This window comes from Manacus candei, unplaced genomic scaffold, assembly GCF_025592945.1.
Source record: "Manacus candei isolate 608988 ecotype Guabito, Panama unplaced genomic scaffold, ASM2559294v1 h1tg000050l, whole genome shotgun sequence".
Lineage (NCBI taxonomy): Eukaryota > Metazoa > Chordata > Aves > Passeriformes > Pipridae > Manacus > Manacus candei.
This window is the reverse complement of record NW_026138098.1, coordinates 144,564-212,861: the sequence shown is the minus strand read 5'-3', so window position 1 is coordinate 212,861 and position 68,298 is coordinate 144,564. Positions and strand designations below refer to the sequence as shown.

General features: G+C 55.0%; 3 long non-coding RNA genes across 3 annotated transcripts; all 3 read left to right on the top strand.

Annotated features, from left to right (window-relative positions):
- The first annotated feature begins 47,686 nt into the window (after positions 1-47,686).
- On the top strand, positions 47,687-50,166 carry LOC127477237 (uncharacterized). The gene is made up of 2 exons (XR_007906899.1): positions 47,687-49,546; positions 49,968-50,166. It is a non-coding gene; the product is annotated as an uncharacterized LOC127477237 (long non-coding RNA).
- A 2,577-nt stretch (positions 50,167-52,743) lies between these two features.
- Positions 52,744-54,709, top strand: LOC127477234 (uncharacterized). Its single transcript, XR_007906896.1, has 2 exons — positions 52,744-53,246; positions 53,728-54,709. It is a non-coding gene; the product is annotated as an uncharacterized LOC127477234 (long non-coding RNA).
- A 10,650-nt stretch (positions 54,710-65,359) lies between these two features.
- On the top strand, positions 65,360-67,521 carry LOC127477238 (uncharacterized). Its single transcript, XR_007906900.1, has 2 exons — positions 65,360-65,993; positions 66,463-67,521. It is a non-coding gene; the product is annotated as an uncharacterized LOC127477238 (long non-coding RNA).
- Positions 67,522-68,298: the final 777 nt, after the last annotated feature.

Here is a 68,298-nt window from a genome sequence, read left to right as displayed (position 1 = left end):
AAATCTGTGTGTGGCTGTGGAATAAGGATTGTTGGGCAGGAACGTGAGTTGGATGGGTAGAGCTGAAATCAGTATAGAGCTGGGTTTGTGATTTTGGAATTGGGATAGGAATTATGGGTCTGGAGGAGCAGCTGGGGGACTGGGATTGGGAGTGTGAGGGTGGAGCTGGAAAATCCCAGAGCTGGAGCCAAGCTGAAGATCCTGCAGCGAGAACCTGGAGCAGCTTCCCGTGGCGGCGCTGGCAAGATGCAGAGCTACTGCTGAGAGAGCAGAGCTGGCAGTGCAATAAAGCTTGTGGGTCTCGAGCTGAAATCACTGAGGGGCTGGGGTAGGGCTGGGTTCTGGGCTCGGGACTGTAACACCTGGGCAGGAATCAGTGTGGGGCAGAGATAGGGCCTGTGGCACCGTCGCTGAAATCCCTGTGTGTCTGTGGAATTGGGATTCTAATTGGGAATGTGGAGTGAGAGGCTGGGGCTGAAATCAGTATAGGGCTGGGATTGAGAGTTAGCAGTTGGGCTAGGAGTTCTGGGGTAAGAGGAGTAGCTGGGGGAGTGGGATTGGGAGTGTGAGGGTGGAGCTGGAAAATCCCAGAGCTGGAGCCAAGCTGAAGATCCTGCAGCGAGAACCTGGAGCAGCTTCCCGTGGCGGCGCTGGCAAGATGCAGAGCTACTGCTGAGAGAGCAGAGCTGGCAGTGCAATAAAGCTTGTGGGTCTCGAGCTGAAATCACTGAGGGGCTGGGGTAGGGCTGGGTTCTGGGCTTGGGACTGTAACACTTGGGGCAGGAATGACAGCAATCCCTGTGAGATAGGGCCTGTGGCACCGTTGCTGAAATTTGTGTGTGTTTGGACTCGGGATTCTAATTGGGAATGTGGAGTGAGAGGCTGTGGCTGAAATCCATATAGGGCTGGGATTGCGTCTCTGGAACTGGGAGGGTGTCTGGAGCTCAGATGAGGACTGTGGCAGCGTCACTGAAATCCCTGTGTGTCTGTGGAATAAGGATTGATGAGCAGGAACATGGGCTGGGTGGGTAGGGCTGAAATGAGTCTAGAGCTGGGGTTTTGACTTTGGAGTTGGGCTAGGAGTTCTGGGGTAGGAGGAGTACCTGGTGGACGGGAATTGGGAGGGTGAGGAATTGGGAAGTGGGAGACTGGGATTGGAATGTGAGGGTGGAGCTGGAAAGTGGCAGAGCTGGAGCCAAGCTGAAGATCCTGCAGCGAGAACCTGGAGCAGCTTCCCGTGGCGGCGCTGGCAAGATGCAGAGCTACTGCTGAGAGAGCAGAGCTGGCAGTGCAATAAAGCTTGTGGGTCTCGAGCTGAAATCACTGAGGGGCTGGGGTAGGGCTGGGTTCTGGGCTCGGGACTGTAACACCTGGGCAGGAATCAGTGTGGGGCAGAGATAGGGCCTGTGGCACCGTCGCTGAAATCCCTGTGTGTCTGTGGAATTGGGATTCTAATTGGGAATGTGGAGTGAGAGGCTGGGGCTGAAATCAGTATAGGGCTGGGATTGAGAGTTAGCAGTTGGGCTAGGAGTTCTGGGGTAAGAGGAGTAGCTGGGGGAGTGGGATTGGGAGTGTGAGGGTGGAGCTGGAAAATCCCAGAGCTGGAGCCAAGCTGAAGATCCTGCAGCGAGAACCTGGAGCAGCTTCCCGTGGCGGCGCTGGCAAGATGCAGAGCTACTGCTGAGAGAGCAGAGCTGGCAGTGCAATAAAGCTTGTGGGTCTCGAGCTGAAATCACTGAGGGGCTGGGGTAGGGCTGGGTTCTGGGCTTGGGACTGTAACACTTGGGGCAGGAATGACAGCAATCCCTGTGAGATAGGGCCTGTGGCAGCGTTGCTGAAATCTGTGTGTGGCTGTGGAATAAGGATTGTTGGGCAGGAACGTGAGTTGGATGGGTAGAGCTGAAATCAGTATAGAGCTGGGTTTGTGATTTTGGAATTGGGATAGGAATTATGGGTCTGGAGGAGCAGCTGGGGGACTGGGATTGGGAGTGTGAGGGTGGAGCTGGAAAATCCCAGAGCTGGAGCCAAGCTGAAGATCCTGCAGCGAGAACCTGGAGCAGCTTCCCGTGGCGGCGCTGGCAAGATGCAGAGCTACTGCTGAGAGAGCAGAGCTGGCAGTGCAATAAAGCTTGTGGGTCTCGAGCTGAAATCACTGAGGGGCTGGGGTAGGGCTGGGTTCTGGGCTCGGGACTGTAACACCTGGGCAGGAATCAGTGTGGGGCGGAGATAGGGCCTGTGGCACCGTCGCTGAAATCCCTGTGTGTCTGTGGAATTGGGATTCTAATTGGGAATGTGGAGTGAGAGGCTGGGGCTGAAATCAGTATAGGGCTGGGATTGAGAGTTAGCAGTTGGGCTAGGAGTTCTGGGGTAAGAGGAGTAGCTGGGGGAGTGGGATTGGGAGTGTGAGGGTGGAGCTGGAAAATCCCAGAGCTGGAGCCAAGCTGAAGATCCTGCAGCGAGAACCTGGAGCAGCTTCCCGTGGCGGCGCTGGCAAGATGCAGAGCTACTGCTGAGAGAGCAGAGCTGGCAGTGCAATAAAGCTTGTGGGTCTCGAGCTGAAATCACTGAGGGGCTGGGGTAGGGCTGGGTTCTGGGCTTGGGACTGTAACACTTGGGGCAGGAATGACAGCAATCCCTGTGAGATAGGGCCTGTGGCACTGTCGCTGAAATTTGTGTGTGTTTGGACTCGGGATTCTAATTGGGAATGTGGAGTGAGAGGCTGTGGCTGAAATCCATATAGGGCTGGGATTGCGTCTCTGGAACTGGGAGGGTGTCTGGAGCTCAGATGAGGACTGTGGCAGCGTCACTGAAATCCCTGTGTGTCTGTGGAATAAGGATTGATGAGCAGGAACGTGGGCTGGGTGGGTAGGGCTGAAATGAGTCTAGAGCTGGGGTTTTGACTTTGGAGTTGGGCTAGGAGTTCTGGGGTAGGAGGAGTACCTGGTGGACGGGAATTGGGAGGGTGAGGAATTGGGAAGTGGGAGACTGGGATTGGAATGTGAGGGTGGAGCTGGAAAGTGGCAGAGCTGGAGCCAAGCTGAAGATCCTGCAGCGAGAACCTGGAGCAGCTTCCCGTGGCGGCGCTGGCAAGATGCAGAGCTACTGCTGAGAGAGCAGAGCTGGCAGTGCAATAAAGCTTGTGGGTCTCGAGCTGAAATCACTGAGGGGCTGGGGTAGGGCTGGGTTCTGGGCTTGGGACTGTAACACTTGGGGCAGGAATGACAGCAATCCCTGTGAGATAGGGCCTGTGGCAGCGTTGCTGAAATCTGTGTGTGGCTGTGGAATAAGGATTGTTGGGCAGGAACGTGAGTTGGATGGGTAGAGCTGAAATCAGTATAGAGCTGGGTTTGTGATTTTGGAATTGGGATAGGAATTATGGGTCTGGAGGAGCAGCTGGGGGACTGGGATTGGGAGTGTGAGGGTGGAGCTGGAAAATCCCAGAGCTGGAGCCAAGCTGAAGATCCTGCAGCGAGAACCTGGAGCAGCTTCCCGTGGCGGCGCTGGCAAGATGCAGAGCTACTGCTGAGAGAGCAGAGCTGGCAGTGCAATAAAGCTTGTGGGTCTCGAGCTGAAATCACTGAGGGGCTGGGGTAGGGCTGGGTTCTGGGCTCGGGACTGTAACACCTGGGCAGGAATCAGTGTGGGGCGGAGATAGGGCCTGTGGCACCGTCGCTGAAATCCCTGTGTGTCTGTGGAATTGGGATTCTAATTGGGAATGTGGAGTGAGAGGCTGGGGCTGAAATCAGTATAGGGCTGGGATTGAGAGTTAGCAGTTGGGCTAGGAGTTCTGGGGTAAGAGGAGTAGCTGGGGGAGTGGGATTGGGAGTGTGAGGGTGGAGCTGGAAAATCCCAGAGCTGGAGCCAAGCTGAAGATCCTGCAGCGAGAACCTGGAGCAGCTTCCCGTGGCGGCGCTGGCAAGATGCAGAGCTACTGCTGAGAGAGCAGAGCTGGCAGTGCAATAAAGCTTGTGGGTCTCGAGCTGAAATCACTGAGGGGCTGGGGTAGGGCTGGGTTCTGGGCTTGGGACTGTAACACTTGGGGCAGGAATGACAGCAATCCCTGTGAGATAGGGCCTGTGGCACCGTCGCTGAAATCCCTGTGTGTCTGTGGAATTGGGATTCTAATTGGGAATGTGGAGTGAGAGGCTGGGGCTGAAATCAGTATAGAGCTGGGATTGCGTCTCTGGAGCTGGGAGGGTGTCTGGAGCTCAGATGAGGACTGTGGCAGCGTCACTGAAATCCCTGTGTGTCTGTGGAATAAGGATTGATGAGCAGGAACATGGGCTGGGTGGGTAGGGCTGAAATGAGTCTAGAGCTGGGGTTTTGACTTTGGAGTTGGGCTAGGAGTTCTGGGGTAGGAGGAGTACCTGGTGGACGGGAATTGGGAGGGTGAGGAATTGGGAAGTGGGAGACTGGGATTGGAATGTGAGGGTGGAGCTGGAAAGTGGCAGAGCTGGAGCCAAGCTGAAGATCCTGCAGCGAGAACCTGGAGCAGCTTCCCGTGGCGGCGCTGGCAAGATGCAGAGCTACTGCTGAGAGAGCAGAGCTGGCAGTGCAATAAAGCTTGTGGGTCTCGAGCTGAAATCACTGAGGGGCTGGGGTAGGGCTGGGTTCTGGGCTTGGGACTGTAACACTTGGGGCAGGAATGACAGCAATCCCTGTGAGATAGGGCCTGTGGCACCGTTGCTGAAATCTGTGTGTGGCTGTGGAATAGGGATTGTTGGGCAGGAACGTGAGTTGGATGGGTAGAGCTGAAATCAGTATAGAGCTGGGTTTGTGATTTTGGAATTGGGATAGGAATTATGGGTCTGAAGGAGCAGCTGGGGGACTGGGATTGGGAGTGTGAGGGTGGAGCTGGAAAATCCCAGAGCTGGAGCCAAGCTGAAGATCCTGCAGCGAGAACCTGGAGCAGCTTCCCGTGGCGGCGCTGGCAAGATGCAGAGCTACTGCTGAGAGAGCAGAGCTGGCAGTGCAATAAAGCTTGTGGGTCTCGAGCTGAAATCACTGAGGGGCTGGGGTAGGGCTGGGTTCTGGGCTCGGGACTGTAACACCTGGGCAGGAATCAGTGTGGGGCAGAGATAGGGCCTGTGGCACCGTCGCTGAAATCCCTGTGTGTCTGTGGAATTGGGATTCTAATTGGGAATGTGGAGTGAGAGGCTGGGGCTGAAATCAGTATAGGGCTGGGATTGAGAGTTAGCAGTTGGGCTAGGAGTTCTGGGGTAAGAGGAGTAGCTGGGGGAGTGGGATTGGGAGTGTGAGGGTGGAGCTGGAAAATCCCAGAGCTGGAGCCAAGCTGAAGATCCTGCAGCGAGAACCTGGAGCAGCTTCCCGTGGCGGCGCTGGCAAGATGCAGAGCTACTGCTGAGAGAGCAGAGCTGGCAGTGCAATAAAGCTTGTGGGTCTCGAGCTGAAATCACTGAGGGGCTGGGGTAGGGCTGGGTTCTGGGCTTGGGACTGTAACACTTGGGGCAGGAATGACAGCAATCCCTGTGAGATAGGGCCTGTGGCACCGTCGCTGAAATCTGTGTGTGTTTGGACTCGGGATTCTAATTGGGAATGTGGAGTGAGAGGCTGTGGCTGAAATCCATATAGGGCTGGGATTGCGTCTCTGGAACTGGGAGGGTGTCTGGAGCTCAGATGAGGACTGTGGCAGCGTCACTGAAATCCCTGTGTGTCTGTGGAATAAGGATTGATGAGCAGGAACGTGGGCTGGGTGGGTAGGGCTGAAATGAGTCTAGAGCTGGGGTTTTGACTTTGGAGTTGGGCTAGGAGTTCTGGGGTAGGAGGAGTACCTGGTGGACGGGAATTGGGAGGGTGAGGAATTGGGAAGTGGGAGACTGGGATTGGAATGTGAGGGTGGAGCTGGAAAGTGGCAGAGCTGGAGCCAAGCTGAAGATCCTGCAGCGAGAACCTGGAGCAGCTTCCCGTGGCGGCGCTGGCAAGATGCAGAGCTACTGCTGAGAGAGCAGAGCTGGCAGTGCAATAAAGCTTGTGGGTCTCGAGCTGAAATCACTGAGGGGCTGGGGTAGGGCTGGGTTCTGGGCTCGGGACTGTAACACTTGGGGCAGGAATGACAGCAATCCCTGTGAGATAGGGCCTGTGGCACCGTTGCTGAAATCTGTGTGTGGCTGTGGAATAGGGATTGTTGGGCAGGAACGTGAGTTGGATAGGTAGAGCTGAAATCAGTATAGAGCTGGGTTTGTGATTTTGGAATTGGGATAGGAATTATGGGTCTGAAGGAGCAGCTGGGGGACTGGGATTGGGAGTGTGAGGGTGGAGCTGGAAAATCCCAGAGCTGGAGCCAAGCTGAAGATCCTGCAGCGAGAACCTGGAGCAGCTTCCCGTGGCGGCGCTGGCAAGATGCAGAGCTACTGCTGAGAGAGCAGAGCTGGCAGTGCAATAAAGCTTGTGGGTCTCGAGCTGAAATCACTGAGGGGCTGGGGTAGGGCTGGGTTCTGGGCTTGGGACTGTAACACTTGGGGCAGGAATGACAGCAATCCCTGTGAGATAGGGCCTGTGGCACCGTTGCTGAAATCTGTGTGTGGCTGTGGAATAGGGATTGTTGGGCAGGAACGTGAGTTGGATGGGTAGAGCTGAAATCAGTATAGAGCTGGGTTTGTGATTTTGGAATTGGGATAGGAATTATGGGTCTGAAGGAGCAGCTGGGGGACTGGGATTGGGAGTGTGAGGGTGGAGCTGGAAAATCCCAGAGCTGGAGCCAAGCTGAAGATCCTGCAGCGAGAACCTGGAGCAGCTTCCCGTGGCGGCGCTGGCAAGATGCAGAGCTACTGCTGAGAGAGCAGAGCTGGCAGTGCAATAAAGCTTGTGGGTCTCGAGCTGAAATCACTGAGGGGCTGGGGTAGGGCTGGGTTCTGGGCTCGGGACTGTAACACCTGGGCAGGAATCAGTGTGGGGCAGAGATAGGGCCTGTGGCACCGTCGCTGAAATCCCTGTGTGTCTGTGGAATTGGGATTCTAATTGGGAATGTGGAGTGAGAGGCTGGGGCTGAAATCAGTATAGGGCTGGGATTGAGAGTTAGCAGTTGGGCTAGGAGTTCTGGGGTAAGAGGAGTAGCTGGGGGAGTGGGATTGGGAGTGTGAGGGTGGAGCTGGAAAATCCCAGAGCTGGAGCCAAGCTGAAGATCCTGCAGCGAGAACCTGGAGCAGCTTCCCGTGGCGGCGCTGGCAAGATGCAGAGCTACTGCTGAGAGAGCAGAGCTGGCAGTGCAATAAAGCTTGTGGGTCTCGAGCTGAAATCACTGAGGGGCTGGGGTAGGGCTGGGTTCTGGGCTTGGGACTGTAACACTTGGGGCAGGAATGACAGCAATCCCTGTGAGATAGGGCCTGTGGCACCGTCGCTGAAATCTGTGTGTGTTTGGACTCGGGATTCTAATTGGGAATGTGGAGTGAGAGGCTGTGGCTGAAATCCATATAGGGCTGGGATTGCGTCTCTGGAACTGGGAGGGTGTCTGGAGCTCAGATGAGGACTGTGGCAGCGTCACTGAAATCCCTGTGTGTCTGTGGAATAAGGATTGATGAGCAGGAACGTGGGCTGGGTGGGTAGGGCTGAAATGAGTCTAGAGCTGGGGTTTTGACTTTGGAGTTGGGCTAGGAGTTCTGGGGTAGGAGGAGTACCTGGTGGACGGGAATTGGGAGGGTGAGGAATTGGGAAGTGGGAGACTGGGATTGGAATGTGAGGGTGGAGCTGGAAAGTGGCAGAGCTGGAGCCAAGCTGAAGATCCTGCAGCGAGAACCTGGAGCAGCTTCCCGTGGCGGCGCTGGCAAGATGCAGAGCTACTGCTGAGAGAGCAGAGCTGGCAGTGCAATAAAGCTTGTGGGTCTCGAGCTGAAATCACTGAGGGGCTGGGGTAGGGCTGGGTTCTGGGCTCGGGACTGTAACACTTGGGGCAGGAATGACAGCAATCCCTGTGAGATAGGGCCTGTGGCACCGTTGCTGAAATCTGTGTGTGGCTGTGGAATAGGGATTGTTGGGCAGGAACGTGAGTTGGATAGGTAGAGCTGAAATCAGTATAGAGCTGGGTTTGTGATTTTGGAATTGGGATAGGAATTATGGGTCTGGAGGAGCAGCTGGGGGACTGGGATTGGGAGTGTGAGGGTGGAGCTGGAAAATCCCAGAGCTGGAGCCAAGCTGAAGATCCTGCAGCGAGAACCTGGAGCAGCTTCCCGTGGCGGCGCTGGCAAGATGCAGAGCTACTGCTGAGAGAGCAGAGCTGGCAGTGCAATAAAGCTTGTGGGTCTCGAGCTGAAATCACTGAGGGGCTGGGGTAGGGCTGGGTTCTGGGCTTGGGACTGTAACACTTGGGGCAGGAATGACAGCAATCCCTGTGAGATAGGGCCTGTGGCACCGTCGCTGAAATCTGTGTGTGTTTTGACTCGGGATTCTAATTGGGAATGTGGAGTGAGAGGCTGTGGCTGAAATCCATATAGGGCTGGGATTGCGTCTCTGGAGCTGGGAGGGTGTCTGGAGCTCAGATGAGGACTGTGGCAGCGTCACTGAAATCCCTGTGTGTCTGTGGAATAAGGATTGATGAGCAGGAACATGGGCTGGGTGGGTAGGGCTGAAATGAGTCTAGAGCTGGGGTTTTGACTTTGGAGTTGGGCTAGGAGTTCTGGGGTAGGAGGAGTACCTGGTGGACGGGAATTGGGAGGGTGAGGAATTGGGAAGTGGGAGACTGGGATTGGAATGTGAGGGTGGAGCTGGAAAGTGGCAGAGCTGGAGCCAAGCTGAAGATCCTGCAGCGAGAACCTGGAGCAGCTTCCCGTGGCGGCGCTGGCAAGATGCAGAGCTACTGCTGAGAGAGCAGAGCTGGCAGTGCAATAAAGCTTGTGGGTCTCGAGCTGAAATCACTGAGGGGCTGGGGTAGGGCTGGGTTCTGGGCTCGGGACTGTAACACCTGGGCAGGAATCAGTGTGGGGCAGAGATAGGGCCTGTGGCACCGTCGCTGAAATCCCTGTGTGTCTGTGGAATTGGGATTCTAATTGGGAATGTGGAGTGAGAGGCTGGGGCTGAAATCAGTATAGGGCTGGGATTGAGAGTTAGCAGTTGGGCTAGGAGTTCTGGGGTAAGAGGAGTAGCTGGGGGAGTGGGATTGGGAGTGTGAGGGTGGAGCTGGAAAATCCCAGAGCTGGAGCCAAGCTGAAGATCCTGCAGCGAGAACCTGGAGCAGCTTCCCGTGGCGGCGCTGGCAAGATGCAGAGCTACTGCTGAGAGAGCAGAGCTGGCAGTGCAATAAAGCTTGTGGGTCTCGAGCTGAAATCACTGAGGGGCTGGGGTAGGGCTGGGTTCTGGGCTTGGGACTGTAACACTTGGGGCAGGAATGACAGCAATCCCTGTGAGATAGGGCCTGTGGCACCGTTGCTGAAATTTGTGTGTGTTTGGACTCGGGATTCTAATTGGGAATGTGGAGTGAGAGGCTGTGGCTGAAATCCATATAGGGCTGGGATTGCGTCTCTGGAACTGGGAGGGTGTCTGGAGCTCAGATGAGGACTGTGGCAGCGTCACTGAAATCCCTGTGTGTCTGTGGAATAAGGATTGATGAGCAGGAACATGGGCTGGGTGGGTAGGGCTGAAATGAGTCTAGAGCTGGGGTTTTGACTTTGGAGTTGGGCTAGGAGTTCTGGGGTAGGAGGAGTACCTGGTGGACGGGAATTGGGAGGGTGAGGAATTGGGAAGTGGGAGACTGGGATTGGAATGTGAGGGTGGAGCTGGAAAGTGGCAGAGCTGGAGCCAAGCTGAAGATCCTGCAGCGAGAACCTGGAGCAGCTTCCCGTGGCGGCGCTGGCAAGATGCAGAGCTACTGCTGAGAGAGCAGAGCTGGCAGTGCAATAAAGCTTGTGGGTCTCGAGCTGAAATCACTGAGGGGCTGGGGTAGGGCTGGGTTCTGGGCTCGGGACTGTAACACCTGGGCAGGAATCAGTGTGGGGCAGAGATAGGGCCTGTGGCACCGTCGCTGAAATCCCTGTGTGTCTGTGGAATTGGGATTCTAATTGGGAATGTGGAGTGAGAGGCTGGGGCTGAAATCAGTATAGGGCTGGGATTGAGAGTTAGCAGTTGGGCTAGGAGTTCTGGGGTAAGAGGAGTAGCTGGGGGAGTGGGATTGGGAGTGTGAGGGTGGAGCTGGAAAATCCCAGAGCTGGAGCCAAGCTGAAGATCCTGCAGCGAGAACCTGGAGCAGCTTCCCGTGGCGGCGCTGGCAAGATGCAGAGCTACTGCTGAGAGAGCAGAGCTGGCAGTGCAATAAAGCTTGTGGGTCTCGAGCTGAAATCACTGAGGGGCTGGGGTAGGGCTGGGTTCTGGGCTTGGGACTGTAACACTTGGGGCAGGAATGACAGCAATCCCTGTGAGATAGGGCCTGTGGCAGCGTTGCTGAAATCTGTGTGTGGCTGTGGAATAAGGATTGTTGGGCAGGAACGTGAGTTGGATGGGTAGAGCTGAAATCAGTATAGAGCTGGGTTTGTGATTTTGGAATTGGGATAGGAATTATGGGTCTGGAGGAGCAGCTGGGGGACTGGGATTGGGAGTGTGAGGGTGGAGCTGGAAAATCCCAGAGCTGGAGCCAAGCTGAAGATCCTGCAGCGAGAACCTGGAGCAGCTTCCCGTGGCGGCGCTGGCAAGATGCAGAGCTACTGCTGAGAGAGCAGAGCTGGCAGTGCAATAAAGCTTGTGGGTCTCGAGCTGAAATCACTGAGGGGCTGGGGTAGGGCTGGGTTCTGGGCTCGGGACTGTAACACCTGGGCAGGAATCAGTGTGGGGCGGAGATAGGGCCTGTGGCACCGTCGCTGAAATCCCTGTGTGTCTGTGGAATTGGGATTCTAATTGGGAATGTGGAGTGAGAGGCTGGGGCTGAAATCAGTATAGAGCTGGGATTGCGTCTCTGGAGCTGGGAGGGCGTCTGGAGCTCAGATGAGGACTGTGGCAGCGTCACTGAAATCCCTGTGTGTCTGTGGAATAAGGATTGATGAGCAGGAACATGGGCTGGGTGGGTAGGGCTGAAATGAGTCTAGAGCTGGGGTTTTGACTTTGGAGTTGGGCTAGGAGTTCTGGGGTAGGAGGAGTACCTGGTGGACGGGAATTGGGAGGGTGAGGAATTGGGAAGTGGGAGACTGGGATTGGAATGTGAGGGTGGAGCTGGAAAGTGGCAGAGCTGGAGCCAAGCTGAAGATCCTGCAGCGAGAACCTGGAGCAGCTTCCCGTGGCGGCGCTGGCAAGATGCAGAGCTACTGCTGAGAGAGCAGAGCTGGCAGTGCAATAAAGCTTGTGGGTCTCGAGCTGAAATCACTGAGGGGCTGGGGTAGGGCTGGGTTCTGGGCTTGGGACTGTAACACTTGGGGCAGGAATGACAGCAATCCCTGTGAGATAGGGCCTGTGGCACCGTCGCTGAAATCCCTGTGTGTCTGTGGAATTGGGATTCTAATTGGGAATGTGGAGTGAGAGGCTGGGGCTGAAATCAGTATAGAGCTGGGATTGCGTCTCTGGAGCTGGGAGGGCGTCTGGAGCTCAGATGAGGACTGTGGCAGCGTCACTGAAATCCCTGTGTGTCTGTGGAATAAGGATTGATGAGCAGGAACATGGGCTGGGTGGGTAGGGCTGAAATGAGTCTAGAGCTGGGGTTTTGACTTTGGAGTTGGGCTAGGAGTTCTGGGGTAGGAGGAGTACCTGGTGGACGGGAATTGGGAGGGTGAGGAATTGGGAAGTGGGAGACTGGGATTGGAATGTGAGGGTGGAGCTGGAAAGTGGCAGAGCTGGAGCCAAGCTGAAGATCCTGCAGCGAGAACCTGGAGCAGCTTCCCGTGGCGGCGCTGGCAAGATGCAGAGCTACTGCTGAGAGAGCAGAGCTGGCAGTGCAATAAAGCTTGTGGGTCTCGAGCTGAAATCACTGAGGGGCTGGGGTAGGGCTGGGTTCTGGGCTCGGGACTGTAACACCTGGGCAGGAATCAGTGTGGGGCGGAGATAGGGCCTGTGGCACCGTCGCTGAAATCCCTGTGTGTCTGTGGAATTGGGATTCTAATTGGGAATGTGGAGTGAGAGGCTGGGGCTGAAATCAGTATAGGGCTGGGATTGAGAGTTTGCAGTTGGGCTAGGAGTTCTGGGGTAGGAGGAGTAGCTGGGGGAGTGGGATTGGGAGTGTGAGGTTGGAGCTGGAAAATCCCAGAGCTGGAGCCAAGCTGAAGATCCTGCAGCGAGAACCTGGAGCAGCTTCCCGTGGCGGCGCTGGCAAGATGCAGAGCTACTGCTGAGAGAGCAGAGCTGGCAGTGCAATAAAGCTTGTGGGTCTCGAGCTGAAATCACTGAGGGGCTGGGGTAGGGCTGGGTTCTGGGCTTGGGACTGTAACACTTGGGGCAGGAATGACAGCAATCCCTGTGAGATAGGGCCTGTGGCAGCGTTGCTGAAATCTGTGTGTGGCTGTGGAATAAGGATTGTTGGGCAGGAACGTGAGTTGGATGGGTAGAGCTGAAATCAGTATAGAGCTGGGTTTGTGATTTTGGAATTGGGATAGGAATTATGGGTCTGGAGGAGCAGCTGGGGGACTGGGATTGGGAGTGTGAGGGTGGAGCTGGAAAATCCCAGAGCTGGAGCCAAGCTGAAGATCCTGCAGCGAGAACCTGGAGCAGCTTCCCGTGGCGGCGCTGGCAAGATGCAGAGCTACTGCTGAGAGAGCAGAGCTGGCAGTGCAATAAAGCTTGTGGGTCTCGAGCTGAAATCACTGAGGGGCTGGGGTAGGGCTGGGTTCTGGGCTTGGGACTGTAACACTTGGGGCAGGAATGACAGCAATCCCTGTGAGATAGGGCCTGTGGCACCGTTGCTGAAATCTGTGTGTGGCTGTGGAATAGGGATTGTTGGGCAGGAACGTGAGTTGGATGGGTAGAGCTGAAATCAGTATAGAGCTGGGTTTGTGATTTTGGAATTGGGATAGGAATTATGGGTCTGGAGGAGCAGCTGGGGGACTGGGATTGGGAGTGTGAGGGTGGAGCTGGAAAATCCCAGAGCTGGAGCCAAGCTGAAGATCCTGCAGCGAGAACCTGGAGCAGCTTCCCGTGGCGGCGCTGGCAAGATGCAGAGCTACTGCTGAGAGAGCAGAGCTGGCAGTGCAATAAAGCTTGTGGGTCTCGAGCTGAAATCACTGAGGGGCTGGGGTAGGGCTGGGTTCTGGGCTCGGGACTGTAACACCTGGGCAGGAATCAGTGTGGGGCGGAGATAGGGCCTGTGGCACCGTCGCTGAAATCCCTGTGTGTCTGTGGAATTGGGATTCTAATTGGGAATGTGGAGTGAGAGGCTGGGGCTGAAATCAGTATAGGGCTGGGATTGCGTCTCTGGAGCTGGGAGGGTGTCTGGAGCTCAGATGAGGACTGTGGCAGCGTCACTGAAATCCCTGTGTGTCTGTGGAATAAGGATTGATGAGCAGGAACATGGGCTGGGTGGGTAGGGCTGAAATGAGTCTAGAGCTGGGGTTTTGACTTTGGAGTTGGGCTAGGAGTTCTGGGGTAGGAGGAGTACCTGGTGGACGGGAATTGGAATTGGGAAGTGGGAGACTGGGATTGGAATGTGAGGGTGGAGCTGGAAAGTGGCAGAGCTGGAGCCAAGCTGAAGATCCTGCAGCGAGAACCTGGAGCAGCTTCCCGTGGCGGCGCTGGCAAGATGCAGAGCTACTGCTGAGAGAGCAGAGCTGGCAGTGCAATAAAGCTTGTGGGTCTCGAGCTGAAATCACTGAGGGGCTGGGGTAGGGCTGGGTTCTGGGCTTGGGACTGTAACACTTGGGGCAGGAATGACAGCAATCCCTGTGAGATAGGGCCTGTGGCACCGTCGCTGAAATCTGTGTGTGTTTGGACTCGGGATTCTAATTGGGAATGTGGAGTGAGAGGCTGTGGCTGAAATCCATATAGGGCTGGGATTGCGTCTCTGGAGCTGGGAGGGTGTCTGGAGCTCAGATGAGGACTGTGGCAGCGTCACTGAAATCCCTGTGTGTCTGTGGAATAAGGATTGATGAGCAGGAACATGGGCTGGGTGGGTAGGGCTGAAATGAGTCTAGAGCTGGGGTTTTGACTTTGGAGTTGGGCTAGGAGTTCTGGGGTAGGAGGAGTACCTGGTGGACGGGAATTGGGAGGGTGAGGAATTGGGAAGTGGGAGACTGGGATTGGAATGTGAGGGTGGAGCTGGAAAGTGGCAGAGCTGGAGCCAAGCTGAAGATCCTGCAGGAGAACCTGGAGCAGCTTCCCGTGGCGGCGCTGGCAAGATGCAGAGCTACTGCTGAGAGAGCAGAGCTGGCAGTGCAATAAAGCTTGTGGGTCTCGAGCTGAAATCACTGAGGGGCTGGGGTAGGGCTGGGTTCTGGGCTTGGGACTGTAACACTTGGGGCAGGAATGACAGCAATCCCTGTGAGATAGGGCCTGTGGCACCGTTGCTGAAATCTGTGTGTGGCTGTGGAATAGGGATTGTTGGGCAGGAACGTGAGTTGGATGGGTAGAGCTGAAATCAGTATAGAGCTGGGTTTGTGATTTTGGAATTGGGATAGGAATTATGGGTCTGGAGGAGCAGCTGGGGGACTGGGATTGGGAGTGTGAGGGTGGAGCTGGAAAATCCCAGAGCTGGAGCCAAGCTGAAGATCCTGCAGCGAGAACCTGGAGCAGCTTCCCGTGGCAGCGCTGGCAAGATGCAGAGCTACTGCTGAGAGAGCAGAGCTGGCAGTGCAATAAAGCTTGTGGGTCTCGAGCTGAAATCACTGAGGGGCTGGGGTAGGGCTGGGTTCTGGGCTCGGGACTGTAACACCTGGGCAGGAATCAGTGTGGGGCGGAGATAGGGCCTGTGGCACCGTCGCTGAAATCCCTGTGTGTCTGTGGAATTGGGATTCTAATTGGGAATGTGGAGTGAGAGGCTGGGGCTGAAATCAGTATAGGGCTGGGATTGAGAGTTAGCAGTTGGGCTAGGAGTTCTGGGGTAAGAGGAGTAGCTGGGGGAGTGGGATTGGGAGTGTGAGGTTGGAGCTGGAAAATCCCAGAGCTGGAGCCAAGCTGAAGATCCTGCAGGAGAACCTTGAGCAGCTTCCCGTGGCGGCGCTGGCAAGATGCAGAGCTACTGCTGAGAGAGCAGAGCTGGCAGTGCAATAAAGCTTGTGGGTCTCGAGCTGAAATCACTGAGGGGCTGGGGTAGGGCTGGGTTCTGGGCTTGGGACTGTAACACTTGGGGCAGGAATGACAGCAATCCCTGTGAGATAGGGCCTGTGGCAGCGTTGCTGAAATCTGTGTGTGGCTGTGGAATAAGGATTGTTGGGCAGGAACGTGAGTTGGATGGGTAGAGCTGAAATCAGTATAGAGCTGGGTTTGTGATTTTGGAATTGGGATAGGAATTATGGGTCTGGAGGAGCAGCTGGGGGACTGGGATTGGGAGTGTGAGGGTGGAGCTGGAAAATCCCAGAGCTGGAGCCAAGCTGAAGATCCTGCAGCGAGAACCTGGAGCAGCTTCCCGTGGCGGCGCTGGCAAGATGCAGAGCTACTGCTGAGAGAGCAGAGCTGGCAGTGCAATAAAGCTTGTGGGTCTCGAGCTGAAATCACTGAGGGGCTGGGGTAGGGCTGGGTTCTGGGCTCGGGACTGTAACACCTGGGCAGGAATCAGTGTGGGGCGGAGATAGGGCCTGTGGCACCGTCGCTGAAATCCCTGTGTGTCTGTGGAATTGGGATTCTAATTGGGAATGTGGAGTGAGAGGCTGGGGCTGAAATCAGTATAGGGCTGGGATTGAGAGTTTGCAGTTGGGCTAGGAGTTCTGGGGTAAGAGGAGTAGCTGGGGGAGTGGGATTGGGAGTGTGAGGTTGGAGCTGGAAAATCCCAGAGCTGGAGCCAAGCTGAAGATCCTGCAGCGAGAACCTGGAGCAGCTTCCCGTGGCGGCGCTGGCAAGATGCAGAGCTACTGCTGAGAGAGCAGAGCTGGCAGTGCAATAAAGCTTGTGGGTCTCGAGCTGAAATCACTGAGGGGCTGGGGTAGGGCTGGGTTCTGGGCTTGGGACTGTAACACTTGGGGCAGGAATGACAGCAATCCCTGTGAGATAGGGCCTGTGGCACCGTTGCTGAAATCTGTGTGTGGCTGTGGAATAGGGATTGTTGGGCAGGAACGTGAGTTGGATGGGTAGAGCTGAAATCAGTATAGAGCTGGGTTTGTGATTTTGGAATTGGGATAGGAATTATGGGTCTGGAGGAGCAGCTGGTGGACTGGGATTGGGAGTGTGAGGGTGGAGCTGGAAAATCCCAGAGCTGGAGCCAAGCTGAAGATCCTGCAGCGAGAACCTGGAGCAGCTTCCCGTGGCGGCGCTGGCAAGATGCAGAGCTACTGCTGAGAGAGCAGAGCTGGCAGTGCAATAAAGCTTGTGGGTCTCGAGCTGAAATCACTGAGGGGCTGGGGTAGGGCTGGGTTCTGGGCTCGGGACTGTAACACCTGGGCAGGAATCAGTGTGGGGCGGAGATAGGGCCTGTGGCACCGTCGCTGAAATCCCTGTGTGTCTGTGGAATTGGGATTCTAATTGGGAATGTGGAGTGAGAGGCTGGGGCTGAAATCAGTATAGGGCTGGGATTGAGAGTTAGCAGTTGGGCTAGGAGTTCTGGGGTAAGAGGAGTAGCTGGGGGAGTGGGATTGGGAGTGCGAGGGTGGAGCTGGAAAATCCCAGAGCTGGAGCCAAGCTGAAGATCCTGCAGCGAGAACCTGGAGCAGCTTCCCGTGGCGGCGCTGGCAAGATGCAGAGCTACTGCTGAGAGAGCAGAGCTGGCAGTGCAATAAAGCTTGTGGGTCTCGAGCTGAAATCACTGAGGGGCTGGGGTAGGGCTGGGTTCTGGGCTTGGGACTGTAACACTTGGGGCAGGAATGACAGCAATCCCTGTGAGATAGGGCCTGTGGCAGCGTTGCTGAAATCTGTGTGTGACTGTGGAATAGGGATTGTTGGGCAGGAACGTGAGTTGGATGGGTAGAGCTGAAATCAGTATAGAGCTGGGTTTGTGATTTTGGAATTGGGATAGGAATTATGGGTCTGGAGGAGCAGCTGGGGGACTGGGATTGGGAGTGCGAGGGTGGAGCTGGAAAATCCCAGAGCTGGAGCCAAGCTGAAGATCCTGCAGCGAGAACCTGGAGGAGCTTCCCGTGGCGGCGCTGGCAAGATGCAGAGCTACTGCTGAGAGAGCAGAGCTGGCAGTGCAATAAAGCTTGTGGGTCTCGAGCTGAAATCACTGAGGGGCTGGGATAGGGACAGGGTTTGGGCTTGGGACTGTAACACTTGGGGCAGGAATGACAGCAATCCCTGTGAGATAGGGCCTGTGGCACTGTCACTGAAATCTGTGTGTGTTTGGACTCGGGATTATAATTGGGAATGTGGAGTGAGAGGCTGGGGCTGAAATCCATATAGGGCTGGGATTGCGTCTCTGGAGCTGGGTGGGTGTCTGGAGCTCAGATGAGGACTGTGGCAGCGTCACTGAAATCCCTGTGTGTCTGTGGAATAAGGATTGATGAGCAGGAACGTGGGCTGGGTGGGTAGGGCTGAAATGAGTCTAGAGCTGGGGTTTTGATTTGGAGTTGGGCTAGGAGTTCTGGGGTAGGAGGAGTACCTGGTGGACGGGAATTGGGAGGGTGAGGAATTGGGAAGTGGGAGACTGGGATTGGAATGTGAGGGTGGAGCTGGAAAGTGGCAGAGCTGGAGTCAAGCTGAAGATCCTGCAGCGAGAACCTGGAGCAGCTTCCCGTGGCGGCGCTGGCAAGATGCAGAGCTACTGCTGAGAGAGCAGAGCTGGCAGTGCAATAAAGCTTGTGGGTCTCGAGCTGAAATCACTGAGGGGCTGGGATAGGGACAGGGTTCTGGGCTTGGGGCTGTAACACCTGGGCAGGAATCAGTGTGGGGCGGAAATAGGGCCTGTGGCACTGTCGCTGAAATCCCTGTGTGTCTGTGGAATTGGGATTATAATTGGGAATGTGGAGTGAGAGGCTGGGGCTGAAATCAGTATAGGGCTGGGATTGAGAGTTTGCAGTTGGGCTAGGAGTTATGGGGTAAGAGGAGTAGCTGGGGGACTGGGATTGGGAGTGCGAGGGTGGAGCTGGAAAATCCCAGAGCTGGAGCCAAGCTGAAGATCCTGCAGCGAGAACCTGGAGCAGCTTCCCGTGGCGGCGCTGGCAAGATGCAGAGCTACTGCTGAGAGAGCAGAGCTGGCAGTGCAATAAAGCTTGTGGGTCTCGAGCTGAAATCACTGAGGGGCTGGGATAGGGACAGGGTTTGGGCTTGGGACTGTAACACTTGGGGCAGGAATGACAGCAATCCCTGTGAGATAGGGCCTGTGGCACTGTCACTGAAATCTGTGTGTGTTTGGACTCGGGATTATAATTGGGAATGTGGAGTGAGAGGCTGGGGCTGAAATCCATATAGGGCTGGGATTGCGTCTCTGGAGCTGGGAGGGTGTCTGGAGCTCAGATGAGGACTGTGGCAGCGTCACTGAAATCCCTGTGTGTCTGTGGAATAAGGATTGATGAGCAGGAACGTGGGCTGGGTGGGTAGGGCTGAAATGAGTCTAGAGCTGGGGTTTTGACTTTGGAGTTGGGCTAGGAGTTCTGGGGTAGGAGGAGTACCTGGTGGACGGGAATTGGGAGGGTGAGGAATTGGGAAGTGGGAGACTGGGATTGGAATGTGAGGGTGGAGCTGGAAAGTGGCAGAGCTGGAGCCAAGCTGAAGATCCTGCAGCGAGAACCTGGAGCAGCTTCCCGTGGCGGCGCTGGCAAGATGCAGAGCTACTGCTGAGAGAGCAGAGCTGGCAGTGCAATAAAGCTTGTGGGTCTCGAGCTGAAATCACTGAGGGGCTGGGATAGGGACAGGGTTCTGGGCTCGGGGCTGTAACACCTGGGCAGGAATCAGTGTGGGGCAGAGATAGGGCCTGTGGCACCGTCGCTGAAATCCCTGTGTGTCTGTGGAATTGGGATTATAATTGGGAATGTGGAGTGAGAGGCTGGGGCTGAAATCAGTATAGGGCTGGGATTGAGAGTTTGCAGTTGGGCTAGGAGTTATGGGGTAAGAGGAGTAGCTGGGGGAGTGGGATTGGGAGTGTGAGGGTGGAGCTGGAAAGTGGCAGAGCTGGAGCCAAGCTGAAGATCCTGCAGCGAGAACCTGGAGCAGCTTCCCGTGGCGGCGCTGGCAAGATGCAGAGCTACTGCTGAGAGAGCAGAGCTGGCAGTGCAATAAAGCTTGTGGGTCTCGAGCTGAAATCACTGAGGGGCTGGGGTAGGGCTGGGTTCTGGGCTTGGGACTGTAACACTTGGGGCAGGAATGACAGCAATCCCTGTGAGATAGGGCCTGTGGCACCGTTGCTGAAATTTGTGTGTGTTTGGACTCGGGATTCTAATTGGGAATGTGGAGTGAGAGGCTGTGGCTGAAATCCATATAGGGCTGGGATTGCGTCTCTGGAACTGGGAGGGTGTCTGGAGCTCAGATGAGGACTGTGGCAGCGTCACTGAAATCCCTGTGTGTCTGTGGAATAAGGATTGATGAGCAGGAACATGGGCTGGGTGGGTAGGGCTGAAATGAGTCTAGAGCTGGGGTTTTGACTTTGGAGTTGGGCTAGGAGTTCTGGGGTAGGAGGAGTACCTGGTGGACGGGAATTGGGAGGGTGAGGAATTGGGAAGTGGGAGACTGGGATTGGAATGTGAGGGTGGAGCTGGAAAGTGGCAGAGCTGGAGCCAAGCTGAAGATCCTGCAGCGAGAACCTGGAGCAGCTTCCCGTGGCGGCGCTGGCAAGATGCAGAGCTACTGCTGAGAGAGCAGAGCTGGCAGTGCAATAAAGCTTGTGGGTCTCGAGCTGAAATCACTGAGGGGCTGGGGTAGGGCTGGGTTCTGGGCTCGGGACTGTAACACCTGGGCAGGAATCAGTGTGGGGCAGAGATAGGGCCTGTGGCACCGTCGCTGAAATCCCTGTGTGTCTGTGGAATTGGGATTCTAATTGGGAATGTGGAGTGAGAGGCTGGGGCTGAAATCAGTATAGGGCTGTGATTGAGAGTTAGCAGTTGGGCTAGGAGTTCTGGGGTAAGAGGAGTAGCTGGGGGAGTGGGATTGGGAGTGTGAGGGTGGAGCTGGAAAATCCCAGAGCTGGAGCCAAGCTGAAGATCCTGCAGCGAGAACCTGGAGCAGCTTCCCGTGGCGGCGCTGGCAAGATGCAGAGCTACTGCTGAGAGAGCAGAGCTGGCAGTGCAATAAAGCTTGTGGGTCTCGAGCTGAAATCACTGAGGGGCTGGGGTAGGGCTGGGTTATGGGCTTGGGACTGTAACACTTGGGGCAGGAATGACAGCAATCCCTGTGAGATAGGGCCTGTGGCACCGTTGCTGAAATTTGTGTGTGTTTGGACTCGGGATTCTAATTGGGAATGTGGAGTGAGAGGCTGTGGCTGAAATCCATATAGGGCTGGGATTGCGTCTCTGGAACTGGGAGGGTGTCTGGAGCTCAGATGAGGACTGTGGCAGCGTCACTGAAATCCCTGTGTGTCTGTGGAATAAGGATTGATGAGCAGGAACATGGGCTGGGTGGGTAGGGCTGAAATGAGTCTAGAGCTGGGGTTTTGACTTTGGAGTTGGGCTAGGAGTTCTGGGGTAGGAGGAGTACCTGGTGGACGGGAATTGGGAGGGTGAGGAATTGGGAAGTGGGAGACTGGGATTGGAATGTGAGGGTGGAGCTGGAAAGTGGCAGAGCTGGAGCCAAGCTGAAGATCCTGCAGCGAGAACCTGGAGCAGCTTCCCGTGGCGGCGCTGGCAAGATGCAGAGCTACTGCTGAGAGAGCAGAGCTGGCAGTGCAATAAAGCTTGTGGGTCTCGAGCTGAAATCACTGAGGGGCTGGGGTAGGGCTGGGTTCTGGGCTTGGGACTGTAACACTTGGGGCAGGAATGACAGCAATCCCTGTGAGATAGGGCCTGTGGCAGCGTTGCTGAAATCTGTGTGTGGCTGTGGAATAAGGATTGTTGGGCAGGAACGTGAGTTGGATGGGTAGAGCTGAAATCAGTATAGAGCTGGGTTTGTGATTTTGGAATTGGGATAGGAATTATGGGTCTGGAGGAGCAGCTGGGGGACTGGGATTGGGAGTGTGAGGGTGGAGCTGGAAAATCCCAGAGCTGGAGCCAAGCTGAAGATCCTGCAGCGAGAACCTGGAGCAGCTTCCCGTGGCGGCGCTGGCAAGATGCAGAGCTACTGCTGAGAGAGCAGAGCTGGCAGTGCAATAAAGCTTGTGGGTCTCGAGCTGAAATCACTGAGGGGCTGGGGTAGGGCTGGGTTCTGGGCTCGGGACTGTACCACCTGGGCAGGAATCAGTGTGGGGCGGAGATAGGGCCTGTGGCACCGTCGCTGAAATCCCTGTGTGTCTGTGGAATTGGGATTCTAATTGGGAATGTGGAGTGAGAGGCTGGGGCTGAAATCAGTATAGAGCTGGGATTGCGTCTCTGGAGCTGGGAGGGCGTCTGGAGCTCAGATGAGGACTGTGGCAGCGTCACTGAAATCCCTGTGTGTCTGTGGAATAAGGATTGATGAGCAGGAACATGGGCTGGGTGGGTAGGGCTGAAATGAGTCTAGAGCTGGGGTTTTGACTTTGGAGTTGGGCTAGGAGTTCTGGGGTAGGAGGAGTACCTGGTGGACGGGAATTGGGAGGGTGAGGAATTGGGAAGTGGGAGACTGGGATTGGAATGTGAGGGTGGAGCTGGAAAGTGGCAGAGCTGGAGCCAAGCTGAAGATCCTGCAGCGAGAACCTGGAGCAGCTTCCCGTGGCGGCGCTGGCAAGATGCAGAGCTACTGCTGAGAGAGCAGAGCTGGCAGTGCAATAAAGCTTGTGGGTCTCGAGCTGAAATCACTGAGGGGCTGGGGTAGGGCTGGGTTCTGGGCTTGGGACTGTAACACTTGGGGCAGGAATGACAGCAATCCCTGTGAGATAGGGCCTGTGGCACCGTCGCTGAAATCCCTGTGTGTCTGTGGAATTGGGATTCTAATTGGGAATGTGGAGTGAGAGGCTGGGGCTGAAATCAGTATAGAGCTGGGATTGCGTCTCTGGAGCTGGGAGGGCGTCTGGAGCTCAGATGAGGACTGTGGCAGCGTCACTGAAATCCCTGTGTGTCTGTGGAATAAGGATTGATGAGCAGGAACATGGGCTGGGTGGGTAGGGCTGAAATGAGTCTAGAGCTGGGGTTTTGACTTTGGAGTTGGGCTAGGAGTTCTGGGGTAGGAGGAGTACCTGGTGGACGGGAATTGGGAGGGTGAGGAATTGGGAAGTGGGAGACTGGGATTGGAATGTGAGGGTGGAGCTGGAAAGTGGCAGAGCTGGAGCCAAGCTGAAGATCCTGCAGCGAGAACCTGGAGCAGCTTCCCGTGGCGGCGCTGGCAAGATGCAGAGCTACTGCTGAGAGAGCAGAGCTGGCAGTGCAATAAAGCTTGTGGGTCTCGAGCTGAAATCACTGAGGGGCTGGGGTAGGGCTGGGTTCTGGGCTTGGGACTGTAACACTTGGGGCAGGAATGACAGCAATCCCTGTGAGATAGGGCCTGTGGCACCGTTGCTGAAATCTGTGTGTGGCTGTGGAATAGGGATTGTTGGGCAGGAACGTGAGTTGGATGGGTAGAGCTGAAATCAGTATAGAGCTGGGTTTGTGATTTTGGAATTGGGATAGGAATTATGGGTCTGAAGGAGCAGCTGGGGGACTGGGATTGGGAGTGTGAGGGTGGAGCTGGAAAATCCCAGAGCTGGAGCCAAGCTGAAGATCCTGCAGCGAGAACCTGGAGCAGCTTCCCGTGGCGGCGCTGGCAAGATGCAGAGCTACTGCTGAGAGAGCAGAGCTGGCAGTGCAATAAAGCTTGTGGGTCTCGAGCTGAAATCACTGAGGGGCTGGGGTAGGGCTGGGTTCTGGGCTCGGGACTGTAACACCTGGGCAGGAATCAGTGTGGGGCAGAGATAGGGCCTGTGGCACCGTCGCTGAAATCCCTGTGTGTCTGTGGAATTGGGATTCTAATTGGGAATGTGGAGTGAGAGGCTGGGGCTGAAATCAGTATAGGGCTGGGATTGAGAGTTAGCAGTTGGGCTAGGAGTTCTGGGGTAAGAGGAGTAGCTGGGGGAGTGGGATTGGGAGTGTGAGGGTGGAGCTGGAAAATCCCAGAGCTGGAGCCAAGCTGAAGATCCTGCAGCGAGAACCTGGAGCAGCTTCCCGTGGCGGCGCTGGCAAGATGCAGAGCTACTGCTGAGAGAGCAGAGCTGGCAGTGCAATAAAGCTTGTGGGTCTCGAGCTGAAATCACTGAGGGGCTGGGGTAGGGCTGGGTTCTGGGCTTGGGACTGTAACACTTGGGGCAGGAATGACAGCAATCCCTGTGAGATAGGGCCTGTGGCACCGTCGCTGAAATCTGTGTGTGTTTGGACTCGGGATTCTAATTGGGAATGTGGAGTGAGAGGCTGTGGCTGAAATCCATATAGGGCTGGGATTGCGTCTCTGGAACTGGGAGGGTGTCTGGAGCTCAGATGAGGACTGTGGCAGCGTCACTGAAATCCCTGTGTGTCTGTGGAATAAGGATTGATGAGCAGGAACGTGGGCTGGGTGGGTAGGGCTGAAATGAGTCTAGAGCTGGGGTTTTGACTTTGGAGTTGGGCTAGGAGTTCTGGGGTAGGAGGAGTACCTGGTGGACGGGAATTGGGAGGGTGAGGAATTGGGAAGTGGGAGACTGGGATTGGAATGTGAGGGTGGAGCTGGAAAGTGGCAGAGCTGGAGCCAAGCTGAACATCCTGCAGCGAGAACCTGGAGCAGCTTCCCGTGGCGGCGCTGGCAAGATGCAGAGCTACTGCTGAGAGAGCAGAGCTGGCAGTGCAATAAAGCTTGTGGGTCTCGAGCTGAAATCACTGAGGGGCTGGGGTAGGGCTGGGTTCTGGGCTCGGGACTGTAACACTTGGGGCAGGAATGACAGCAATCCCTGTGAGATAGGGCCTGTGGCACCGTTGCTGAAATCTGTGTGTGGCTGTGGAATAGGGATTGTTGGGCAGGAACGTGAGTTGGATAGGTAGAGCTGAAATCAGTATAGAGCTGGGTTTGTGATTTTGGAATTGGGATAGGAATTATGGGTCTGGAGGAGCAGCTGGGGGACTGGGATTGGGAGTGTGAGGGTGGAGCTGGAAAATCCCAGAGCTGGAGCCAAGCTGAAGATCCTGCAGCGAGAACCTGGAGCAGCTTCCCGTGGCGGCGCTGGCAAGATGCAGAGCTACTGCTGAGAGAGCAGAGCTGGCAGTGCAATAAAGCTTGTGGGTCTCGAGCTGAAATCACTGAGGGGCTGGGGTAGGGCTGGGTTCTGGGCTTGGGACTGTAACACTTGGGGCAGGAATGACAGCAATCCCTGTGAGATAGGGCCTGTGGCACCGTCGCTGAAATCTGTGTGTGTTTTGACTCGGGATTCTAATTGGGAATGTGGAGTGAGAGGCTGTGGCTGAAATCCATATAGGGCTGGGATTGCGTCTCTGGAGCTGGGAGGGTGTCTGGAGCTCAGATGAGGACTGTGGCAGCGTCACTGAAATCCCTGTGTGTCTGTGGAATAAGGATTGATGAGCAGGAACATGGGCTGGGTGGGTAGGGCTGAAATGAGTCTAGAGCTGGGGTTTTGACTTTGGAGTTGGGCTAGGAGTTCTGGGGTAGGAGGAGTACCTGGTGGACGGGAATTGGGAGGGTGAGGAATTGGGAAGTGGGAGACTGGGATTGGAATGTGAGGGTGGAGCTGGAAAGTGGCAGAGCTGGAGCCAAGCTGAAGATCCTGCAGCGAGAACCTGGAGCAGCTTCCCGTGGCGGCGCTGGCAAGATGCAGAGCTACTGCTGAGAGAGCAGAGCTGGCAGTGCAATAAAGCTTGTGGGTCTCGAGCTGAAATCACTGAGGGGCTGGGGTAGGGCTGGGTTCTGGGCTCGGGACTGTAACACCTGGGCAGGAATCAGTGTGGGGCAGAGATAGGGCCTGTGGCACCGTCGCTGAAATCCCTGTGTGTCTGTGGAATTGGGATTCTAATTGGGAATGTGGAGTGAGAGGCTGGGGCTGAAATCAGTATAGGGCTGGGATTGAGAGTTAGCAGTTGGGCTAGGAGTTCTGGGGTAAGAGGAGTAGCTGGGGGAGTGGGATTGGGAGTGTGAGGGTGGAGCTGGAAAATCCCAGAGCTGGAGCCAAGCTGAAGATCCTGCAGCGAGAACCTGGAGCAGCTTCCCGTGGCGGCGCTGGCAAGATGCAGAGCTACTGCTGAGAGAGCAGAGCTGGCAGTGCAATAAAGCTTGTGGGTCTCGAGCTGAAATCACTGAGGGGCTGGGGTAGGGCTGGGTTCTGGGCTTGGGACTGTAACACTTGGGGCAGGAATGACAGCAATCCCTGTGAGATAGGGCCTGTGGCACCGTTGCTGAAATTTGTGTGTGTTTGGACTCGGGATTCTAATTGGGAATGTGGAGTGAGAGGCTGTGGCTGAAATCCATATAGGGCTGGGATTGCGTCTCTGGAACTGGGAGGGTGTCTGGAGCTCAGATGAGGACTGTGGCAGCGTCACTGAAATCCCTGTGTGTCTGTGGAATAAGGATTGATGAGCAGGAACATGGGCTGGGTGGGTAGGGCTGAAATGAGTCTAGAGCTGGGGTTTTGACTTTGGAGTTGGGCTAGGAGTTCTGGGGTAGGAGGAGTACCTGGTGGACGGGAATTGGGAGGGTGAGGAATTGGGAAGTGGGAGACTGGGATTGGAATGTGAGGGTGGAGCTGGAAAGTGGCAGAGCTGGAGCCAAGCTGAAGATCCTGCAGCGAGAACCTGGAGCAGCTTCCCGTGGCGGCGCTGGCAAGATGCAGAGCTACTGCTGAGAGAGCAGAGCTGGCAGTGCAATAAAGCTTGTGGGTCTCGAGCTGAAATCACTGAGGGGCTGGGGTAGGGCTGGGTTCTGGGCTCGGGACTGTAACACCTGGGCAGGAATCAGTGTGGGGCAGAGATAGGGCCTGTGGCACCGTCGCTGAAATCCCTGTGTGTCTGTGGAATTGGGATTCTAATTGGGAATGTGGAGTGAGAGGCTGGGGCTGAAATCAGTATAGGGCTGGGATTGAGAGTTAGCAGTTGGGCTAGGAGTTCTGGGGTAAGAGGAGTAGCTGGGGGAGTGGGATTGGGAGTGTGAGGGTGGAGCTGGAAAATCCCAGAGCTGGAGCCAAGCTGAAGATCCTGCAGCGAGAACCTGGAGCAGCTTCCCGTGGCGGCGCTGGCAAGATGCAGAGCTACTGCTGAGAGAGCAGAGCTGGCAGTGCAATAAAGCTTGTGGGTCTCGAGCTGAAATCACTGAGGGGCTGGGGTAGGGCTGGGTTCTGGGCTTGGGACTGTAACACTTGGGGCAGGAATGACAGCAATCCCTGTGAGATAGGGCCTGTGGCAGCGTTGCTGAAATCTGTGTGTGGCTGTGGAATAAGGATTGTTGGGCAGGAACGTGAGTTGGATGGGTAGAGCTGAAATCAGTATAGAGCTGGGTTTGTGATTTTGGAATTGGGATAGGAATTATGGGTCTGGAGGAGCAGCTGGGGGACTGGGATTGGGAGTGTGAGGGTGGAGCTGGAAAATCCCAGAGCTGGAGCCAAGCTGAAGATCCTGCAGCGAGAACCTGGAGCAGCTTCCCGTGGCGGCGCTGGCAAGATGCAGAGCTACTGCTGAGAGAGCAGAGCTGGCAGTGCAATAAAGCTTGTGGGTCTCGAGCTGAAATCACTGAGGGGCTGGGGTAGGGCTGGGTTCTGGGCTCGGGACTGTAACACCTGGGCAGGAATCAGTGTGGGGCAGAGATAGGGCCTGTGGCACCGTCGCTGAAATCCCTGTGTGTCTGTGGAATTGGGATTCTAATTGGGAATGTGGAGTGAGAGGCTGGGGCTGAAATCAGTATAGGGCTGGGATTGAGAGTTAGCAGTTGGGCTAGGAGTTCTGGGGTAAGAGGAGTAGCTGGGGGAGTGGGATTGGGAGTGTGAGGGTGGAGCTGGAAAATCCCAGAGCTGGAGCCAAGCTGAAGATCCTGCAGCGAGAACCTGGAGCAGCTTCCCGTGGCGGCGCTGGCAAGATGCAGAGCTACTGCTGAGAGAGCAGAGCTGGCAGTGCAATAAAGCTTGTGGGTCTCGAGCTGAAATCACTGAGGGGCTGGGGTAGGGCTGGGTTCTGGGCTTGGGACTGTAACACTTGGGGCAGGAATGACAGCAATCCCTGTGAGATAGGGCCTGTGGCACCGTTGCTGAAATTTGTGTGTGTTTGGACTCGGGATTCTAATTGGGAATGTGGAGTGAGAGGCTGTGGCTGAAATCCATATAGGGCTGGGATTGCGTCTCTGGAACTGGGAGGGTGTCTGGAGCTCAGATGAGGACTGTGGCAGCGTCACTGAAATCCCTGTGTGTCTGTGGAATAAGGATTGATGAGCAGGAACATGGGCTGGGTGGGTAGGGCTGAAATGAGTCTAGAGCTGGGGTTTTGACTTTGGAGTTGGGCTAGGAGTTCTGGGGTAGGAGGAGTACCTGGTGGACGGGAATTGGGAGGGTGAGGAATTGGGAAGTGGGAGACTGGGATTGGAATGTGAGGGTGGAGCTGGAAAGTGGCAGAGCTGGAGCCAAGCTGAAGATCCTGCAGCGAGAACCTGGAGCAGCTTCCCGTGGCGGCGCTGGCAAGATGCAGAGCTACTGCTGAGAGAGCAGAGCTGGCAGTGCAATAAAGCTTGTGGGTCTCGAGCTGAAATCACTGAGGGGCTGGGGTAGGGCTGGGTTCTGGGCTCGGGACTGTAACACCTGGGCAGGAATCAGTGTGGGGCAGAGATAGGGCCTGTGGCACCGTCGCTGAAATCCCTGTGTGTCTGTGGAATTGGGATTCTAATTGGGAATGTGGAGTGAGAGGCTGGGGCTGAAATCAGTATAGGGCTGGGATTGAGAGTTAGCAGTTGGGCTAGGAGTTCTGGGGTAAGAGGAGTAGCTGGGGGAGTGGGATTGGGAGTGTGAGGGTGGAGCTGGAAAATCCCAGAGCTGGAGCCAAGCTGAAGATCCTGCAGCGAGAACCTGGAGCAGCTTCCCGTGGCGGCGCTGGCAAGATGCAGAGCTACTGCTGAGAGAGCAGAGCTGGCAGTGCAATAAAGCTTGTGGGTCTCGAGCTGAAATCACTGAGGGGCTGGGGTAGGGCTGGGTTCTGGGCTTGGGACTGTAACACTTGGGGCAGGAATGACAGCAATCCCTGTGAGATAGGGCCTGTGGCAGCGTTGCTGAAATCTGTGTGTGGCTGTGGAATAAGGATTGTTGGGCAGGAACGTGAGTTGGATGGGTAGAGCTGAAATCAGTATAGAGCTGGGTTTGTGATTTTGGAATTGGGATAGGAATTATGGGTCTGGAGGAGCAGCTGGGGGACTGGGATTGGGAGTGTGAGGGTGGAGCTGGAAAATCCCAGAGCTGGAGCCAAGCTGAAGATCCTGCAGCGAGAACCTGGAGCAGCTTCCCGTGGCGGCGCTGGCAAGATGCAGAGCTACTGCTGAGAGAGCAGAGCTGGCAGTGCAATAAAGCTTGTGGGTCTCGAGCTGAAATCACTGAGGGGCTGGGGTAGGGCTGGGTTCTGGGCTCGGGACTGTAACACCTGGGCAGGAATCAGTGTGGGGCGGAGATAGGGCCTGTGGCACCGTCGCTGAAATCCCTGTGTGTCTGTGGAATTGGGATTCTAATTGGGAATGTGGAGTGAGAGGCTGGGGCTGAAATCAGTATAGGGCTGGGATTGAGAGTTAGCAGTTGGGCTAGGAGTTCTGGGGTAAGAGGAGTAGCTGGGGGAGTGGGATTGGGAGTGTGAGGGTGGAGCTGGAAAATCCCAGAGCTGGAGCCAAGCTGAAGATCCTGCAGCGAGAACCTGGAGCAGCTTCCCGTGGCGGCGCTGGCAAGATGCAGAGCTACTGCTGAGAGAGCAGAGCTGGCAGTGCAATAAAGCTTGTGGGTCTCGAGCTGAAATCACTGAGGGGCTGGGGTAGGGCTGGGTTCTGGGCTTGGGACTGTAACACTTGGGGCAGGAATGACAGCAATCCCTGTGAGATAGGGCCTGTGGCACTGTCGCTGAAATTTGTGTGTGTTTGGACTCGGGATTCTAATTGGGAATGTGGAGTGAGAGGCTGTGGCTGAAATCCATATAGGGCTGGGATTGCGTCTCTGGAACTGGGAGGGTGTCTGGAGCTCAGATGAGGACTGTGGCAGCGTCACTGAAATCCCTGTGTGTCTGTGGAATAAGGATTGATGAGCAGGAACGTGGGCTGGGTGGGTAGGGCTGAAATGAGTCTAGAGCTGGGGTTTTGACTTTGGAGTTGGGCTAGGAGTTCTGGGGTAGGAGGAGTACCTGGTGGACGGGAATTGGGAGGGTGAGGAATTGGGAAGTGGGAGACTGGGATTGGAATGTGAGGGTGGAGCTGGAAAGTGGCAGAGCTGGAGCCAAGCTGAAGATCCTGCAGCGAGAACCTGGAGCAGCTTCCCGTGGCGGCGCTGGCAAGATGCAGAGCTACTGCTGAGAGAGCAGAGCTGGCAGTGCAATAAAGCTTGTGGGTCTCGAGCTGAAATCACTGAGGGGCTGGGGTAGGGCTGGGTTCTGGGCTTGGGACTGTAACACTTGGGGCAGGAATGACAGCAATCCCTGTGAGATAGGGCCTGTGGCAGCGTTGCTGAAATCTGTGTGTGGCTGTGGAATAAGGATTGTTGGGCAGGAACGTGAGTTGGATGGGTAGAGCTGAAATCAGTATAGAGCTGGGTTTGTGATTTTGGAATTGGGATAGGAATTATGGGTCTGGAGGAGCAGCTGGGGGACTGGGATTGGGAGTGTGAGGGTGGAGCTGGAAAATCCCAGAGCTGGAGCCAAGCTGAAGATCCTGCAGCGAGAACCTGGAGCAGCTTCCCGTGGCGGCGCTGGCAAGATGCAGAGCTACTGCTGAGAGAGCAGAGCTGGCAGTGCAATAAAGCTTGTGGGTCTCGAGCTGAAATCACTGAGGGGCTGGGGTAGGGCTGGGTTCTGGGCTCGGGACTGTAACACCTGGGCAGGAATCAGTGTGGGGCGGAGATAGGGCCTGTGGCACCGTCGCTGAAATCCCTGTGTGTCTGTGGAATTGGGATTCTAATTGGGAATGTGGAGTGAGAGGCTGGGGCTGAAATCAGTATAGGGCTGGGATTGAGAGTTAGCAGTTGGGCTAGGAGTTCTGGGGTAAGAGGAGTAGCTGGGGGAGTGGGATTGGGAGTGTGAGGGTGGAGCTGGAAAATCCCAGAGCTGGAGCCAAGCTGAAGATCCTGCAGCGAGAACCTGGAGCAGCTTCCCGTGGCGGCGCTGGCAAGATGCAGAGCTACTGCTGAGAGAGCAGAGCTGGCAGTGCAATAAAGCTTGTGGGTCTCGAGCTGAAATCACTGAGGGGCTGGGGTAGGGCTGGGTTCTGGGCTTGGGACTGTAACACTTGGGGCAGGAATGACAGCAATCCCTGTGAGATAGGGCCTGTGGCACCGTCGCTGAAATCCCTGTGTGTCTGTGGAATTGGGATTCTAATTGGGAATGTGGAGTGAGAGGCTGGGGCTGAAATCAGTATAGAGCTGGGATTGCGTCTCTGGAGCTGGGAGGGTGTCTGGAGCTCAGATGAGGACTGTGGCAGCGTCACTGAAATCCCTGTGTGTCTGTGGAATAAGGATTGATGAGCAGGAACATGGGCTGGGTGGGTAGGGCTGAAATGAGTCTAGAGCTGGGGTTTTGACTTTGGAGTTGGGCTAGGAGTTCTGGGGTAGGAGGAGTACCTGGTGGACGGGAATTGGGAGGGTGAGGAATTGGGAAGTGGGAGACTGGGATTGGAATGTGAGGGTGGAGCTGGAAAGTGGCAGAGCTGGAGCCAAGCTGAAGATCCTGCAGCGAGAACCTGGAGCAGCTTCCCGTGGCGGCGCTGGCAAGATGCAGAGCTACTGCTGAGAGAGCAGAGCTGGCAGTGCAATAAAGCTTGTGGGTCTCGAGCTGAAATCACTGAGGGGCTGGGGTAGGGCTGGGTTCTGGGCTTGGGACTGTAACACTTGGGGCAGGAATGACAGCAATCCCTGTGAGATAGGGCCTGTGGCACCGTTGCTGAAATCTGTGTGTGGCTGTGGAATAGGGATTGTTGGGCAGGAACGTGAGTTGGATGGGTAGAGCTGAAATCAGTATAGAGCTGGGTTTGTGATTTTGGAATTGGGATAGGAATTATGGGTCTGAAGGAGCAGCTGGGGGACTGGGATTGGGAGTGTGAGGGTGGAGCTGGAAAATCCCAGAGCTGGAGCCAAGCTGAAGATCCTGCAGCGAGAACCTGGAGCAGCTTCCCGTGGCGGCGCTGGCAAGATGCAGAGCTACTGCTGAGAGAGCAGAGCTGGCAGTGCAATAAAGCTTGTGGGTCTCGAGCTGAAATAACTGAGGGGCTGGGGTAGGGCTGGGTTCTGGGCTCGGGACTGTAACACCTGGGCAGGAATCAGTGTGGGGCAGAGATAGGGCCTGTGGCACCGTCGCTGAAATCCCTGTGTGTCTGTGGAATTGGGATTCTAATTGGGAATGTGGAGTGAGAGGCTGGGGCTGAAATCAGTATAGGGCTGGGATTGAGAGTTAGCAGTTGGGCTAGGAGTTCTGGGGTAAGAGGAGTAGCTGGGGGAGTGGGATTGGGAGTGTGAGGGTGGAGCTGGAAAATCCCAGAGCTGGAGCCAAGCTGAAGATCCTGCAGCGAGAACCTGGAGCAGCTTCCCGTGGCGGCGCTGGCAAGATGCAGAGCTACTGCTGAGAGAGCAGAGCTGGCAGTGCAATAAAGCTTGTGGGTCTCGAGCTGAAATCACTGAGGGGCTGGGGTAGGGCTGGGTTCTGGGCTTGGGACTGTAACACTTGGGGCAGGAATGACAGCAATCCCTGTGAGATAGGGCCTGTGGCACCGTCGCTGAAATCTGTGTGTGTTTGGACTCGGGATTCTAATTGGGAATGTGGAGTGAGAGGCTGTGGCTGAAATCCATATAGGGCTGGGATTGCGTCTCTGGAACTGGGAGGGTGTCTGGAGCTCAGATGAGGACTGTGGCAGCGTCACTGAAATCCCTGTGTGTCTGTGGAATAAGGATTGATGAGCAGGAACGTGGGCTGGGTGGGTAGGGCTGAAATGAGTCTAGAGCTGGGGTTTTGACTTTGGAGTTGGGCTAGGAGTTCTGGGGTAGGAGGAGTACCTGGTGGACGGGAATTGGGAGGGTGAGGAATTGGGAAGTGGGAGACTGGGATTGGAATGTGAGGGTGGAGCTGGAAAGTGGCAGAGCTGGAGCCAAGCTGAAGATCCTGCAGCGAGAACCTGGAGCAGCTTCCCGTGGCGGCGCTGGCAAGATGCAGAGCTACTGCTGAGAGAGCAGAGCTGGCAGTGCAATAAAGCTTGTGGGTCTCGAGCTGAAATCACTGAGGGGCTGGGGTAGGGCTGGGTTCTGGGCTCGGGACTGTAACACTTGGGGCAGGAATGACAGCAATCCCTGTGAGATAGGGCCTGTGGCACCGTTGCTGAAATCTGTGTGTGGCTGTGGAATAGGGATTGTTGGGCAGGAACGTGAGTTGGATAGGTAGAGCTGAAATCAGTATAGAGCTGGGTTTGTGATTTTGGAATTGGGATAGGAATTATGGGTCTGAAGGAGCAGCTGGGGGACTGGGATTGGGAGTGTGAGGGTGGAGCTGGAAAATCCCAGAGCTGGAGCCAAGCTGAAGATCCTGCAGCGAGAACCTGGAGCAGCTTCCCGTGGCGGCGCTGGCAAGATGCAGAGCTACTGCTGAGAGAGCAGAGCTGGCAGTGCAATAAAGCTTGTGGGTCTCGAGCTGAAATCACTGAGGGGCTGGGGTAGGGCTGGGTTCTGGGCTTGGGACTGTAACACTTGGGGCAGGAATGACAGCAATCCCTGTGAGATAGGGCCTGTGGCACCGTTGCTGAAATCTGTGTGTGGCTGTGGAATAGGGATTGTTGGGCAGGAACGTGAGTTGGATGGGTAGAGCTGAAATCAGTATAGAGCTGGGTTTGTGATTTTGGAATTGGGATAGGAATTATGGGTCTGAAGGAGCAGCTGGGGGACTGGGATTGGGAGTGTGAGGGTGGAGCTGGAAAATCCCAGAGCTGGAGCCAAGCTGAAGATCCTGCAGCGAGAACCTGGAGCAGCTTCCCGTGGCGGCGCTGGCAAGATGCAGAGCTACTGCTGAGAGAGCAGAGCTGGCAGTGCAATAAAGCTTGTGGGTCTCGAGCTGAAATCACTGAGGGGCTGGGGTAGGGCTGGGTTCTGGGCTCGGGACTGTAACACCTGGGCAGGAATCAGTGTGGGGCAGAGATAGGGCCTGTGGCACCGTCGCTGAAATCCCTGTGTGTCTGTGGAATTGGGATTCTAATTGGGAATGTGGAGTGAGAGGCTGGGGCTGAAATCAGTATAGGGCTGGGATTGAGAGTTAGCAGTTGGGCTAGGAGTTCTGGGGTAAGAGGAGTAGCTGGGGGAGTGGGATTGGGAGTGTGAGGGTGGAGCTGGAAAATCCCAGAGCTGGAGCCAAGCTGAAGATCCTGCAGCGAGAACCTGGAGCAGCTTCCCGTGGCGGCGCTGGCAAGATGCAGAGCTACTGCTGAGAGAGCAGAGCTGGCAGTGCAATAAAGCTTGTGGGTCTCGAGCTGAAATCACTGAGGGGCTGGGGTAGGGCTGGGTTCTGGGCTTGGGACTGTAACACTTGGGGCAGGAATGACAGCAATCCCTGTGAGATAGGGCCTGTGGCACCGTCGCTGAAATCTGTGTGTGTTTGGACTCGGGATTCTAATTGGGAATGTGGAGTGAGAGGCTGTGGCTGAAATCCATATAGGGCTGGGATTGCGTCTCTGGAACTGGGAGGGTGTCTGGAGCTCAGATGAGGACTGTGGCAGCGTCACTGAAATCCCTGTGTGTCTGTGGAATAAGGATTGATGAGCAGGAACGTGGGCTGGGTGGGTAGGGCTGAAATGAGTCTAGAGCTGGGGTTTTGACTTTGGAGTTGGGCTAGGAGTTCTGGGGTAGGAGGAGTACCTGGTGGACGGGAATTGGGAGGGTGAGGAATTGGGAAGTGGGAGACTGGGATTGGAATGTGAGGGTGGAGCTGGAAAGTGGCAGAGCTGGAGCCAAGCTGAAGATCCTGCAGCGAGAACCTGGAGCAGCTTCCCGTGGCGGCGCTGGCAAGATGCAGAGCTACTGCTGAGAGAGCAGAGCTGGCAGTGCAATAAAGCTTGTGGGTCTCGAGCTGAAATCACTGAGGGGCTGGGGTAGGGCTGGGTTCTGGGCTCGGGACTGTAACACTTGGGGCAGGAATGACAGCAATCCCTGTGAGATAGGGCCTGTGGCACCGTTGCTGAAATCTGTGTGTGGCTGTGGAATAGGGATTGTTGGGCAGGAACGTGAGTTGGATAGGTAGAGCTGAAATCAGTATAGAGCTGGGTTTGTGATTTTGGAATTGGGATAGGAATTATGGGTCTGGAGGAGCAGCTGGGGGACTGGGATTGGGAGTGTGAGGGTGGAGCTGGAAAATCCCAGAGCTGGAGCCAAGCTGAAGATCCTGCAGCGAGAACCTGGAGCAGCTTCCCGTGGCGGCGCTGGCAAGATGCAGAGCTACTGCTGAGAGAGCAGAGCTGGCAGTGCAATAAAGCTTGTGGGTCTCGAGCTGAAATCACTGAGGGGCTGGGGTAGGGCTGGGTTCTGGGCTTGGGACTGTAACACTTGGGGCAGGAATGACAGCAATCCCTGTGAGATAGGGCCTGTGGCACCGTCGCTGAAATCTGTGTGTGTTTTGACTCGGGATTCTAATTGGGAATGTGGAGTGAGAGGCTGTGGCTGAAATCCATATAGGGCTGGGATTGCGTCTCTGGAGCTGGGAGGGTGTCTGGAGCTCAGATGAGGACTGTGGCAGCGTCACTGAAATCCCTGTGTGTCTGTGGAATAAGGATTGATGAGCAGGAACATGGGCTGGGTGGGTAGGGCTGAAATGAGTCTAGAGCTGGGGTTTTGACTTTGGAGTTGGGCTAGGAGTTCTGGGGTAGGAGGAGTACCTGGTGGACGGGAATTGGGAGGGTGAGGAATTGGGAAGTGGGAGACTGGGATTGGAATGTGAGGGTGGAGCTGGAAAGTGGCAGAGCTGGAGCCAAGCTGAAGATCCTGCAGCGAGAACCTGGAGCAGCTTCCCGTGGCGGCGCTGGCAAGATGCAGAGCTACTGCTGAGAGAGCAGAGCTGGCAGTGCAATAAAGCTTGTGGGTCTCGAGCTGAAATCACTGAGGGGCTGGGGTAGGGCTGGGTTCTGGGCTCGGGACTGTAACACCTGGGCAGGAATCAGTGTGGGGCAGAGATAGGGCCTGTGGCACCGTCGCTGAAATCCCTGTGTGTCTGTGGAATTGGGATTCTAATTGGGAATGTGGAGTGAGAGGCTGGGGCTGAAATCAGTATAGGGCTGGGATTGAGAGTTAGCAGTTGGGCTAGGAGTTCTGGGGTAAGAGGAGTAGCTGGGGGAGTGGGATTGGGAGTGTGAGGGTGGAGCTGGAAAATCCCAGAGCTGGAGCCAAGCTGAAGATCCTGCAGCGAGAACCTGGAGCAGCTTCCCGTGGCGGCGCTGGCAAGATGCAGAGCTACTGCTGAGAGAGCAGAGCTGGCAGTGCAATAAAGCTTGTGGGTCTCGAGCTGAAATCACTGAGGGGCTGGGGTAGGGCTGGGTTCTGGGCTTGGGACTGTAACACTTGGGGCAGGAATGACAGCAATCCCTGTGAGATAGGGCCTGTGGCACCGTTGCTGAAATTTGTGTGTGTTTGGACTCGGGATTCTAATTGGGAATGTGGAGTGAGAGGCTGTGGCTGAAATCCATATAGGGCTGGGATTGCGTCTCTGGAACTGGGAGGGTGTCTGGAGCTCAGATGAGGACTGTGGCAGCGTCACTGAAATCCCTGTGTGTCTGTGGAATAAGGATTGATGAGCAGGAACATGGGCTGGGTGGGTAGGGCTGAAATGAGTCTAGAGCTGGGGTTTTGACTTTGGAGTTGGGCTAGGAGTTCTGGGGTAGGAGGAGTACCTGGTGGACGGGAATTGGGAGGGTGAGGAATTGGGAAGTGGGAGACTGGGATTGGAATGTGAGGGTGGAGCTGGAAAGTGGCAGAGCTGGAGCCAAGCTGAAGATCCTGCAGCGAGAACCTGGAGCAGCTTCCCGTGGCGGCGCTGGCAAGATGCAGAGCTACTGCTGAGAGAGCAGAGCTGGCAGTGCAATAAAGCTTGTGGGTCTCGAGCTGAAATCACTGAGGGGCTGGGGTAGGGCTGGGTTCTGGGCTCGGGACTGTAACACCTGGGCAGGAATCAGTGTGGGGCAGAGATAGGGCCTGTGGCACCGTCGCTGAAATCCCTGTGTGTCTGTGGAATTGGGATTCTAATTGGGAATGTGGAGTGAGAGGCTGGGGCTGAAATCAGTATAGGGCTGGGATTGAGAGTTAGCAGTTGGGCTAGGAGTTCTGGGGTAAGAGGAGTAGCTGGGGGAGTGGGATTGGGAGTGTGAGGGTGGAGCTGGAAAATCCCAGAGCTGGAGCCAAGCTGAAGATCCTGCAGCGAGAACCTGGAGCAGCTTCCCGTGGCGGCGCTGGCAAGATGCAGAGCTACTGCTGAGAGAGCAGAGCTGGCAGTGCAATAAAGCTTGTGGGTCTCGAGCTGAAATCACTGAGGGGCTGGGGTAGGGCTGGGTTCTGGGCTTGGGACTGTAACACTTGGGGCAGGAATGACAGCAATCCCTGTGAGATAGGGCCTGTGGCAGCGTTGCTGAAATCTGTGTGTGGCTGTGGAATAAGGATTGTTGGGCAGGAACGTGAGTTGGATGGGTAGAGCTGAAATCAGTATAGAGCTGGGTTTGTGATTTTGGAATTGGGATAGGAATTATGGGTCTGGAGGAGCAGCTGGGGGACTGGGATTGGGAGTGTGAGGGTGGAGCTGGAAAATCCCAGAGCTGGAGCCAAGCTGAAGATCCTGCAGCGAGAACCTGGAGCAGCTTCCCGTGGCGGCGCTGGCAAGATGCAGAGCTACTGCTGAGAGAGCAGAGCTGGCAGTGCAATAAAGCTTGTGGGTCTCGAGCTGAAATCACTGAGGGGCTGGGGTAGGGCTGGGTTCTGGGCTTGGGACTGTAACACTTGGGGCAGGAATGACAGCAATCCCTGTGAGATAGGGCCTGTGGCACCGTTGCTGAAATCTGTGTGTGGCTGTGGAATAGGGATTGTTGGGCAGGAACGTGAGTTGGATGGGTAGAGCTGAAATCAGTATAGAGCTGGGTTTGTGATTTTGGAATTGGGATAGGAATTATGGGTCTGGAGGAGCAGCTGGGGGACTGGGATTGGGAGTGTGAGGGTGGAGCTGGAAAATCCCAGAGCTGGAGCCAAGCTGAAGATCCTGCAGCGAGAACCTGGAGCAGCTTCCCGTGGCGGCGCTGGCAAGATGCAGAGCTACTGCTGAGAGAGCAGAGCTGGCAGTGCAATAAAGCTTGTGGGTCTCGAGCTGAAATCACTGAGGGGCTGGGGTAGGGCTGGGTTCTGGGCTCGGGACTGTAACACCTGGGCAGGAATCAGTGTGGGGCGGAGATAGGGCCTGTGGCACCGTCGCTGAAATCCCTGTGTGTCTGTGGAATTGGGATTCTAATTGGGAATGTGGAGTGAGAGGCTGGGGCTGAAATCAGTATAGGGCTGGGATTGCGTCTCTGGAGCTGGGAGGGTGTCTGGAGCTCAGATGAGGACTGTGGCAGCGTCACTGAAATCCCTGTGTGTCTGTGGAATAAGGATTGATGAGCAGGAACATGGGCTGGGTGGGTAGGGCTGAAATGAGTCTAGAGCTGGGGTTTTGACTTTGGAGTTGGGCTAGGAGTTCTGGGGTAGGAGGAGTACCTGGTGGACGGGAATTGGAATTGGGAAGTGGGAGACTGGGATTGGAATGTGAGGGTGGAGCTGGAAAGTGGCAGAGCTGGAGCCAAGCTGAAGATCCTGCAGCGAGAACCTGGAGCAGCTTCCCGTGGCGGCGCTGGCAAGATGCAGAGCTACTGCTGAGAGAGCAGAGCTGGCAGTGCAATAAAGCTTGTGGGTCTCGAGCTGAAATCACTGAGGGGCTGGGGTAGGGCTGGGTTCTGGGCTTGGGACTGTAACACTTGGGGCAGGAATGACAGCAATCCCTGTGAGATAGGGCCTGTGGCACCGTCGCTGAAATCTGTGTGTGTTTGGACTCGGGATTCTAATTGGGAATGTGGAGTGAGAGGCTGTGGCTGAAATCCATATAGGGCTGGGATTGCGTCTCTGGAGCTGGGAGGGTGTCTGGAGCTCAGATGAGGACTGTGGCAGCGTCACTGAAATCCCTGTGTGTCTGTGGAATAAGGATTGATGAGCAGGAACATGGGCTGGGTGGGTAGGGCTGAAATGAGTCTAGAGCTGGGGTTTTGACTTTGGAGTTGGGCTAGGAGTTCTGGGGTAGGAGGAGTACCTGGTGGACGGGAATTGGGAGGGTGAGGAATTGGGAAGTGGGAGACTGGGATTGGAATGTGAGGGTGGAGCTGGAAAGTGGCAGAGCTGGAGCCAAGCTGAAGATCCTGCAGGAGAACCTGGAGCAGCTTCCCGTGGCGGCGCTGGCAAGATGCAGAGCTACTGCTGAGAGAGCAGAGCTGGCAGTGCAATAAAGCTTGTGGGTCTCGAGCTGAAATCACTGAGGGGCTGGGGTAGGGCTGGGTTCTGGGCTTGGGACTGTAACACTTGGGGCAGGAATGACAGCAATCCCTGTGAGATAGGGCCTGTGGCACCGTTGCTGAAATCTGTGTGTGGCTGTGGAATAGGGATTGTTGGGCAGGAACGTGAGTTGGATGGGTAGAGCTGAAATCAGTATAGAGCTGGGTTTGTGATTTTGGAATTGGGATAGGAATTATGGGTCTGGAGGAGCAGCTGGGGGACTGGGATTGGGAGTGTGAGGGTGGAGCTGGAAAATCCCAGAGCTGGAGCCAAGCTGAAGATCCTGCAGCGAGAACCTGGAGCAGCTTCCCGTGGCAGCGCTGGCAAGATGCAGAGCTACTGCTGAGAGAGCAGAGCTGGCAGTGCAATAAAGCTTGTGGGTCTCGAGCTGAAATCACTGAGGGGCTGGGGTAGGGCTGGGTTCTGGGCTCGGGACTGTAACACCTGGGCAGGAATCAGTGTGGGGCGGAGATAGGGCCTGTGGCACCGTCGCTGAAATCCCTGTGTGTCTGTGGAATTGGGATTCTAATTGGGAATGTGGAGTGAGAGGCTGGGGCTGAAATCAGTATAGGGCTGGGATTGAGAGTTAGCAGTTGGGCTAGGAGTTCTGGGGTAAGAGGAGTAGCTGGGGGAGTGGGATTGGGAGTGTGAGGTTGGAGCTGGAAAATCCCAGAGCTGGAGCCAAGCTGAAGATCCTGCAGGAGAACCTTGAGCAGCTTCCCGTGGCGGCGCTGGCAAGATGCAGAGCTACTGCTGAGAGAGCAGAGCTGGCAGTGCAATAAAGCTTGTGGGTCTCGAGCTGAAATCACTGAGGGGCTGGGGTAGGGCTGGGTTCTGGGCTTGGGACTGTAACACTTGGGGCAGGAATGACAGCAATCCCTGTGAGATAGGGCCTGTGGCAGCGTTGCTGAAATCTGTGTGTGGCTGTGGAATAAGGATTGTTGGGCAGGAACGTGAGTTGGATGGGTAGAGCTGAAATCAGTATAGAGCTGGGTTTGTGATTTTGGAATTGGGATAGGAATTATGGGTCTGGAGGAGCAGCTGGGGGACTGGGATTGGGAGTGTGAGGGTGGAGCTGGAAAATCCCAGAGCTGGAGCCAAGCTGAAGATCCTGCAGCGAGAACCTGGAGCAGCTTCCCGTGGCGGCGCTGGCAAGATGCAGAGCTACTGCTGAGAGAGCAGAGCTGGCAGTGCAATAAAGCTTGTGGGTCTCGAGCTGAAATCACTGAGGGGCTGGGGTAGGGCTGGGTTCTGGGCTCGGGACTGTAACACCTGGGCAGGAATCAGTGTGGGGCGGAGATAGGGCCTGTGGCACCGTCGCTGAAATCCCTGTGTGTCTGTGGAATTGGGATTCTAATTGGGAATGTGGAGTGAGAGGCTGGGGCTGAAATCAGTATAGGGCTGGGATTGAGAGTTTGCAGTTGGGCTAGGAGTTCTGGGGTAAGAGGAGTAGCTGGGGGAGTGGGATTGGGAGTGTGAGGTTGGAGCTGGAAAATCCCAGAGCTGGAGCCAAGCTGAAGATCCTGCAGCGAGAACCTGGAGCAGCTTCCCGTGGCGGCGCTGGCAAGATGCAGAGCTACTGCTGAGAGAGCAGAGCTGGCAGTGCAATAAAGCTTGTGGGTCTCGAGCTGAAATCACTGAGGGGCTGGGGTAGGGCTGGGTTCTGGGCTTGGGACTGTAACACTTGGGGCAGGAATGACAGCAATCCCTGTGAGATAGGGCCTGTGGCACCGTTGCTGAAATCTGTGTGTGGCTGTGGAATAGGGATTGTTGGGCAGGAACGTGAGTTGGATGGGTAGAGCTGAAATCAGTATAGAGCTGGGTTTGTGATTTTGGAATTGGGATAGGAATTATGGGTCTGGAGGAGCAGCTGGTGGACTGGGATTGGGAGTGTGAGGGTGGAGCTGGAAAATCCCAGAGCTGGAGCCAAGCTGAAGATCCTGCAGCGAGAACCTGGAGCAGCTTCCCGTGGCGGCGCTGGCAAGATGCAGAGCTACTGCTGAGAGAGCAGAGCTGGCAGTGCAATAAAGCTTGTGGGTCTCGAGCTGAAATCACTGAGGGGCTGGGGTAGGGCTGGGTTCTGGGCTCGGGACTGTAACACCTGGGCAGGAATCAGTGTGGGGCGGAGATAGGGCCTGTGGCACCGTCGCTGAAATCCCTGTGTGTCTGTGGAATTGGGATTCTAATTGGGAATGTGGAGTGAGAGGCTGGGGCTGAAATCAGTATAGGGCTGGGATTGAGAGTTAGCAGTTGGGCTAGGAGTTCTGGGGTAAGAGGAGTAGCTGGGGGAGTGGGATTGGGAGTGCGAGGGTGGAGCTGGAAAATCCCAGAGCTGGAGCCAAGCTGAAGATCCTGCAGCGAGAACCTGGAGCAGCTTCCCGTGGCGGCGCTGGCAAGATGCAGAGCTACTGCTGAGAGAGCAGAGCTGGCAGTGCAATAAAGCTTGTGGGTCTCGAGCTGAAATCACTGAGGGGCTGGGGTAGGGCTGGGTTCTGGGCTTGGGACTGTAACACTTGGGGCAGGAATGACAGCAATCCCTGTGAGATAGGGCCTGTGGCAGCGTTGCTGAAATCTGTGTGTGACTGTGGAATAGGGATTGTTGGGCAGGAACGTGAGTTGGATGGGTAGAGCTGAAATCAGTATAGAGCTGGGTTTGTGATTTTGGAATTGGGATAGGAATTATGGGTCTGGAGGAGCAGCTGGGGGACTGGGATTGGGAGTGCGAGGGTGGAGCTGGAAAATCCCAGAGCTGGAGCCAAGCTGAAGATCCTGCAGCGAGAACCTGGAGGAGCTTCCCGTGGCGGCGCTGGCAAGATGCAGAGCTACTGCTGAGAGAGCAGAGCTGGCAGTGCAATAAAGCTTGTGGGTCTCGAGCTGAAATCACTGAGGGGCTGGGATAGGGACAGGGTTTGGGCTTGGGACTGTAACACTTGGGGCAGGAATGACAGCAATCCCTGTGAGATAGGGCCTGTGGCACTGTCACTGAAATCTGTGTGTGTTTGGACTCGGGATTATAATTGGGAATGTGGAGTGAGAGGCTGGGGCTGAAATCCATATAGGGCTGGGATTGCGTCTCTGGAGCTGGGTGGGTGTCTGGAGCTCAGATGAGGACTGTGGCAGCGTCACTGAAATCCCTGTGTGTCTGTGGAATAAGGATTGATGAGCAGGAACGTGGGCTGGGTGGGTAGGGCTGAAATGAGTCTAGAGCTGGGGTTTTGATTTGGAGTTGGGCTAGGAGTTCTGGGGTAGGATGAGTACCTGGTGGACGGGAATTGGGAGGGTGAGGAATTGGGAAGTGGGAGACTGGGATTGGAATGTGAGGGTGGAGCTGGAAAGTGGCAGAGCTGGAGTCAAGCTGAAGATCCTGCAGCGAGAACCTGGAGCAGCTTCCCGTGGCGGCGCTGGCAAGATGCAGAGCTACTGCTGAGAGAGCAGAGCTGGCAGTGCAATAAAGCTTGTGGGTCTCGAGCTGAAATCACTGAGGGGCTGGGATAGGGACAGGGTTCTGGGCTTGGGGCTGTAACACCTGGGCAGGAATCAGTGTGGGGCGGAAATAGGGCCTGTGGCACTGTCGCTGAAATCCCTGTGTGTCTGTGGAATTGGGATTATAATTGGGAATGTGGAGTGAGAGGCTGGGGCTGAAATCAGTATAGGGCTGGGATTGAGAGTTTGCAGTTGGGCTAGGAGTTATGGGGTAAGAGGAGTAGCTGGGGGACTGGGATTGGGAGTGCGAGGGTGGAGCTGGAAAATCCCAGAGCTGGAGCCAAGCTGAAGATCCTGCAGCGAGAACCTGGAGCAGCTTCCCGTGGCGGCGCTGGCAAGATGCAGAGCTACTGCTGAGAGAGCAGAGCTGGCAGTGCAATAAAGCTTGTGGGTCTCGAGCTGAAATCACTGAGGGGCTGGGATAGGGACAGGGTTTGGGCTTGGGACTGTAACACTTGGGGCAGGAATGACAGCAATCCCTGTGAGATAGGGCCTGTGGCACTGTCACTGAAATCTGTGTGTGTTTGGACTCGGGATTATAATTGGGAATGTGGAGTGAGAGGCTGGGGCTGAAATCCATATAGGGCTGGGATTGCGTCTCTGGAGCTGGGAGGGTGTCTGGAGCTCAGATGAGGACTGTGGCAGCGTCACTGAAATCCCTGTGTGTCTGTGGAATAAGGATTGATGAGCAGGAACGTGGGCTGGGTGGGTAGGGCTGAAATGAGTCTAGAGCTGGGGTTTTGACTTTGGAGTTGGGCTAGGAGTTCTGGGGTAGGAGGAGTACCTGGTGGACGGGAATTGGGAGGGTGAGGAATTGGGAAGTGGGAGACTGGGATTGGAATGTGAGGGTGGAGCTGGAAAGTGGCAGAGCTGGAGCCAAGCTGAAGATCCTGCAGCGAGAACCTGGAGCAGCTTCCCGTGGCGGCGCTGGCAAGATGCAGAGCTACTGCTGAGAGAGCAGAGCTGGCAGTGCAATAAAGCTTGTGGGTCTCGAGCTGAAATCACTGAGGGGCTGGGATAGGGACAGGGTTCTGGGCTCGGGGCTGTAACACCTGGGCAGGAATCAGTGTGGGGCAGAGATAGGGCCTGTGGCACCGTCGCTGAAATCCCTGTGTGTCTGTGGAATTGGGATTATAATTGGGAATGTGGAGTGAGAGGCTGGGGCTGAAATCAGTATAGGGCTGGGATTGAGAGTTTGCAGTTGGGCTAGGAGTTATGGGGTAAGAGGAGTAGCTGGGGGAGTGGGATTGGGAGTGTGAGGGTGGAGCTGGAAAGTGGCAGAGCTGGAGCCAAGCTGAAGATCCTGCAGCGAGAACCTGGAGCAGCTTCCCGTGGCGGCGCTGGCAAGATGCAGAGCTACTGCTGAGAGAGCAGAGCTGGCAGTGCAATAAAGCTTGTGGGTCTCGAGCTGAAATCACTGAGGGGCTGGGGTAGGGCTGGGTTCTGGGCTCGGGACTGTAACACCTGGGCAGGAATCAGTGTGGGGCAGAGATAGGGCCTGTGGCACCGTCGCTGAAATCCCTGTGTGTCTGTGGAATTGGGATTATAATTGGGAATGTGGAGTGAGAGGCTGGGGCTGAAATCAGTATAGGGCTGGGATTGAGAGTTTGCAGTTGGGCTAGGAGTTATGGGGTAAGAGGAGTAGCTGGGGGAGTGGGATTGGGAGTGTGAGGGTGGAGCTGGAAAATCCCAGAGCTGGAGCCAAGCTGAAGATCCTGCAGCAAGAACCTGGAGCAGCTTCCCGTGGCGGCGCTGGCAAGATGCAGAGCTACTGCTGAGAGAGCAGAGCTGGCAGTGCAATAAAGCTTGTGGGTCTCGAGCTGAAATCACTGAGGGGCTGGGATAGGGACAGGGTTTGGGCTTGGGACTGTAACACTTGGGGCAGGAATGACAGCAATCCCTGTGAGATAGGGCCTGTGGCACTGTCACTGAAATCTGTGTGTGTTTGGACTCGGGATTATAATTGGGAATGTGGAGTGAGAGGCTGGGGCTGAAATCCATATAGGGCTGGGATTGCGTCTCTGGAGCTGGGTGGGTGTCTGGAGCTCAGATGAGGACTGTGGCAGGGTCACTGAAATCCCTGTGTGTCTGTGGAATAAGGATTGATGAGCAGGAACGTGGGCTGGGTGGGTAGGGCTGAAATGAGTCTAGAGCTGGGGTTTTGACTTTGGAGTTGGGCTAGGAGTTCTGGGGTAGGAGGAGTACCTGGTGGACGGGAATTGGGAGGGTGAGGAATTGGGAAGTGGGAGACTGGGATTGGAATGTGAGGGTGGAGCTGGAAAGTGGCAGAGCTGGAGTCAAGCTGAAGATCCTGCAGCGAGAACCTGGAGCAGCTTCCCGTGGCGGCGCTGGCAAGATGCAGAGCTACTGCTGAGAGAGCAGAGCTGGCAGTGCAATAAAGCTTGTGGGTCTCGAGCTGAAATCACTGAGGGGCTGGGATAGGGACAGGGTTCTGGGCTCGGGGCTGTAACACCTGGGCAGGAATCAGTGTGGGGCGGAAATAGGGCCTGTGGCACTGTCGCTGAAATCCCTGTGTGTCTGTGGAATTGGGATTATAATTGGGAATGTGGAGTGAGAGGCTGGGGCTGAAATCAGTATAGGGCTGGGATTGAGAGTTTGCAGTTGGGCTAGGAGTTATGGGGTAAGAGGAGTAGCTGGGGGAGTGGGATTGGGAGTGTGATGGTGGAGCTGGAAAGTGGCAGAGCTGGAGCCAAGCTGAAGATCCTGCAGCGAGAACCTGGAGCAGCTTCCCGTGGCGGCGCTGGCAAGATGCAGAGCTACTGCTGAGAGAGCAGAGCTGGCAGTGCAATAAAGCTTGTGGGTCTCGAGCTGAAGTCACGGGGGGCTGGGGTAGATATTGAGGCTAGAATATGAACTGGATGCTTTGGTCAGGGACTGTTGTTTTTTAGTAGAAATTACTCTGGGTTTAGTATTGTATTTTTGGAGCACTCTAGGGAGTCTCTTATTTCTGTTGCAAGCCACTGTAGAGAACTGGGAGTACTGGGTAGAGTCAGCTGTTCTATGGAGAAGGCCCAGGTGTTAACAATGAGAAGGCCCAGGTGTTAACAATGAGGGGGAGGAGGGACCAGGGCTGGGGCTGAGTCCCCTCGGCTGTTGTTCAGGCTCATGAGCTGGAGCTGGACTTAGATGGCGACTCAGGTGAGTCTGTTTCAATTTCAGCTTTCCAGTCCCCTCCCACTGTCCCAGTCTCTCCTCAGTCCATCCCAGTTTCTCCTAAGTGCCCCAAACCCTAGCCCAGTTCAGCGAGTGCCATCCCCGTTCCTTCCCCAGTGCCTCCAGTCCTTCCCAGTTGCCCCCAGTGCACCCCAGTCCCATCCCACTCCGTCTCCAGTACCCTCAGTCCCATTTCAATCCATCCCTAGTACCCTCAGTCCCAACCCAGCTCCCTGCACAGTTCCCTCCAGAACCTCCCCAGTGCTCCCAGTCCTTCCAAATTTGCCTCAAACCCATTGCAGTCCCTCCCCAGTGCCCCCAGTCCAATCCCAGTCTATCCCTAGTGCCATTCCAAGTGCCACCAATCCCATCCCCATCCCTCCCCACTGCCCTCAGTCCCTCCCAGTGCATCCCACTCCCTCCCCAGAACATCTCAGTCCCATCCCAGTCCCTCCCCAGTGCATCTCAGCCCATCCCAGTGCCTGTAGTCCCACTGTCCCCAATCCCTCCGCTATGGCCCCTGTCCCATCCCAGGTCCCCCAGTCCCTCCCCTGAGAATCCCATACCAGTGGATGGCAGTGCAGTGCCCCCACTCCCAGTCCAGTCCCCCAAGCCCCTCTCCATTGCCCTCAGTCCCATCCCCATCCCTCCACACTGCCCCCAGTCCCTCCCAGTGCATCCCAGTCCTTTTCCCCGATGCAAGATACACTGGGGGCATGAAATCCCAGGGCAGCTGCACTGAGGTTCTACAATTCAGTTGTTCTAAATTAGGTCATTTTCTTAGTGAGCAATTTGAGTTGTTTGACAGTGCGGACTGCAGAAGGATTTTTCGGTAAACTGATTGTTTTTTAGTTTATTTTAAAGCTCTCTTAAAAACTCCACACAGGTGTGCGTTCGCTGCACCTTCCGTGGGGGCTGCAGGGAGAAGCAGCTGGAGGCGTTTGCTCTCTGCTCGTTCACCACCTTCCCCTCGGTTCCCTGGGACTCCAGGGAATCCCAGCTCCCCTTGGCTTCTCCGGGGGCCTCGCGGCAGGGTTTCGAAGTGTGGCCCTGAGATTTTCTGGCCTTGGAACTGATGGCTGTTTAGGGGCACGTCTCACCGGGCAGTCTGTCTTTTAACGCTTGCGGGGGCAGGAGAATTGCGGCGCAAGAAAGCAAAGGAAGCCCAGAGCCTGGAGTAGGCAGGCCCAGGCCTCTGGCGAGCCCAGGCCTTGCTGCTCGGTGCCGATTGTGCCCGGGGCTTGTTCCTCACCGTTCGGTTCCAAATGAGAGGGGAGCAAGAGGCAGAACAGCAGCTGCTGCTGCTGCTGCTGCTGCTGCTGCTGCTGCTGGGGCTGAACTGTCTGCGGTGCCCGGGGTCCGGGCAGGACTTGGCCCCGGTGCCTGCATTGCTCTGCAGCGGCCAGGGAGGGGTCCCAAAAGTCATCCCCCCGCCTGCTGTGCTGCACAGCAGGGGCTGGCTGGGCCGGTTCCCGGCCGGGGGAGCCCGGGGGAGGCCGTGCTGGGGCTGAGGGGCTGCTGCTCTCTGGGCCTCTCGGGGTTTGCCTTGGAATCCCAAAGCCTGGGCCTGCACGGGGGGGAGGAGGCAAAGGTGACTGTAAATTGGTCTGTTGTGGAGTGTTTTGGGGCCGAGTTAATGCTCTTGGCTTGTTGTGTGTCAGTTCCCAGCCTCCGTCAGGGCTTCCCGGGGAGCGTTGCTGCTGCTGCCGCCGCCGCCGCCGCCGGGAGAGAGAAGTCCTTTGGGAAGCCGGGCTAAAAACAGCAACTCTGTGAATTGCTCAGCTTTTCCTAGGGAAGGGCAGGTTTTAGGGAAGAAAGGCCCGTCCTCGCGAAAGGCGCCGCGGGTCTCGCAAGGGGGGGGCGCGGCTGCAGTGCCGTTCCCGGCCGTGTCCGCCAGGCGGCGACCGCGAGGCAGCGCCCGGCGGTCGGGGCGGGCCGGGAAGCGGCGCCTGCGCAGAGCGAGGCGTGGGCCGGGCCGGGCCTGAAGCGCTCGGGGCCGCCGGGCAGGGCAGTGGCGGCGACCGGCCGGGGCGGGGGGTGCGGGGTAAGAGCAGGTTTTAGGGAAGAAACGCCTGTGGTGAGTAATCAGAAGAGAAGGGTGAAAGCCAAGGGCCTTTGACTTCCCCGGTGCGCTTAATTTTCTTGTTCTCCTCTCTTTCAGGACAGGGAAAATCGTTGACTTGGGTCCAGCAATGCCGAATGTGTTGGGGTGTGAGCAGCCAAAGGCAACAGGCTCCAGCCCCACCGACCGGCGCTGGGGGCACCTGGTGCAGCCCGTGGGGTGAAGTAAGTCAGAGGGACACGTTTCTCTCCTCCTGCCTGTTGGCATTTGCTCCCTGGGCACTGGCTCTGTTTCCACTGCAGGTTGGTCCTTGCCGTGCTGGGAAGGGTGGAGAGGAAGGGGTGAAGGGCTGGGTGAGCGTGGGGTCCCCGAGCTGTGGGGTTGGGCTGTGCTGAGAGGGGCAGGTGGGTCCCCGTTGGTGAGCCCGAGCCTTGGCTTGGGGGTTCAGGAGCCCGGGGGGCCGAGCTGGGGGCTGTTTGCAGCTCTGCCAGGGCTGGGGCTGACACAGCGCTGGGGGAGAGCCTGGAGCTGGGCTGGGCCGGGGGACAGACGCAGGGGAGCTGGGGGAGGGTTTGGGACTCCCTGGGGGAAAAGGAGGGATGGATGGGCTGGATGGAGCCACAGGCACGTGCTCGTGGGAACACACTTGTCCAGGGTGCTGGGATCCGGGTCAAACTCCAGTTCCCCTCGTCTCCAGGGATGCAGGGTCTGAGGGATTGGATTTCCCTGGGGGTTTGCAGGAGATCAGGAATGAGAGGAAACATGGTGCCAGAGCAGGCTGTGCTTGCCTCTGCGGACAGAGAGCCTGTGGGCTGAGGTGAGATTGCTGTGAGTGTTGGGATGAGCATTCCAGCGAACAGGGAGCTTGGAATTCCAGGTGCTGATGGAACCATCACCTTAGGTGTGTTTAGTTTGTGTCTGTGGGAGCTGGGATTCGGGCTGGAGAGCTGTTGCTGGGAACAAAGGGTGGAGAAAACCTGCTCCACGCATGTGTAAGGAAGGATGGAGTAGCAGGGAAGGGGAGTATTTCTATACAGTATCAATATTCTCCATGTGGGATGGAGCAGCAATGGGGGTGGTTGGGTTTGGCCTGGGCCGGTCAGAATCTGCCATAAACAACCCACCAGACCCTGAACCCTCACTGGACATGTCCAGCCCCTCAGCAGAAACCCAAGTTGTTCATTTGTTACAGAGGAAAAATGATTGGTAATTGCTTCTGATCTGTGGAGAATTCCCTTTGGAATGGTCAAACAGAGAGCGTATCAAGGCAGGCAGAGCATTTCTTTTGGCTCTTTTTTTCTTCTGGTTTGTCATTTTCTGTTTGGCTTCAATGCATTTTGTGTGCTCCTGTTCAGGAAGCAGCGTATTTTTACCTGAAATTCAGGGTGGTTTTGTTTGTTTGTTTAGGATTTTTTTCTTTCCCAGTTGAATCAGGCCTAGTCCAGTGTTGTCCTACAGGACTGCTTTGGTGCTGGGTCAGAGAGAGAGAAGGGGAATGACTTTTCATTCTCTTCCAAGCACAAGTGGAAGGTTGTCTTGTCCCTCCCCAAAGCACTGCAGGCACATGGGAGTAGCTCAGTGCTGGCCCAGTTCTCTGAGAAACACCCGTGGGGGAGAGGTTTAAGTCTTAATGACAACACTCTGGTCTCTTGATGGCAAAGACTGGGTCCTCCAGTCCCAGCCTGATGAGGGAGAACAGGAACCTCTATTCTTCATGGCAAACCTTCTGTTACTCCTTGTGCAGTCTTTTCTTTCTGTTGTATGTGTTACTGTCCAGAATCTCTCCGAGGAAAGCTGTTACAAATTTAGAGGTAGGACTGGAATTTGGGGCTGTTCCCTACAAACTCCTGCAAAGCCTGAAGGACCGGGCTGATGACTGCTCTTAACAAAGGTGGTTTATTAATATTCCGTCAGATTTCCCTCAGCTCTGGGCAGGACAGGCAAGGGTTAGGGTGGGGAATTGTGCAAGCAAGACTTGTTATTTCTCCTGTGTGTGTGTCAGTTTGGCAGGGCTGGGAGAAGGAGGACTCGTGTGGGCACCTCCAGAGACAGCGGGAACGGGAGCGTGCTGCGGAGGAGGGAAATTCCAGGGGGTGGGTGCCGAGAAATTTGTCCTTCCCTCGCCCTGTGCTCTGCACTTAGCAGTGGGTCAAGTGCAGAAGTTTCCTGGGGACCCTGGGAAATGATGCCGGGTCTGCCAAGAAAAGTGGGGCCAAAGGAGCAGGACCTGACTCTGCCAGCGTGGGAGAAACAAGGGACGGGTCATCCTCTGCCTCCAGGAGGGAGGGCAGCAGGAACGGCCACGGACTAAAGCACTGAAGTGCCGTTCCCCAGGGAGCCCCTGCCCAGACCTGAACTTGCTTCTGCACTTGCTGTCCCTTTCCCAGCGGAGCCGAAGCATCGGGTGCAGCTGCCGGGGGGATGGAGCTGCCAAGGACAAGCTGGGAGGGTGTTTGCGAGGGAAGGGGGTAGAAGGAGCTCTTGATGTGCTTTGTTTACTTCTTCATCCCACAGAATTGCCACGAGAGGAAATACTTCAGAGGGGCTTCCCTCCAGATAAGGCCTGAAGATGCCAGGAGGTTTCAGCCGGGAGGAAAGGAGCTGTGGAAGAAAAGCAGCCTAAAAACAGCCAGTGGGGATCATCAGGTTTTCCAGCCAAGAAGAACAAGGAGAGAGATGAGGGAATCGGGTTCCAATTCCTAATGCTTTGGTGGGTGCAGGAATGATTTCTGTGTGTTTTCCAGTCCCTTTGGATTCCTGAGATGATTTTAAAATGATGGCTTTAGCAATCAACTAAATCGCAGATGTTGTTTTTGAGAGGAAATGATGCCAAAGAAATGCAGAGTTTTGGGGATGATTTGGGTCAGTTTTTGGGGTCAGTTTGGGGTCGTTGTTTGGGGTGATTTGGGTCAGCTTTTGGGATGATTGGGGTCAGTTTTGGGTCAGCTTTTGGGATGATTGGGGTCAGGTTTTGGGGTCAGTTTTGGGTCAGCTTTTGGGATGATTTGGGTCGGTTTTGGGTCAATTTTTGGGGAGCACTGGGTGTTACTGGGGGTTGTTGAGGAGCACTGGGTGTTACTGGGGTGTACTGGGGAGCACTGGGTGTTACTGAGGGTTGTTGGGGAGCACTGGGAGAGAAAATGAAAAATAAAGAGAATAAAAAATAAACGAAGTAAAGAAGGAAATATAAAAAAGAAAATTTAAAAAAAAAGGCAAAAAAACTAAAAAGGAAATAAAATGAAAATGAAATAAAAGAGAGAAAAAAAAAAAAAGAAACCCCTTCTTGGGCCCCCCGTTTCCTCTCCTCCCCCCCCCCGAACCGTAAATTGCGGGGTCATCACCCCTAAAATGTGAGAAGGGGACCCCGAAATGTGGGTGAGGGAACCCCAGGGAGCCGGAAAAGTGGAGGGGGAGCCGCAGTAAGAAAGCGAAGCCGGGCGGTCGGGCGGCGGGGTGGGGGGGGGGGGCGCATGCGCAGTCGTTGGCAAGACGCCGGCGATCACGTGGTAAGTAAGGGCAGGCAGGAGAGGGACCGGCGACGCATGCGCAGTGGCTCTCGTGCCGGTGCAGCACTCCCTGCTCGAGTTAAGGGCCGGTTCCGGCGGCAGGGCGGGACTCGCAGCCTCCCGTCTGTCCCGGGGTGTGTGTGGGGGGAATAACGTGAATTTCTCCTGATTTTAATTCTCTTGGGCTCTTGTCCTCATTTTAATTTTTTGAAGGCTCTTGTCCTGATTTTAATTTTTTGAAGGCTCTTGTCCTGATTTTAATTTTTTGAAGGCTCTTCTCCTAAATTTAATTTTTTTAAGGCTCTTCTCCTGATTTTAATTCTCTTGGTTCAAACCATTTCCTAATAAGTCAGTTTTAATGAAGTGTTAAAAGGAGAACTTAAATAAGGGTAATTTCTGATGGAGAATAATGGGAAGAAGTGGTTTAAGTTCCCTAAACATGTTTTATATCAGTCCATGGTTATTTAATTGAACATTGTTTGGAATTTTTCTTTTTGCATTCGTTCCTGGTGTGCTTTTCTCTATCTAAGGGATGTTTGGAGGTCTTTTTGATTGCTTGAAGGTTTTTAATGTCAGTGCTGGATTGGGGTGGACAGTCATTGTAACATGATTTAGAGTTCGATGCATTTTATTCTGTGTGCCCTGTTTGATGTCTCGTGTTCAGCGAGTGACTGGTCAGAGTTTGGCCCAAGCCTTTGTTTTTCAGGTGAAAAACCCGAAGGGGGAATTGTAGTTGCAGCTTTGCCCTTGAGCTGCAGCTGGAGCCTGGCCAAAGAACAAGGCAAAGCTCCCTGGGGAAGGAAGGGGGAGCCAGAGAAGAAAAGCAGCTGCAGCCAGAAAGGTGGGTTTGGACGGGAGAAGAGGGGCTGTGACCCAGCAAGGGGCTCTGGAGGGCTCTGGGGTCCCTGTAATGGCTCTGGGGTCTCTATAGGGGCTCTGGGGTCTCTATAGGGGCTCTGGAGGGCTCTGGGGTCCCTATAATGGCTCTGGGGTCTCTGTAGGGACTCTGGGGTTTCTATCGTGGCTCTGGGGTCCCTATAATGGCTCTGGGGTCTCTGTAGGGGCTCTGGGGTCCCTCTCCTGGCTCGGGGTCCCTGTCCTGGCTCGGGGTCCCTCTCCTGGCTCGGGGTCCCTCTCCCTGCCGGCACAGGAGCTGCTGCCGCCCCAGCAAGAGGCAGAGGAGTCGCTGCCCAGAAGCAAGAACTCACTGAGAGCTGAACTGGGGCCGTGTGGGCAGGGCCAGAGGGGAGCAAAGGAAGGGATTTGTTGCTAAGAAAAGAAATAAAGTTTGGGTCATTTGTTGGGGAGATTTGTGTCAGTTTCTGATCATTTTTGGGGGCGATTTGGCTGACTTGGGTCATTTTTTGGGGAGATTTGGGTGAGTCTTGGTGTCAGTGTTTTGGGGTTTTGGGGTCAGTTTCTGGTCATATCTGGGGCTGATTTTGTATCATTTTGGGTCAGTTTTGGGGGGGGGGGTTTGCATTTTTAGGTCAGGTTTTGGGCCAATTTGGAGTTAGTTTTTGAGGTGATTTGGGCCAGTTTTGGGTCAGTTCTGGATCAATTTTTGGAGTGAATTGGATCAGTTTTTGTGTCTTTTTTGGGGAGATTTGAATCAGTTTCTGGTCATTTTTTGGGGAGATTTGGGTGAGTTCTGGGTCATTTTTGGGGAGATTTGAATCAGTTTCTGGTAGTTTTTTGGGGAGACTTGGGTGAGTTCTGGGTCTCTCCTGATTTTAATTTTTTTAGGCTCCCCTCCTGATTTTAATTTTTTCAGGCTCCCCTCCTGATTTTAATTTTTTCAGGATCCCCTCCTGTTTTTAATTTTTTTAAGCTCCTCTCCTGATTTTTATTGTATTAGTCCCCTGTCCTGATTTTAATTTTTTCAGGCTCTTTTCCTGTTTTTAATATTTTTAGGCTCCTCTTCTGATTGTAATTCTTTTAGGCTCGTCTCCTGATTTTTAGATTTTTAGTCTCCTCTCCTGATTTTTATTCTCCCACCCGCCCTTCCCCGGCCCCAGCAGCGCTGTCAGTTGTTGTCACTGAGGAGTCAAACTATGCTTTAAATAATGAGACCCTGGCCTGATGGCCCAGTGTCAAGGCAAAAGGTGGAATGCTCTCTGAGTGTTGAGATGTAACAAGGGCTAATCCTTTTTGCAGTGGGATGGAGCCTGGAAAGTGCACAGAGCTGAGCCCAGGGATTGAAAGGGACCAAGCAAGGGAGGTGAAGAAAGAAGGAAGAAGGGAAGTGAGGCAGCAGGCAAGCAGCACCAAGTTGCTGTGTAAGCAGGTGAGTTGTGTTGAGGTTCCTCAGGCAGGCACTGAGGACTTGGAGGGCTCCAGACAGAGCAGACCTGGGAAGGCCCTCGGTGAAGCCCCTCAGAAACCTGAAGCCCCTGGGCCTTTTGGGGAGCCTGAGCTATTGCAGCCCTGGGGATGGCTTTGGTTTCCTTCTCTCCTCAGAGTAAAACTCTGTGGGGGAGTCTGTGATCTCCCTGATTTTTGTGTCATAACTGAAACTTGGAAGGAAGTTGACCTTGTGTAGTTTCCCAACTGACTTGGCCGGGTTGAACCAGCAGTGCCAGATTGTTGTAGTGTGCAGGGTGTTGTTTGTGTCTGAGCAGTTTGGGGTTGATTTGCCAAGGGAGGCCGTGGAATGTTATGGTGTTTTTGTCCCAATATTTGGAGGCAGTGCCCTGGATGAGTTGATTTCTGCCTCACTCCCTGATATCTGAGTTAGGAGATGTACCAAGAACTGGGAGTTTTTGCAGTGGGATGTTCCCTAGAAAGTGCATGGAGCTGAGCCAAGGAACTTAAAGGGACTAAGCAAGCAAAGTCAAGAAAGAATGAAGAGGGGAACTGAGGCAGCAGCCAAGCAGCATCAGGCTCCTCTACAACCAGGTGAGTTGTCTTGAAGTTGATAAGGTGGTCACTGAGAACTTTGGGGGCTGCAGGCACAGGTGACCACCAGAGACCCCCGATGGAGCCCCTCAGAGACCTTATAAGGGTTTGTGTAGATGGGAACAGGTGTTGGGAGTGTCCTGAATGTGCAACAGGAATGCAGGGAAGGAAAATGAGCCCTCCTGTAATGCTGACCCCTCCCATCAGCTGCAGTGGAGACCCCTCCGTGTGCCCTTTGGGAGCGGATTGCCAGGGCACCTGGAGGGCTGGGATCATGGCAGGGTGTTGTAAGCAAGGAATGCCTGGCTTCTAAAAGTCACCAGCTGAGTCTTAGAGGCTCCTTTGAAGAGCTGAGTTCAGGCAGGCAAATTGCCCCCCCCAGGAGGGACTCTGTGCCTGCTCTCCCGTGGCTCCAAGGGATCTCTGGCCCTTCACGCCGGCACCGAGATTTTCTCGGGAAGGGCCTCAGATCCCCGGACCAGTCTGGGACACAGGCAAGATCCCCCTGCAGTTTAGGACCAAATTGGCCCCTGGAGGGACAGTGCTGTTGGTGCCCCCCGGGTTGGGGCACCCCGAGGACTCCAGCGCGCACCGAAAGGATTATTCGGGGAGATCCTCGGGGTGCCCGGCCCTGGGGAGCTCAAAGCAAGGTCCCTGCCATGGATTCAGGCATTGCTGAGAGTATCCCAGGGGTCCCTGTCCCTGCTAGACAGGGAGCTCTCTAATGGGCTGTAATTGGGTTCTAAAAGCGGTGCTCCAAGTGCCAAAGAAGTGTGGGATTGGGATTAAGAAATGAGCAGTGAGGGTGCAATTGGCTGTTTTCTCTGGAATGTGACTGTGAGAGCTGCAGGAGTGCCAGGTGTGTGTTCCAGTCCCCAGCATTTGGTTTGCACATGTCCTGCTCAGACACAGGTCCAACTTGCTCAGTCCTTAACCCAAGAGAGGGAGAATTAAGGACTGGCACTGTTAAGGTGATTGGTGTGACAGGGGTCAAACTGGGAAAACACTGGGGAATTCCTGAGTCTCTCTATTTGCCAAACTCACCCAAACCTGTGCTAGGAAGAGATGGACTGGAGTCTCTGATCTCCTGGGCAGTTGTCCTGCATGACCTGGGAGCCTCTGGGATTAGACTGGCCTGGGCAGACAGGGAGCAGTTTGTCCTGTGGAGCTGGGCTGGGTTTGTTGAGGATGCCTTGGGAGGCAGGGCTGGGGAGGCTCCTCTGTTGGCTGTAGTGGTGGAAGGTTGTAGCAGCAGGGCTGGAGCCTTCGCCCTCCTGCTCCCCCCGTGAGCCCCGACGGGCCCGTGCCCTTGGCAATGGAGGGCCCCCCATTGCTGAGTCAGCGGTTCCGGGGGCCAGGAGGGATGGGATCAGGATGCCGAGCTCCGCCCAGGGCCAGGGCTGCCAGTGTTCAACCATGCAGGGAACTGAAAGCACAGGGAGATGGAGGCCAAGCTGCAGCACAGGGATGGGTGAGAAAAGACCCTGGTCCTCAGGTGGAGCTTTGAATTCCCTGGAAAAATGGATCCTGTCAGATGGATCAGGCCCTTGTGGGTGCTGGAGCAGAGGCCTCTGTCATTTATGGTCACCTTGAAAGGTTGCAAGGACAGCAAGTTCTGACTGCAGGATGAGGTGGCAAACAAAGTGAAGTGGTCCAGAGAAAAGCTGAGGCTAAAATTGGCCCTGTGCCAGAGCAGCCTCGTGCAGTGCTTGTTGCTGTCCCTGAGTGTCCCATTGCAGTGGATATTTCCAAGGGTGCCTTGTGCTGGGGAGCACTGGGGCAGTTCCCTTTCCCTGGGCAGGGCAGGCAGGGCACGTTTCCCCCCTCGAGAGTGGCTCCACAGTCCCCCCCTGTGCCCTGGGAGCGTGGCAGAACACCTGGACCCACTGTCCTTGTCAGAGAGGGCACAAGGGATGGTTGGATGGGGGAGGGAATGGCTCAGGGAGTACAAGCACCATTACAATGAGTAGGGCAACACCTGGAAAGGAAGAAGGGGAGTTAATCCAGACAAAATCCAAGCACCTGCCCAACCTGTGATATTTTTAGGAACTCAGTGGTGCTGTGGTCCCCAGGAAGTATTGCCCAGGACTAGGCAGGAGACTTCAGGCTCTGTCACCCCCAGAGCAAGTGTCCAGGGGCAGGCAGTGGGGAGGCAGCTCTGTTGTTGAGGATGGGGTTATTTTCTCTGCTTTATTTTGTCTCCAGAGATGTTCTTCCCGTTAATCCAAACTGACTCCATCTCCTAACTCTCTGAAGAGGTTTTCTGCTTTTTGTGGGAGGGTAAGGTTTGGGTTCTAACTATAGAAGAGCCAACAAAATAAAGGCTTCGTGGCAAACAAATGGTGTCTCCCAAACTCTTTGTACTTCAAATAGATGCCTTTATTCTTAGTTTTTTCTTATTGGTATTCTCAAGGTACTTGATACCCTGTCTACAGTTATTTATTTTGGCTTCTCTTTTTTATTTGTTACAGAGTTGATGTGACTGACTTCTTTTTGAAATGCAGCAGTGCTCTCAAGGATATTTCCCCCCCACTCCTGGGCTTGTGCAGGGCTGTTGAGTCCGTGTGTGCCACTGTTCTTGTCCCAGGGGGACCGAGTGACATTTGGAACCAAACCTGGGGACTTGAACTCTAGGAATGTTTCTGTGTCTTTGAATTTTAAATTGCACATGAAGCAGAAATATGTTTGTGTTTTCCAGGTTATATTGTCATGAAAATAGAAATGCATCATTGGATCTTACTCCTCTGAGGGCAAACCACCAGACTGATCATTTCTTAGTCCATCAGACCCAGTGCCAGGAACTCAGAGGGGTGTTTGTGTGCAAATGTGCTGAGTGGTGGTGGCCCCCGTGAGACTGTGACCAGCTGGAAATGTGTGTGTGTGTGTGTGCAGAGCTGGGCTGGATCCCTTGGGATTTGGCTCCCAGATCCCCCCCAGCCTTCAGGAAAACCAGAGGCCACCGAACCCTGAGGGAAGGGAGTCCCATTTGCAGAAGGGTTTGTAGATTGGGGAAAAGCTCTCCAGAACAAAGCCTGTGTTCCAAACCCCTTCAGGCCAAAGTCAAGGAGCACAAACCCTGGAGTCATCAAGTTATGAAGTTTGGTTCAAACCATTTCCTAATAAGTCAGTTTTAATGAAGTGTTAAAAGGAGAACTTAAATAAGGGTAATTTCTGATGGAGAATAATGGGAAGAAGTGGTTTAAGTTAACTAAACATGTTTTATATCAGTCCATGGTTATTTAATTGAGCATTGTTTGGAATTTTTCTTTTTGCATTCGTTCCTGGTGTGCTTTTCTCTATCTAAGGGATGTTTGGAGGCCTTTTTGATTGCTTGAAGGTTTTTAATGTCAGTGCTGGATTGGGGTGGACAGTCATTGTAACATGATTTAGAGTTGGATGCATTTTATTCTGTGTGCCCTGTTTGATGTCTCGTGTTCAGCGAGTGACTGGTCAGAGTTTGGCCCAAGCCTTTGTTTTTCAGGTGAAAAACCCGAAGGGGGAATTGTAGTTGCAGCTTTGCCCTTGAGCTGCAGCTGGAGCCTGGCCAAAGAACAAGGCAAAGCTCCCTGGGGAAGGAAGGGGGAGCCAGAGAAGAAAAGCAGCTGCAGCCAGAAAGGTGGGTTTGGACGGGAGAAGAGGGGCTGTGACCCAGCAAGGGGCTCTGGAGGGGGTCCCTGTAATGGCTCTGGGGTCCCTGTAATGGCTCTGGGGTCTCTATAGGGGCTCTGGGGTCTCTATAGGGGCTCTGGAGGGCTCTGGGGTCCCTATAATGGCTCTGGGGTCTCTGTAGGGACTCTGGGGTTTCTATCGTGGCTCTGGGGTCCCTATAATGGCTCTGGGGTCCCTGTAATGGCTCTGGGGTCCCTGTAATGGCTCTGGGGTCCCTCTCCTGGTTCTGGGGTCCCTCTCCTGGTTCTGGGGTCCCTGTCCTGGCTCGGGGTCCCTCTCCTGGCTCGGGGTCCCTCTCCCTGCCGGCACAGGAGCTGCTGCCGCCCCAGCAAGAGGCAGAGGAGTCGCTGCCCAGAAGCAAGAACTCACTGAGAGCTGAACTGGGGCCGTGTGGGCAGGGCCAGAGGGGAGCAAAGGAAGGGATTTGTTGCTAAGAAAAGAAATAAAGTTTGGGTCATTTGTTGGGGAGATTTGTGTCAGTTTCTGATCATTTTTGGGGGTTATTTTTAGTGAGTTTCTGGTCATTTTTGGGGGAGATTTGGGTCAGTTTCTGGTCATTTTTCGGGATGATTTGGGTGAGTTTTGGGTTTATTTTTGTGGTAATTTTGGGTCAGTTTCTGGTCATTTTTTGGGGTGATTGGGCTGACTTTTGGGTCATTTTTTTGGGGAGATTTGGGTGAGTCTTGGTATCAGTGTTTTGGGATTTTGGGGTCAGTTTCTGGTCATATTTGGGGCTGATTTTGTATCATTTTGGGTCAGTTTTGGGGGGGGTTTTTTGCATTTTTAGGTCAGGTTTTGGGCCAATTTGGAGTTAGTTTTTGAGGTGATTTGGGCCAGTTTTGTGTCAGTTCTGGATCAATTTTTGGAGTGAATTGGATCAGTTTTTGTGTCACTTTTTGGGGAGATTTGGGTGAGTTCTGGGTCATTTTTGGGGAGATTTGAATCAGTTTCTGGTAGTTTTTTGGGGAGACTTGGGTGAGTTCTGGGTCTCTCCTGATTGTAATTCCTTCAGGCTCCTCTCCTGATTTTAATTTTTTTAGGCTCTTCTCCTCATTTTAATTTTTTAGACTCCTCTCCTGATTTTAATTTTTTTAGTCCCCTATCCTGATTTTAATTTTTTTAGTCCCCTCTCCTGATTGTTATTGTATTAGTCCCCTGTCCTGATTTTAATTTTTTCAGGCTCCTCTTCTGATTTTAATTTTTTTAGGCTCCTCTCCTGATTTTTATTGTATTAGTCCCGTGTCCTGATTTTAATTTTTTCAGGCTCCTCTCCTGTTTTTAATTTTTTTAGGCTCTTCTCCTGATTGTAATTTTTTTAGGCTCTTCTCTTGATTTTAATTCTCTTAGGTTCTTCTCCTGATTTTAATTCTCTTGGGCTCTCCTCCTGATTTTTATATTTTTAGACTCTTCTCCTGATTTTCATTTTTTTTAGGCTCTTCCCCTGATTTTCATTTTTTTTTTAGGCTCTTCTCCTGATTTTAATTCTCTTAGGAGAAGAGCCTAGAGAATTAAAACCAGGAGAAGAGCCTAATTACACAAGTAAATTTTCAAACCACCAGCAATCACAAGCCAATTATCCGATTTCCCAAAAGAACTACACGAACAAATACGGTTATAAAACAACAAAAAAAATGCCATAAGTAAAAAATCGCATAGCAACAGTGCCCCCTGGTGACAGAGAAAAGGAATTGCACATAAATTTGAGATGAAATACTGCCACCTGCTGACGGAAAACAGGAACTGCATTGAAAAAATTTTGAACAGCGCATGCGCAGTCGTTGGCAAAACGCCGGCGATCACGTGGTAAGTAAGGGCAGGCAGGAGAGGGACCGGCGACGCATGCGCAGTGGCTCTCGTGCCGGTGCAGCGCTCCCTGCTCGAGTTAAGGGCCGGTTCCGGCGGCAGGGCGGGACTCGCGGTCTCCCGTCTGTCCCGGGGTGTGCGGGAGGGGAATAACGTGAAGATTTCTTGGGGTGAAAGCGCAGAAATTAGCGAGGAGGGACGCTAATTTGGGTAAACTCGGTCACCGGAAGTAGTGAGCGACCGGAAGTCCTCCAAGGCCCCGGCACGGAAGTCGGCCAAGCCCATAGCAAAGATGGCGCCACCAGGACCGGAACGACCACACTAAAGATGGCGGCCCCTGCCCGGAAGTTTGCCAAGCCCACAGTAAAGATGGCGCCGCCAGGACCGGAACGACCACACTAAAGATGGCGGCGAGAGGCTTCCGCCGCGACCCGGACCCCCACCCCGCGCCCGCAGCGCCGTCTCGCCGCGCTGCTTCCCGCTGCGGGGACAGGGCGGGCGCGGGCGGCAGGTTCGTGGGCGGCGGCAGGCACCGGCGCCGGCAGCCCCCGTCTCGGGGCCGCGGCGCGCGAGGACCGCATGGCGCGCACGTCGCGCCGCCCTCTCGCCCCGCTCTCTCGCCCCGCTCCGCTCCCGCCCCTGCCCCCGCTTCTGCCCCCGCTTCTGCCCCGCTCGCTCCCGCCGTGCCCTGGAGATGCTATCGGGGCTGCGCCGCCGCCTTCCCCCCCCGGAAGCGACCCACGGCGGCAGATTCGACGGAGATCGACCCCGGGGTAAGCTGGGCGCGTCCAAAGGCGCCGCGGGTCTCGCCAAGGAGGGGAGGGGGGGGGGGGGAGGCGCGCGGCTGCAGTGCCGCTCCCGGCCGTGTCCGCCAGGCGGCGACCGTGAGGCAGGGCCCGGCGCTCGGCGGCGCTCTTGCAAGCGACGCCCCTGGCAAAGCGGCGCTGCTTGGGCACTGCCGGCCTTCCCCCGGAGTGCCCGGGCTGGCCCAGCACCTGGCCGAACCTCTTAGGGAAGAGGCAAGGAACAACTGCGCTTCTTCTGCCCTTTCTTTAGCCCGGGACTGGAACACAGACAAAATCAAGGGGCTCTTGGACCTGTGCAGGCTCCGAGCAGTTTTCAGCCTTCCTTAGCAGAGCATTCTCACCCTCCGAAAAGCTGAAAGGCTTTAACAGCTGGAGACGCGCCTGCAGCTGTGCAGATTAATGTAGTTTCTTTTAGGAAATGAAGGGGAAGTTTTCCTGTTGGGAGCCTAAATACCGAGTCTACTCTGCTTTTTCAATCAGGTGACGAAGCTTATGGAAGAAAAGACCAAAGGCCTCGAGGTGAGTACATTCTACCGAGTTCTGCTTTTCTGGCATCGGTTTGGGAAAATCACGTGAAATTCTAAAAAGCTTCTCTCCGTGTTTTCTAGTTGTTTTTTCAGCCTTGCTCTAAGTTTCATGTAGAAAAGGGCATAGAATTATTAGAACAGACAAACTAGACTTCCTCGGGAGAGATGGAAGAAAAGTCTGCTGATTCCAGTTCTGCTTTTCTTGTCTTCCCTTCGACTGTCGTTTTCTCTCCCCTACTGTTCAAATAGGCTGCAGTTAATTGCTCTGCTGAAGAGTTTGCTGTCCTAAGTGTCTGTCAAATTGATGCCTTCAACTCAAGACAGCACCTGCTCCTTAGTTACAAAAAGTTCCTCACAGGAAATTTTCAGGCGTGCCCATAAATCTCCTCGCTGTTTGTTTGGGAGAACAGGCTTTTCTCGTCTGTAACAGAACAGTCGTGTCATCTGCTCTGGAATGCTGGTGGCAATCTAGTCAGAAGAGGACCCCGTGCTTCACTAATTTTCCCTTTTTGTTGTTGGGGGTGACTTCTTCCCAGGCATGTTATTCTTGACCCCCCGGGGCAAACGGAGGTGTCAGCGTCAGGAGCCATCCTAACTGAGGCCCTGGGAGGTCAGTGCTTTTTGTGTGACTGGACGGTGAAGCTGTCTGTGGGAATGACCTGGCTATGGCTCAGTGTAGTCCTAATTAAGGTGTCTTTTACTCCGTGTTCCCAGGCTGCCTCTTTCCCTTCGGTCGCCGTGGGTGTGCCGGACGCCTCTGGCAGGACTAACCCTGTGGCTTTTATGTCCAGCGTGCTGTGCTGTGTGTGCCTGCAGGTAAGAAAAGCTGGGAGTGCAGTCCCTCTGCTTTGGTTGCTGTGTCTCTTTGGGAGTGATTTTGGAGGGGAATGCCAGAGCGATTTGGTTTGAAGGGGACCTTCAAAGGCCAGCCTGTCTTCCGTGGGCAGGGACACCTTCCACTGTCCCCGGTTGCTGCGAGTCCCGTCCAGCCTGGCCTGGAACACTTGCAGGGATGGGGCAGGCTCAGCTTCCCTGTGCAGTGTGCTCTGATATCTCTCCACTGGCATCCTGAAAAATTTTGTCAGCACGTTTTGTGTGACAATGGTAAGCGGGACCTGGGTGAAAATTGGGGTTCTCTGAGGTGCAGAGGGAAAGAATTCTCCTTTGAAGTCCAATGTAATTCAGTTTTGCACGAGTCTTGTCTGACTTATGTTTGAATTGCTTTCTATTCTAGGCAGTTCTTTTAAATTAAACTTTTGTGTCTCCCCCCCAGTATCTTGTACAAGACAAAGCTACCTTTCCTCGTGGGAACGGACTGGCCGGGCTTTGGCAATCTGGCCCCTCGAAAGACTAAGTGACCTCTTCCAACAGGGGAAGACTTTCTGGCAAGCGGTGCCAGGAAGAACTGGAGTTTCTGGAGAATAAAAGCTGGAAGCGTGCCCCTGAAAATCCCCAGCCCTGGGTGGTCAGTGGTCTGACTTGCACGGACCGGTGGCCTTGGCCAGGAGCGGTCCTGCGGGAAGCGCCTTTGCCCAGGCTGTAATTTTAATTTCCCTTGGATGCTTGGCAAAGCCCCTCTGGGTGAGCCCCAGTGCCTGGCAGGAGCAGAGCGGGCTTCCAGGGAGGTATTCACCTGGTCAGCGTCAGGAACCATCCTACCTGAGGCCTCGGTGAGTGCTTTTTGGACGACTGGACGGTGAAGCTGTCTGTGGGAATGACCTGGCTATGGCTCAGGGTAGTCCTAATTAAGGTGTCTTTTACTCCGTGTTCCCAGGCTGCCTCTTTCCCTTCGGTCGCCGTGGGTGTGCCGGACGCCTCTGGCAGGACTAACCCTGTGGCTTTTATGTCCAGCGTGCTGTGCTGTGTGTGCCTGCAGGTAAGAAAAGCTGGGAGTGCAGTCCCTCTGCTTTGGTTGCTGTGTCTCTTTGGGAGTGATTTTGGAGGGGAATGCCAGAGCGATTTGGTTTGAAGGGGACCTTCAAAGGCCAGCCTGTCTTCCGTGGGCAGGGACACCTTCCACTGTCCCCGGTTGCTGCGAGTCCCGTCCAGCCTGGCCTGGAACACTTGCAGGGATGGGGCAGGCTCAGCTTCCCTGTGCAGTGTGCTCTGATAGCTCTCCACTGGCATCGTGAAAAATGTTGTCAGCGTGTTTTGTTGGACGACGGTAAGCAGGACCTGGGTGAAAAGGACATTCTCTGAGGTGCTGGGAGAAGGAGGACTCGTGCGGGCACCTCCAGAGACAGCGGGAACGGGAGCGTGCTGCGGAGGAGGGAAATTCCAGGGGGTGGGTGCCGAGAAATTTGTCCTTCCCTCGCCCTGTGCTCTGCACTTAGCAGTGGGTCAAGTGCAGAAGTTTCCTGGGGACCCTGGGAAATGATGCCGGGTCTGCCAAGAAAAGTGGGGCCAAAGGAGCAGGACCTGGGTCTGCCAGCGTGGGAGAAACAAGGGACGGGTCATCCTCTGCCTCCAGGAGGGAGGGCAGCAGGAAAGGCCACGGACTAAAGCACTGAAGTGCCGTTCCCCAGGGAGCCCCTGCCCAGACCTGAACTTGCTTCTGCACTTGCTGTCCCTTTCCCAGCGGAGCCGAAGCGTCGGGTGCGGCTGCCGGGGGGATGGAGCTGCCAAGGACAAGCTGGGAGGGTGTTTGCGAGGGAAGGGGGTAGAAGGAGCTCTTGATGTGCTTTGTTTACTTCTTCATCCCACAGAATTGCCACGAGAGGAAATACTTCAGAGGGGCTTCCCTCCAGATAAGGCCTGAAGATGCCAGGAGGTTTCAGCCGGGAGGAAAGGAGCTGTGGAAGAAAAGCAGCCTAAAAACAGCCAGTGGGGATCATCAGGTTTTCCAGCCAAGAAGAACAAGGAGAGAGATGAGGGAATCGGGTTCCAATTCCTAATGCTTTGGTGGGTGCAGGAATGATTTCTGTGTGTTTTCCAGTCCCTTTGGATTCCTGAGATGATTTTAAAATGATGGCTTTAGCAATCAACTAAATCGCAGATGTTGTTTTTGAGAGGAAATGATGCCAAAGAAATGCAGAGTTTTGGGTCAGTTTTGGGGATGATTTGGGTCAGTTTTTGGGGTCAGTTTGGGGTCATTGTTTGGGGTGATTTGGGTCAGCTTTTGGGATGATTGGGGTCAGTTTTGGGTCAGCTTTTGGGATGATTGGGGTCAGTTTTGGGTCAGCTTTTGGGATGATTGGGGTCAGTTTTGGGTCAGCTTTTGGGATGATTGGGGTCAGGTTTTGGGGTCAGTTTTGGGTCAGCTTTTGGGGTGATTTGGGTCGGTTTTGGGTCAATTTTTGGGGAGCACTGGGTGTTACTGGGGGTTGTTGAGGAGCACTGGGTGTTACTGGGGTGTACTGGGGAGCACTGGGTGTTACTGAGGGTTGTTGGGGAGCACTGGGTGTTACTGGGGAGCACTGGGAGAGAAAATGAAAAATAAAGAGAATAAAAAATAAACGAAGTAAAGAAGGAAATATAAAAAAGAAAATTTAAAAAAAAAGGCAAAAAAACTAAAAAGGAAATAAAATGAAAATGAAATAAAAGAGAGAAAAAAAAAAAAGAAACCCCTTCTTGGGCCCCCCGTTTCCTCTCCTCCCCCCCCCCGAACCGTAAATTGCGGGGTCATCACCCCTAAAATGTGAGAAGGGGACCCCGAAATGTGGGTGAGGGAACCCCAGGGAGCCGGAAAAGTGGAGGGGGAGCCGCAGTAAGAAAGCGAAGCCGGGCGGTCGGGCGGCGGGGTGGGGGGGTGGGGTGGGGGGGGCGCATGCGCAGTCGTTGGCAAGACGCCGGCGATCACGTGGTAAGTAAGGGCAGGCAGGAGAGGGACCGGCGACGCATGCGCAGTGGCTCTCGTGCCGGTGCAGCACTCCCTGCTCGAGTTAAGGGCCGGTTCCGGCGGCAGGGCGGGACTCGCGGTCTCCCGTCTGTCCCGGGGTGTGTGTGGGGGGAATAACGTGAATTTCTCCTGATTTTAATTCTCTTGGGCTCTTGTCCTCATTTTAATTTTTTGAAGGCTCTTGTCCTGATTTTAATTTTTTGAAGGCTCTTGTCCTGATTTTAATTTTTTGAAGGCTCTTCTCCTAAATTTAATTTTTTTAAGGCTCTTGTCCTGATTTTAATTCTCTTGGTTCAAACCATTTCCTAATAAGTCAGTTTTAATGAAGTGTTTTCCAGTCCCTTTGGATTCCTGAGATGATTTTAAAATGATGGCTTTAGCAATCAACTAAATCGCAGATGTTGTTTTTGAGAGGAAATGATGCCAAAGAAATGCAGAGAGAGAGCATGGAATCATCCTGGGATCCTGGAGTGGTTTGGGTTGGAAAGGATCTCAGGGATCATCTCCTTCCACCCCCTGCCACAGGCAGGGACACCTTCTAATAGACCTCCAGCCTGGCCTTGGCCACTTGCAGGGATGGGGCAGCCACAACTTCTCTGTGCCAGGCCACCTCCCCACCCTCCCAGGGAAGAATGTCTCCCTTCTGTGCAATCTTTCCCTTTCTTCTCTGCAGGAAGTGGGCTGGGACAAGGGAATTGGCTCCCACGAGGCCGAGGATCAGAGCGGGCTGTGCACAGGGGACAACTTCCACTTCCGAACGGGGAAGGGCCCCTTCGTGCCCACCCCTGGCAAACTGGGACAGAGTAACATCTGCCTGCAGCTGGCTGGAGTTCCCGTTGGCTCTGGGCTTTCAGCCCGCCGGGGCTGCGGCGGGAGCCGCGCGGAGGGAACGGGGGGCGGGGCCGCGCCGAGGGCCGGGGCCGGGCTGAGCGGGCGGGGCGGGGCCGCAGGGCCAGGCGGGCTGGGATTGGGCGGAGGCGCTCGAGTGCTGATTGGGCAGCGCTGCCGGCCCGCGGTATAAAGGGCCGGCGGGGCAGGTGGGGGCGGTTGTGTGTGGGGGCTGAGGGTGCGGCCCCGCTGCTGCCCGGGCTGCGGAGGGGAGAGCGCCTTGGCCGCTGGGTTTGTGCACCGGGGCAGCCGGGGGCGTTTAGGGGCGCCTTGTGCTGGGCGGCGGGGCCCGGGTAAGCCCCTTACCTGCCGGGTGCCCCCGGGGGGAGCCGTGGCATGGCTGTGGGTCCTGTGCTCTCTGGGTGTCTGAGGGTTTGCTTTGGGATCCCAAACCCTTTCCCCGTGCAGGGTTATGAGGCAAAGACTGCTTTAACTTGGTTTTTTGGTGCTGCGTTAATGCTTTTTGCTCGTTCTGTGTCCATTTGCAGCCTCGCTCGTGGTTTCCCCTGGTGTGGAGGCGAGTTGTGCTTCCTGCTGGGAGAGAGAACGGCCTTGGGAAGCTGCTCCATGAGCCACAGCTGTGCCGAGCCCGGCAGTCTGTCCAGGTAAGAGCAGGGCTTCTACTGCCCGTGAGGAGCTGGGTTTGCTGTTGGAAGATAGAATGTGCCTATGCCTTTAAATGCAAGGACAGGCAGAAGCTGGGAGGGACCCTGAGCAGGTTTGGTGGCACGACAGCAGTTTGAAAAGACCTTGACTGTGGGAGAAATGTCCAGGAAAACGATTCCTTTTTTGCAGGGAGGCAGTTTGTGAGGACAGGGGGGTTGCTGTGCTCTCTAGCAAAACTACTGACCTTGGGATGTCTAGGGTGGGAAGATGTTGGCCACGTGTGGGCTGGTGCAAAAGTGTGTGGGTGCCTGTGTGTGACAGCCGTGGGTGTGCAGGAAGGGGGGTTCTGGTGCCATTGGAGCTGCCAGGGAGCCAAAAGGGGCACGGTTGTCTGAAAAAGGCAAAAAGTCTCAGTCTCTGTTGACACGTGTACCAAAGGAGATGCAAATTTTCCCTTTCTCGTTGCAGACTTCGCAAAGCTCCCCAGGAAAGGAAGCTTTATATTCCTCCCCAGCTTTATGCTAAAGGTTTCCTTCCTCCTGTCTCAGCACCCTTTCTGCTGTTGGGAGAGCACGAGGTGGATGGAGAGGATCCCCAGGCATCTGCAGGCACAAGGGACTCATACAACTGCGATTTTCCTCCAGCCCTCGTGAAAGGGACTTCCAGGATACTCTTGGGAATGTACCAGCTCTCCTGCTGGAGCTTTTCTATGGAATATTTGAACACAAAGGGTAAAACTAAAGTCAGGTCTGTTCTGGAGTATGTTACACTTGTGCAAAACTCCGTTCTTCTGTTTATTTTCTGTTCTGGAAAGCACAGTCTGGGGTTCCTGGGCACTTCCTATTGAGTGATTCCATGAAAATAATTTTGTACTGAAAGGGGAAAGGAGCTGTCTGTGGGAGGTCAGGTGTCCATGATAAAAGCTTTATGCTTTTCAGTCAGATAAGCCTTAAAATATCTCACAGTGTATAGGAATGCCTGGCTTCTAAAAGTCACCAGCTGAGTCTTAGAGGCTCCTTTGAAGAGCTGTTTTCAGGCAGGCAAATTGCCCCCCAGGAGGGACTCTGTGCCTGCTCTCCCGTGGCTCCAAGGGATCTCTGGCCCTTCACGCCGGCACCGAGATTTTCTCGGGAAGGGCCTCAGATCCCCGGACCAGTCTGGGACACAGGCAAGATCCCCCTGCATTTTGGGACCAAATTGGCCCCCTGGAGGGACAGTGCTGTTGGTGCCCCCCGGGTTGGGGCACCCCGAGGACTCCAGCGCGCACCGAAAGGATTATTCGGGGAGATCCTCGGGGTGCCCGGCCCTGGGGAGCTCAAAGCAAGGTCCCTGCCATGGATTCAGGCATTGCTGAGAGTATCCCAGGGGTCCCTGTCCCTGCTAGACAGGGAGCTCTCTAATGGGCTGTAATTGGGTTCTAAAAGCGGTGCTCCAAGTGCCAAACAAGTGTGGGATTGGGATTAAGAAATGAGCAGTGAGGGTGCAATTGGCTGTTTTCTCTGGAATGTGACTGTGAGAGCTGCAGGAGTGCCAGGTGTGTGTTCCAGTCCCCAGCATTTGGTTTGCACATGTCCTGGTCAGACACAAGTACAATTTCCTCAGTCCTGAACACAGCAGAATGAGAATTATGGACTGGCAGTGTTAAGGTGATTGGTGTGACAGGGGTCAAACTGGGAAAACATTGGGGAATTCCTCAGTTTGTGTTTTTGCCAAACTCACCCAAACCTCTGCTAGGAAGTGATGGGCTGGAAAAGTTGAGGCAGAAATGGAATTGAAAACTGGGGCTCTTGACACTGTAATTGCTGAAACTAAATGTGTCCAAGCAGCAGCTCTTGTTGTGCAGGGAATAACTCCTGTCAGCAGCAAGGCCCTGACTGAAGTGGCAGCTGCAGTTGTTCCTGTGGTGTGGGCCAGTGGAACTGCAGGAGAGTGGAAGAGGGCAGAACCTGTAGGTATTACCCCTGATGTGGGATCTCTATGGGTAAGGCCAACCCAGTATCCTTTAAAATCAGAATGCCAGACTGGATTGGTTGCAGGAACAGCTAAATTGGCTCCTCCTGGTTTGCTTGTAGGACGTGAATGCAAGAACCTGCCAAGAAAACCAGTGGACAAGATGATTGATTAGTGCAGGACCTGAGAGAAGCACCTTGAATGACAACCTGGAGGAGTTTCCAGTATTGGATTTAAAAGATGGCCTTTGCATCTCCTTGAGCAAGGAAAGCCAAGAAAGCTTTGCTTTTGCAGGAGAAAATGGGGCAAGCAGGCAGGAAGAAGAGAAGCCCCGTGACTCCTCCCTGAGCCCCA